The sequence below is a fragment of the Triturus cristatus genome, chromosome 5_1 (genome assembly GCF_964204655.1).
Source record: "Triturus cristatus chromosome 5_1, aTriCri1.1, whole genome shotgun sequence".
Taxonomy (NCBI): domain Eukaryota; kingdom Metazoa; phylum Chordata; class Amphibia; order Caudata; family Salamandridae; genus Triturus; species Triturus cristatus.
This window is the reverse complement of record NC_140587.1, coordinates 716,975,277-717,047,365: the sequence shown is the minus strand read 5'-3', so window position 1 is coordinate 717,047,365 and position 72,089 is coordinate 716,975,277. Positions and strand designations below refer to the sequence as shown.

The 72,089-nt window shown below is 43.3% G+C and overlaps 1 protein-coding gene across 1 annotated transcript; it reads left to right on the top strand.

Moving 5' to 3' along the window:
* The first annotated feature begins 30,274 nt into the window (after positions 1 to 30,274).
* Positions 30,275 to 68,077, top strand: LOC146831407 (transthyretin-like). The gene is made up of 4 exons (XM_085605708.1): positions 30,275 to 30,367; positions 33,684 to 33,829; positions 50,534 to 50,669; positions 67,806 to 68,077. Exons 1-4 carry the CDS (start codon positions 30,305 to 30,307, stop codon positions 67,911 to 67,913), a joined length of 453 nt encoding a protein of 150 aa, XP_085461834.1. The 5' UTR covers positions 30,275 to 30,304; the 3' UTR covers positions 67,914 to 68,077.
* The last annotated feature ends 4,012 nt before the right edge of the window (positions 68,078 to 72,089 follow it).

Genomic DNA, 72,089 nt, shown 5'->3' with positions numbered 1-72,089 from the left:
CTAGACTAAAAAGGCATCTGCATCGGAAGTACCGAGGTAAAAAAGGCTAAAACGTTCCCTTCATAGCAGGACATTATGACTTATAACTTTTCTCCGAACTCAGCAGGTTATTTGATTTTGTGACTTTTTTTATGAACATGTCATAAATATTGCATTTATTTTCCGCCTCCCACGCTTGTTCTTTATTTTCTCAAACGTTTTGTTGGGTGAAACTATCTGAAAATTGTTGCCAGTGGCAGTCCAATTAAAAAACATAAATGTGCCCTCGGTGCCTTTGTAAATAGCTACTGTAGGACAGCTCCGTTTTCATTTGAGGTTTCTAGCGAAAGCAGTAAAAGAAAATTGCATTCAGTGCTACCTTTATAAACATGCAGAAGTTGTTTTTCACCTGGAATAAGTAAAAAATAATTAAATGCAATCATTTGTTTGCCTTTCAAAAAGCATTACTGAAGTTGGACATGTATATAGTTTTTCTGCTCTGGTGAACGTAGAAAGTAGTTTAGCACTTAATTTTCCATTTTCACCACAGACGGACACGGACAGACTGCAGAGTCGAGAGTCGAGTCCCGAGACAGCTTCTCAGGAGGAGTCTGTACAGTGCACTGCACAGTTCACCAGGCAGCCCAGGTTAGGCCCAGGCGGGCATTAATTAATCAAAGACATTTTCGAATCGATCCCTGGACCCTGAAACAAAATGCAGTTTCTGGGCCGATATAGATGTAGGAACAGAGTGATAAAGATACGGACATGGTCGCGAGAGAGATTCAGTCAATTATGGTATATTGAGAGATGTGAGGTACAGAGGTACAGAGAAAAAGTGGTGCTGTTTATCAGAGGTAGCGCCTTGATAGTTGAAGAGATGGTGAAATAGATCAATAAAGAAAGATTGTGAGAGAGTTCAGGTGGATGCGGGAGCTGACAGAGACGTTTAAAGGCATGGGCAAAGTGGGCTGTGGCCCAGGGCCCCAGCCTTTCAGGAGGGCCCCCTGATAGAGCCAGCTCTGTTCTGCAGAGAGCCTTGCCCTAATGACCTTGGGTAATTCTTAAACAGATTTTTTTAAATACCATTTTCCTTTAATGTGGGTGATTGGTGTGAGTCTCTTGCAAACACAATGTTGTGTTTATGTTTCATGCAATATCCATAAAAAAGTATTTTTTTAGATCAAAACAGGTCCTCACATATGAGAAATTGGAGGATGTCTCAGAGATTATTTGCAGTAACATTAGTGAGCTGCTGCTGAGTTACAATATTGAAAACAAACATCACTAGCCCTGAATATTAGATGGAAACAAATGTATAACTCGGACAAGTGTCCTTGTGCACTGTCAGTGACCTGGCAAAGAGGATATGAAAGAGCTGAAATTGGATCATTAAATAAAAGCTCTTCAGACCAGGGGCCCCCAAAATACGTTTGGCCCAGGGCCCCCAAAATCCTTAAAATGTCCCTGGGAGCTGAAATAGAGGAGGTCCAGAGAGAGAGAGAGAGAGATGTGTTTGTGGAAGAAATAGAGAAAAAGAGAGAAGGGTTGATAGAGTAAAAATGAGCAGAGGTAGTGAAAAGGGAGTAAGATGGAGAGTTGAAGTAAAGGGAATAGATGTATAACAAGGGAAAGGTGAAGTGAAGAGGGTAGGTAGTGAACTAGTGGAGAGGCAAGTTGAGAGGTTAGGTAGTGAAAGAGTGCAGGTGAGAAAGCCGTGAAGTAGAGGGAGAAAACAAATAGAGTTGCGAGGAGTGGTGAGGTAGGTAAAGCTGAGAGACATAGTAGGGTAGTAGAGACAGAGATGCAATAAAGATAAATAAAAGGTTGTGTAAGAAGAGAAGTAGATTGAGGAAAAATACAGGTAGGTCTTATGGAAAAAATAATGAGGTGTATAGAGGAATGAGGTAGAAAGAGTAGAGGTAGAGCAGAGGTCGAGAGTGATAATTATGGATGCAGGCACAGAAGCAAATAGAGACAGGCTAGGCCATGAAAAGGGTAGAAAAAGATGAAGTCGAGATATTGAGAGGTCAGGTAGACACATGTGAGATACATAGAGAGGGAGGTTCAAGGTACATGGAGAAGTAGAACTAGAGTCATGTTAAAAGAGAGGGTGAAGGTAGAAGTAAAGTAAGGAAATCCCATAGAAAATTAATTGCCACCAACTGCCTGAGAGTGCTAGGGTTAAGGCTAGATTGGGCAGGCCAGGCATGCACACCAAGGGGCAGATTTTCTTTATCGCAATGCAGCACAGCAACAAAAGTTACTGCACTGCACAAGGGTGAGAAAGCAGCACAGAGCCATATATATTAGATATGGCCAGCTGCTGCTCACTACTCGCTCATCACATTACTTATCCTGAACTGCGTCCTCAGGGCAGCAGTGGGCGTGGCAAACACAGGGAGGTCAAAATTACTATTCTAACTCCACGTTTTTAATTTGCCTGCATATCCTACAGTCAGTTTTTGCATACTTGTCAGAGTCCTAATTTCTTTAGGAAATATCCTTGCATTTGGTAATTTGTGGTTTTATGTTGGGAGGTTGAGTATTTTTTTGTGTCTTGAAAATTGTGTTTAAGTCAACCTTTAAATCTTTGTTTTATTGAAGTTGTTGTGTTGGGGGAAAATTTACAGCTTGGGTATGTGGTCCATCACAAGACATCTACCAGAGGAGAATCCTGTCAAGAAAATAAAAATCGATACAAAAGGGGATGATGGACGGAGCGTTTGAGCAAATCAAACACTCACCCCCAGTCAACTGATCTGGGTTTAATCCATCACCATTCTTTAGCTCACTCCGCCACCCCAGTTCAGACATGGCCATATAACAAGCATCCTGGGACCGGTTTCCAGAAACCCGTCCTAGGAAGCTTGATTCCGGTCCAGGAAAGACATGGCTTGGCAGTTCGGGCTGGACTGTTCCCATGAGGTACAGGGTCAAGGCTGATTTGCATATGGCCATGTCTGAACTGGGGTGGTGTGGTGAGCAAAAAAACAATGGATTTAGGCCCAGATCTCTGTACTGGGGTGAATGTATGACATTGTTCTGCATTCTGTCCATCAACTGTTGTTTTAGCATTTGTTACCCCGAGAGGGACGGGTATGCTCAGACGTGAGTCCCGTGCTCACCACGCCACTGGAGTCAAGCTATCCTGGCTGATGACGGCTGAAATGCCAGAAACTGGTCCTAGGACGCTTGATTCAGGTCCAGGGAAGACATGGCTTGGCAGTTCGGGCTGGACTGTTCCCATGAGGCACAGGGTCAAGGCTGATTTGCATATGGCCATGTCTGAACTGGGTTGGTGTGGTGAGCAAAAAAACGATGGATTTAGGCCCAGATCTCTGTACTGGGGTGAATGTATGACATTGTTCTGCATTCTGTCCATCAACTGCTGATTTAGCATTTGTTACCCCGAGAGGGACGGGTATGCTCAGACGTGAGTCCCGTGCTCACCACGCCACTGGAGTCAAGCTATCCTGGCTGATGACGGCTGAAATGCCAGAAACTGGTCCTAGGACGCTTGATTCAGGTCCAGGGAAGACATGGCTTGGCAGTTCGGGCTGGACTGTTCCCATGAGGCACAGGGTCAAGGCTGATTTGCATATGGCCATGTCTGAACTGGGGTGGTGTGGTGAGCAAAAAAACGATGGATTTAGGCCCAGATCTCTGTACTGGGGTGAATGTATGACATTGTTCTGCATTCTGTCCATCAACTGCTGATTGTCTTCTTTTTTTTCCCTAACCACTGCTAGCCTCGCCCGCTGCATTGCAAGCAAAATGAAGAGAATTCGAGTACACAAATCTGCTTATTCGAAACGAAAGAGAAAGGTGGCTCAGCAGGCTGTCGAAGCGTCACAGGAAGGAGCAATCCTGAACTTTATCACCCAAGGGAAACCTAAATATGGAGAATCCTCTGGCCAGAGTACTGCTGATGCACTAGGTAAAACAGGCACTGACGACCATAAAGAAGAACAAAAAAATTATGATATCCATGAGCAGAATGATACTCATGAGCAGACCAATGAAAATGAAAAGGTGACTCTGAAAATGATACAAACATGCAGCAATTACCAACTCAGGATGAGGATTATTACAAAAGACCCTCAGACAGAGAAACTGAAACATCATTCATCGGTCCATCAACATCTGGCATTCTGAAGGAGGTTCAGAGTTTACAGACGGATGATGCTGGTATTGAAAAGGAAGCCAAAGAGCAAGACCATGTTACAGACCCGTGTTCTGAATATGATTTAGGTGATTGGAGGGATCCTGCTTTGTGGCCGAACTCTCTTACGGATGCGCAACGTGTTTTTCTTGTTGAAAGGGGTCCCTCCAGAGACCCAGATTCTAAAACAAGGTATCCAAGTGATGAGCACTCAAAAGTAAACGTCGTTTTTCTGTTACCATGTTCTCACGGAAATTAAGGAATGGTGAAATTATAGATAGGCGCTGGCTTGTCTATTCAAAAAACAATAATGCAGTATTCTGTTTTTGCTGTAAATTGTTTTCTGACGCAGGGATAAAATTTAGTAATGATGGAAATGACGACTGGGCACACATGCACAGTTGTCTGTCTGATCATGAATCCTCTTCAAAACACATGTGCGCCATCAGTGCCTGGGTTGAATTAGAAAGAAGGTTAAAACAAGGATAGACAATAGATAAAGAACAGCAGAAGTTACTGCAAGGGGAAAGTGATCGTTGGGGCAAGGTCTTGGAAAGGATCATGTCCATTGTTCATTTTCTAGCAGAACGAAGTTTGGCTTTTCGTGGTAAAACTGATACTTTGTTCAAACACAACAATGGCAATGACGTAGTTATAGAGAGATATTTAGTGATATCTTTTGAGCATACACATACCATCTATAAGAGAGTCCCTGAATGATGTAAAGATTAGAAAATTGTCCACCTTAGTCGATTGCCTCCCCACTAACACCGCAGGTTCTTTAACAGTGATAAATAAAGAATTGCTTGCAATGAGAGCCATGATTATGCAAAATCCCCCTTTTCTGAATTTACTCCTCGTGAGGGAGGGAGGAGTTTGCAAAGTCTTGAGTCGGTGTAAGGTGTTTTTGTTGTACAGGAAGAATGACGCTCAAGCTGAATTATGCTTCTGTGAGGTGGGCTGTGTGTGTATACCAGACAAATAGGCGAGAAACATGTTGACCCACCAGGAGTAGAGAGCCCTTTTCGTGACCCATTACAGTCAGATAGTCGCCTCTCCCCCCCTTTTTTAATCAGGCTGGGACCCTGCTAGAATAAAGTTGGTTCCATAGGACCCCTGACCTGTTTTAATCATCCTATTCACTACTACACCCAAACACACTAGGGCCCTCACACCCACGGCACCAAACGGCAAGGAACAAAAGATCTCCGATAAAGAGCCCCTTTATGGGTGGCCGTCGGGTATTGCAGCACCGACCCAATGAGGAGCAGGCCCATATGATGAAGCATGACACCTAGCATGCTGGGTATGTGAGGGCACTAGTTCCGAAAGGAGGAATTCCTCTCCTCCTACTACTCAACTGACAGGTCAACCTGCCTCAAGTGACTAAAACTAGGTCTCTGACCAAGATTTTTAAGGCACCAAGGAACTTCGTACCCTTCTTCCTTTTGATAGTCTAGGTCATGTACGCTGGAACTTACCAAAAGCCCATTGTCCCCTCTCTTTGGAATAACAGTGACAGAATTCCATAAAATCTCATCCTAAACATATTGATCAAGGCATGTACATGTAGACTGGAAAGTCAAGTGGTTACTTTACCCTAACATGGTAAACAAACAAGGTTCACACAGAAGCGACCTGTGAGACCCGAAGGGTTGAGAGGCCTCTTCGAAAATTAAGAGGATGGGGGATACTTTACCCTAATCCCTTTATGGCTTTATAATCAAACAACATGATAATGACCTCCCCAGTGGTGTTACTTTAGTGGCAAAACCATCTAAACTGGGAAGTACTGCAGCTGCTTTAGAGACACGTTCCTGGCCAGCCTACAACATATTCTAGTCCCTCTGAAGGCTTTTCTCTAAGAAGCAATAGCTGTGTCGTGGGCCCTTCTCACTGATCCAGTGGCACTCTTAGCTTCTCTGTCACCTTCTTGAATTTCTTTGTAGCATTGAGAGTCCTGATTCCCTTCTCTAACTACAAAAGGAACATAACATTGTTAGCCAACCACTCTAGCAAGGTTGAAATGCTCCAAACCTGAACATGGCACTGCACAACCAATCGTAAGAATTTGTTGCCGAAGAAGAATACTTCGGCTCCAAAACCCAGGTAATGTTAGCTATCTGGGTGCACTGGCAACATCATTAGATCTGACTGTATGCTGCTTTTGACATCAGGGCCCTCTCCTCTCACATCTTTCACCATCTTTTGAGGTATGCAGCATGAGATTTCGAACACATCCAGCTGGTCATGCGGCTAAGACAAATGAAGTATCATCTGAAGATTGTTGTTGGCTTCTGGTTCCAACCTCAATAATGCTGGAACGGCCTCTGTATGACAGACCTCTCAATACTTTCTAAATCTTTTCTAGCAACCAATTTGGATACTCTTCTCCTGATTCCAAGTTTCTTGCCAGACAGGATTTTACAGAGCTCTTACACTGGGGGTGAAACCATCCCCCAGAGCCCTCCAAAGCTTTCTGTAGCTTCGCTATCAGGATTGGGGTAATTTTACACCGTATACTGTCACCGAGCCTTGCTGATACCTTTCATTTCTTATTTTCTTGACCTGTGTCAGGTTTTCCTGATCTGTCAGTTTGTCTTTTTTAAACCATGTTCTCTTGCCTAAAATGCTTGGATATTCCTTTGAAATATAACTGTTTGTGGAATCCTGAACTTCTGTATTTATTACAGTTATTCTCCATATCGGCATTGGCCTTGGGAAAACTGCCAAAACAAGACTTTCTTTCACTCGACATCTCTTTGCTTATCACTAGCCCTCACCACCCTCCTGCAGAGATGCTGTCCCCACACGGAATATTGGGCCTACCTTTTGCATTCTGCCAGGGCTAATGGTTAAAGGTAGCCCATCTTATTGTTGTGTTCTTCTCTTGGAGTTTCCTGACTTGCTCGTTGCAGGCACACCACATATCACTGGCCTTATCTCGCTCATAAAGTTACCTGATCTCTTTCACATATTTTTGTAATCTGAGAACTATGTAAATCCTGTCTTCCGGTAAAGCAGGTATCATGATAGTGAGACCTGAGCTCCTGTTCAAGAAAGCCATTCTGATTTATTTCCTGGTGGTGGGGTAGAGGGTTCTTCTGCATGCCCCCGCGTTTCACCAAGCAGTGAGGTGCTTTTCTCTTCCTCCTCACAAGGTGTAACTGTAAACAAAGAAAAATACTTAGAAAAGGGCTGCCTGGCAACAGCTGCAGCAGGATTAGGTCTTCTAGGTGGTCTGGTGGTCCGATACATTCCTCTGAGCTTATAATGTCACCCGCTGTGCAATCCCTTTCCACTTGTAACCAAATAACTCCCTCATCGAGGTGCATCCCAACACACCCAGGCTTCCAACCCTACCCCATGAGCATCTGTTTTTGGGATCCAATTTCTGGGCTAGACTGTGGTATCTGTTAGACCTAGCAGCTTTCCCTGTGGGCTGGGCCCTGCGCCACATTACACCAGCTAACTCCCAAACCAAAACATGCGCATTCACTCCTCCACAAAGAGCCGCTAACTATGCAAGCAGCGCATGAGACTTAAAGACAGACGGTTATCATTTGTGAATCTAACTTTCAAAGACAGAGAGGCAGTTACAGTAAAGGTTCAATTTAATCCAAGGGGTCGTATCCTTTTTAGGTCAAGCCTGGGCAGGTCAAGCCTGGGCAGCTCATGCTCTGCCCTGCCAGGCATGCTGTATTGAGGTGGGGCCTTGAAGCTCCGCCCACTCCCTGCCCATATTTTTCATTGGCTTGTGTCATTGACCACTGTAAACTGTGGCTGTTCTTTGGTCAAAAGGCTTAGTTGTCCCTCCTTAGTACCGCCGTGTCTCATTTTGTACCTCCCATGTCGACACCACCTGTTACGTGTGTAGTTACTCTGTAGGCTTAATTACGGCCTCTGAGCATTATTTTCTGAAATAGCTTTCCTGCCTGCAACACCAGGCAGGAAACGCTCTCTCCGAGAGCATTTAAAAAAAAATTATAGCACGCATTTGCAATGCAATAGGTCTCGCATTTACAAGAGTTTGAGCAATCAGCATTGAAAATGACAATGCCTTTTATTTATCTGTAATAAAAATAACACATAAATAAAAGACATTGTCATTTACATTGCCAATAGCTCAAACTCTCGTAAATGCGAGACCTACATCGCAAATGCTTGTTTCAATTTGTATGAACGGATATTACAGTCTAAATTTCCTTAACATTTCATATGAAGCAAAGGTCCCGAGGCACTCGTGCTCTGTTGCTAACTGCTTTATTCTGTTATTAAGGCTCCAGTTTCCTTTGGCGCTAAAGAGCTTGTTGTATTCTATCTATTGCATAGTTCTTCATGGTGTCCATTTCTTTTGCCAACCACACTACTTTGTCAGTGAGGTGTTTAGAACGCAGAACAGGTTCTGTCAACGGGACGACGTTGTAGACTCTACAAGGTTCATTGAGGAAGGTGGCTATAGTGGACTGTGGGTACCAATTCGTGTTCCGTTGGTGAGTGGCGTTTTGTCTGCCTTTGGACATTATAGTAACATTACTTCGTTTCAAGTGTTCCAATGACTCAAAAGGTGCACACTGCATATTTCTGTTGCCTACGAGGGAGTCAGTGTCATCAAGTTTAATTTGTGTGATATGCATTTCGACAAACATTACTATATTATTATTGTATTTTACCTTGTTTTATTTCATCTAGTGCCCACAAGTTTCGGTGATGGAAATTTCAATTTATCTCTATGATAGTTGTTTGAACCCGGTTATGGGGTTATGCCCTTTCAAAATTTCAAGGATGACATTTAAGGTTTAGCATTATATGTCTTGTTTTCAAGATTTCATTTATGCAATTATCAATCTACTATCCCTCTCAATGTTTCAATGTTTAAATGTATCAATCTACTTGCAGGTTCACTGTGATATTTAAACGCACTGTTTTACATTTCATTTACAGTTTGCAGGTTTCCTGGTTTTCAAAAATTCAATTTTTCTCTAGTTTTCAATTTTGTGCATGGAAAGTTCCTTGTACAGAGTTTGCATAGTAAACGTTAACATGCGTGCAGCATTCTCTGTAGGGATTGCACATATCGATTTGTGTACTGAATTATCAATGTAGAGTTTGCATAGTAAACATTTACATGCGTGCAGTATTCTCTGTAGGAATTGCACATATCAATTTATGTACTCAATTATCAAGGTATATGCATGCGTCCAGTATTTCTTGGTAAGAAAAGTGTATCTCTATCGATTTATCAATTTGCATGTATTCTAGTTGTAAAAGGTCAATATTTCAATGTTTTTCAATTTGTGACCTTTTGAGGTTGTCAATTTGGGTTATTTCTTTTCAACTATTCAATGTTTTTCAATGTTTTCAAGGTTGTCGATTTGGGGTTTATCCCTCTCAAGGTTTCAATGGAAATTCTATTGAGCTGCACTTCTCTATTTTCAATGTGTAGCATCTTTACGAGGTTGTCTCTATATGGGTTATTCCTCTCAAATGTTCAATAATTTTCATTTTTTTTTTAACCTTTTAGGTTGTTGATATGGGGTTTATCTCTCTATTCTTCGATGTCTACATTGGGGTTTACTCCTCTCAATTTTTTCTATCTAACTTATTAATGCTGTTTTACAGGGTGGTATGAAGGATCTTTTGTTTTTTCCTCTGCCTCTCTGTTTGATATCCTTCCATTCTCTTTCTCGTTGTTTAATGAAGAAGGGAATAAGAGTACTTATTTGTGTTTGTGCCTTTAGGTGGTTTTCTCTAAGTCTTTCTACCTTCCTGTTCCTTTTGTGTATTCGTTGGAGAAGGGAAGAGGAGTACCTATCCTCCCAGTCTAACTATTCTTTTTGTTCTTTTTATGTGTTGGTTTGATGATGGACTAATAGTGCCTATTTTTGTGTTTGTACTTTTCGGTTTTACTTCTCAAGTTCTATTGTTCTATTTTCTGCATTCTGTATTGCATTGTGTTCTCAGAGAAGGAATGTGTCTGATTTTATTCTATCATTTCTTTTCTGTATTTTCTGCATGCTGTGCATTGGCTTCTGTCACATCTGTCTGGCCAGTAGGTGTGATAGAGGGTAATGATTGGTACGCTTTCTCCTTCAGGTGTTTCTATGTTTCGTTTTTCTGTTGTGGAAGAAAAGGAGGTATGTTGTATTCTATCTATTGCATATTTCTATGTTTGCTTTTACCCACTCAATGACCTTCTAGTGGAATGCTTCTGCACTATGATGTACTATGGAATGTTGGGTGCTGGTTGAAGATAAGCCACAGTTATGATGGGGCTGAGATGCCTGCTGGCTGCTCCTGGTGGGGCTTATTCCAGGATACTTGACATCTTACAATAAATCCTCTTGAAATACCTCAACCAGTCTGGACTACATTACTACAGAGCTGTTACTACTGTGACATGTCTTAGTGTCTGAGGAAACAAGTTATGAATGTTATGAAGGGGGCGGGGCTGGCAGGAGAATGTCTGAAGCAGGTGACGCCACACCCTGCAATGCAGCTTCTCTTGTTTTGAAATAATGAAAGCTATTTGCACTTTACAACAGGTGCACTTCCTTCCTGCTTGGTACTACAGTGTTGAGCTGCTGGGAAGGCTCAAGTGCCCTGTGTCTGGCTCCTGAAGCCGGCCCTGGAGCAGATGAAGCTGACGAAGTGAATACAACACTGCCTCCTATGCTAGTGAGGTGCTTCTGACAGATTTCCTAGATTCTTGGGTTGCAGCGCTTTTATGGTGTTTCTGCTTTTGTATCCCAAGCCCCAATAAACTTTTGCTTGCAAGCAAAACAATTTTTTTGGGTGCAGTAGTGTTTATACAAACATATCTATGTAATGAACGTAACTTTTTTGCAGTATATATATATTTTTTGTAGTAGGGGTAATCATTGCTAAAGTAGCATTGTAGTAGTAGTAGTAGTTGTTCCCTTGACCTATTACCTAGGAAGGAGTCTTCTTAACAGGGCTGACACAAGGGGGGGGGGGGGGGGGGTGTTGACTTTGTGCCTCGCACTTTTTAGGTCTCCAGAGCTATTTGCTACAACTTACTTGTAGATTTTAATTTGTAAGCAAGTCTGATCTTCATTAATAATGAGGCACCCTAAATGGTACACTACTATGTGGCGCCAGAAACTATCTTTTTTCTTTATTAACACTTAGATAGAGGTGCTTAAAGCACCTGCCAAAGACTGAACAAACGCCCAGACGGACCCGCATTGCTTTGGCCTCGGGTCTCGTAATAACGTTTGACAAAGCCTGCTTGTTGAGTCGGACCTAGCTTGAGCTGCGCTGAGAACCCACAATGCAAATGGGCACAGCTGCCCTGACAAGGAGTGTTAGCTGCTTTTTCCAGCAAGCATGTGCATAACATGTATTGTAGGTCACCTGATTTAAATCCCAGATAAACAATAGCTCAGGACGCTACGACCTTTGCAGCTTGTCTTTGTGTCAAAGGCTAGTTTCAAGGATTCTGCAGGGCTGACGAATACCTTCATAATGGCTGCTCAGCAGTGAACTGAAAGATGATTCTAAGGCTTTGAAGATGCAGCCACACAAATATGCTCAAAACCAGCATGCAGGACCCCGCATCACTTGACTTCCTGTTCCTGCCCCCACCAATGCAAGTAACGCGTTCCTGACAACTGCCCGTCTCTGGTCAAGTCTTAATAGAAAGCATGGATCTTCAGGTATAATTTCACTCTCTGAGGCTGCTTGTCAAATAATTCTGGACGTCATTCACATTGGACATGTAGAATCGCAATACAAATTAGACAAACATGAAAGAAAACATAGGGGCTTATTTACAAGGCCCTCGCGCCACTTTTACGTCACTTTTCCCATGTTAAAAATGACGCAAAAGTGGCGCAAGGGCCTTGTAAATCTGCCCCACAGACTATACTAAGGAAGGAAACTGGGCCACCTGGCTTGCTTCCTCAACAGTTTTCTGCCAGTTTCAGTCCAATGTCTGTAAATAGATTGCCACAAAATGTTGACCTGATTCTCTGATTGCATAATCATTAACTCTTCCAATTAAAGTTGCTCCCTTCAGAGTTTAATGTTGTCTCTTGTATTGAGCCTAACTTCTGAGGTAAAGAGCCAAGGAAGAGATTCTCTCACAGAAAGTCAACAATAGAGCTAGAGAGCAGAGAGCAGTGGAAGCAACAAGCTCATAACTTCAGAAGGAGATAGGGACGTTTCTGAATCTCCTGTTACTTTTAAATTAGTGTTCTCGCAGTTGGAAGACACAGGGATTCCCTTTAGCTTGGAGAGGTACAGACCTCTCCGTTTGCCTTTTTCTTGCAAGTGTGCAGCTTGATCAGTGGCGTAAGGAAGGTTTAAGGGCCCCCTCTGCAATGTACACGGAGGGGCCCTCGCTCTGGATTTAATCCGGAGCGCTCAGGCCTGAGTACCTTGTAGAGGGGGCCCCCCCGCACCACGGGGGGAGCGGGGGCCTGTGTTACGCCCCTGAGCATTAAGCTAAACACTTATTTCCTTTTTCCAAGACTTCTACTGAAGTCTGAACATGCTGACACTTTCTATGCTCCTGAATTAAAGACCCTTGATAAACATTCCTATGTTCAACCTATGTTTAGAAGAGAGAAGGAAAGTTTCTTTATGGAACAACTGTTGGCTTAAATGTTTTTCTGTATTATTGTGGCTATCACAATTCTGTATCTCATTCTATTGAGTTTCAATCTAATGAGATACTTCAGCTTACCTATTTTATTGCTGTACTGATTGAACTTACTCTTGGTTTGCATTTATACTGGATTGATTGGTAACCAAAATAAAGCCCTTTAACTGTTTTGTGTAGTCACATTGGCTTCACAAGTTAGAAATGTATTGTTGATGTCTTCTCCCTTTTAATGCTTCACGTCAACCAACAAAGGTCCGTACAACCAGTCGGGATAAATCTTTAACGACTTCACTAAGAGATCACATTGTAAAGCCCAGTGCTCTTTCAAAAGCAGCACAAAGTGTTTTCTAAGATTAAATAAGGTGGCGCCATTATATAAATCCCCGCCCCCCTCTAACCTCTTGAATGTTTTCTGACTCCCTTGGTGCAGGGTAAGTACCAACTAATTGTAATCTTACTTGTGTTTATTTTTCGTTGTAAATTTATCTTGCTGGACATGCACTGTCGCCAAGTGCGCTACTCACTCAGGTGCTGTACTGTGATGAGAGAGTGTATTGTGCAGTAAACGAGGCAGTGAGGAAGCAGTACGGTGGCAGCATACAGAGACCTTTCAAATGTAAAGTTGGTGCCTAGGCCGAGGGGAAGCTGCACCAGTTGTCTAGAGATCAAATATTGTGTAATGTATTGTGGTCTCTAGGCAACCACTATCTAACTAAGAAGGCCGCTGCTATAGCACGATTAGTTCTTTGAGACATTGAGGGAAGAAATTGCTTACACAAACAACATAATGTGAAACCTAAGGAGGAAGAGGAAGTTCTCCATGATTAGCCAAATTTTACCGATCTCAAGGCGCCGGTCGGAGACTTCACAGGAGAAGAGGAGGTACCCCTCAGGTTGTGTGTGTGATTAGCCCAAACAAGGGTGTTATTGCTGTTTGTACCCTGCCATCTACATGGATCCTAGTACAAGATGATAGGGAAGCTGACCAGTTAGTGGGGATGCACTGCTCACCCTTAGTGGGCTTCATCGGAATACGAATGAATCATTTGGAATTCTTAGTAATGCGGCTATGTTCTACATTATCTATGAATAAGATGGCTATTTTCTGCTTGTCGGATTGTGTGAATTAAAACATTTCAGAAGAGAGTCAGGTCCTGAAGAAGGTGGTGTAAAGTACACGTGTTCCTCCAAAACGTGCTTTGACCAATTTTCCAATTGTACCCAGTTCATGTCTTACCAAGAGAAGGCTAAAGGTAATGGCCTTCTTTGCTGTCTTTTCAAGATATTTTGTTCTGGGAGTTTGAAAGATTTGCATATATGGAGTGCATGGGATTGTTTATGTGAGTGATTTACAGTGATTGGTGAGTAGGATAAATCCATATAATTGTGTTGCACATTGTATTGTTGTAATTTTTTTCACTTATTGCAGTACTGTTTGTGAATCTATGTATCCGTTTTGAGCACCGTATTTATGAGAGAAACTATGTTAAAATAAAAATTTTAAAAATTGAAACAAACCTGCAAATTAATTTGTTTGGGGTCTTCCACATGGAATTATGTTCATTGATGAATGCGGTAGGTTAAGTGGGTAGTGTTATTATTAATTTCTGAAGTTCTCCATTGTTTTAAATTTAGCATCTTTGACGTGGTTTCCCCTGACATTTTGCCTCTACCTCCTGTATTTTTGATGCTGTGCTGGATTTTGGTTTTGCTGGCTTAGATGCTTTGGGCACTTTGCCACTGCTGATCAGAGTCAATGTGCAAGTGCTCCCTGTTTAAATTGTTATTACAATTAGTTCTCCCTTGTGAGAAGTTGGCCTGGTATATGATGCTCACTAGTTAGAGTGATCACCTTGTACCATGCCAAGCAACCCTTATGGTGTGGTTGTAAGTCAACCTTTTCGGACTAGCTGCCCTAGTGGTAGCGTAGGCTAAGCAGTCTTTGAGGCTAAACTCGTGAAGCATGTTAAGCCAGCTGTTTTACCAAATGCAACCCCCTTTTATACCAATGAAAGGACACCACACAGATATATATTCAAAATATATATGTATTTATTTCTCAAAGTAACCCCTAGTCTCTTTATGAGCACAGGAGCACAAATCGTCAAACAAGATTACAGTAGAATACACAGAAGTTGCACTTTATATGGATAGGCCCTGGTGGCCGCTCAAACCATATACTAAAATAGTGGTATAAGTACCACGAACAGAAAAGGGAAAAGGCCTAGGGCCTCTAGAATCGCTGGGCCTACAAGGAGCTAACTTCAGTTAGTGACCAGGAGGTCCACGGGTGGCGTGTGCAGAGCAAATAGTCACACGCGTGCTCCCATAGGTTTCAATGGGTGCGTAAAAAGTACAAAGTTACTGCAAAGAGGATCTTCCGGATGGACTAGGAACTCAAGATTTGGAACACAGGCACTAGAGATGTAATACTACACTTGGGCACAGGTGTGCCAGCTTTACCTCACCCACAGGAAGCGGGTGCATAGGCCTCGAAGTGCGTCGGGTTTCTTCTATCTGTTCCGTGGAGCTTGAAGACAAAGATGCTGCAGGCGGTCGGTCCGGAAGAGATGCAGTGGATCCAAGAGTGGATCGGGGATGTTGAAGACCTGTAAGCAGAGGGGACAGTGTTCACAGTCACTAGCCAGTGACCAGCGTGGCACCAGGTGGGTACCAGGCAATGTCGGGTGCAAACAGGAAGAAAGGTGTAGCTTGTCTCTGCAGCCACGTGGTCCCTGGAGGTCGACGACGTCCAGGAGTCGGTTCACGAGCTGTCCCACGCAGGCTCTCGCTGTCGGCGGTGTCGGCGACTTGATCGAAGCAAACAAGCCTTGGCAAAAATAATTGTTGTAGGAGATGAAAATAAGCTGATGGTTCTGACCAGCAAGGTCAGAAGGACTGCTCCTTTGGAGGGGAGCAAGGGCCAGTCTGGAGCAACCAGACCAGTGGTGTATTTTGTAAAGTTCGTCGCCAAGATGGCTACTAGCCAGCGGGCCATCAACCGGTTAGGAGCGTCAAGTGGCAAAATGCAGAAGGGCCCCACGCAGATCGTGGAGATGCTGGAGGGCTCACCTTTGGTGCAGATGCTGCTCGAGGGTTGGGCTTCTCAGATCCCAAAGCACAACTTGGAGGGAGCCTCGGTTGTTGCACTTGTCAGCTTGTCGTGGTCGTTTCAAGATGGCTGGCTCCACGTGTCTCGGTGCCTCCACGGGTCTCCTCTTTTCAGGGACTGTGGATCGGGCGGTGAGAGGTCTGGAGGTCCAGGTCTTGTCAGTCTCTGGGCTCCGGCGGGAGGCGGGAGGCGGCGGCAAAGCAGACGTTGATTCGCTGGATGGTGCTTGCGTTAGCAAGGTGGTCACTCCCTGACCACAGGGGAGATTGGCTTCAGTCCTCTGTGCAGCAGAGCGTCGAAGTTCCCGTCTTCTTCTTAGTTTTAAGTTGATTCCAGGATGTCTGAAGTCTTAGGACACAGCTCCTACCTTTAAGCGGATTCTAGGGGCCGGACTACCTGCTAGGTCCCTCCCTATGGGTGGGACCAGGAAGGGGGGTGGTTACACCCCCACTCCTTTGTCCAGCTCGCCCCAGGCCCGGGACTGGTGTGCCCCAGGACCGGTTTGAACTGGCATATGCACCGAGGCTCCTTGTGAGCCACAGGCATGTCTGGTTTCTTTCAAGCCCTACATGACCAATACACAAAATCCTGTCTGGGGTGGTGCACGCACCTCCCCTGGCAGGAAACCCTTTGTCCACACCTCCCAAGCTGGAAGGACTCCCAGCAGCAGGAGGGCAGACTTGTGTCTGTGGTGGCAGCATCCATTTTGTTAAGCTGAGGCTATGTCTGATTTTACCCGGGTTTCAGGTACTGTACATGTCGTGTCCCTCTAGAAGGGTGGAATGCTAACCCCGTCGCCAGAATTGGCGAGGGGTTAGTATTCCAATTCGTATGACACCTTACTCGACATGTTTTGATAAAGCCAAACCAAAGATAGCATTTAACCGCGAGGTTCATAATGCACTTAAGAGTACATGGTATGACGATATCTGGAAACAGTAGAAGGAAGTTGTTCCGACCACTGCAGACAGGCTCAGCTCATGCCAGAGCACCATCTCACATGGAACCAAGCACTCTGCCTTCAGGATTGTTAAGGCCTGCCATAGGAGTGACTTATAGGTTACCAGGTGTCCCATTTAAGGTTAGGTATAGGTATACTACACCTAAGTAAGAGGTGATTACACCTACTTACCCCAGCTGAGTGATCAGCCAGTTGTGTCAAATTGTTAGGCCAAGCCTGGGGTGGCATAATACATGCTTCAGCCCCTGGCAGGCCTTGGGTACACCAATGCCCTGGGTACCTAGTGTACACTGGTACAGGGGCTGACCGGGTGATCCACTTCCAATTGGTTATGCACCTAGTGTGCATAGTTTTAATTTAGTAGAGAGAACAGCAGGCTGGGGGTCTGATTGGCAGGCCCACAGCCTCAATATGTCAAAAACCAGTGAAGCAAAAAGCAAAAATTTGGGGTGACCATAGGATAGCAGACCCTACTCTCCTACATCCCTGATTGGCATATTTGATTTACTAGTAAGCCCCTAGTAAAGTGCACTAAGTGTGCCAGGACCTGTAAATCAAATGCTACTAGAGAGCCAGCAGCACTGATTGTGCCACCCAAATGAGTAGCCCTGAAATGGTATCTCAGACCTGCCACTGCAGTTTAACTGTCGACCTGGCAAGTGCACCCACTTGCCAGGTCCTAACCTTCCCTTTTCATACATGTAGGGCACCCCTATGGTAGGCCCAACGTACCCCCCTGGGCCTGGTGCAGTGTATGTGAAATGTAGGACATGTACTGGTGTGTGTGACATGTCCTGATAGTGAAATACTGCCAATTTTGTGTTTCACTATTGAAAGGCTATCTGTCCCATAGGATAAAATAAATAATACTTTGTAACATCTTACAAGAATAACTTCCCATTGGGACAGGATGGAGGAATAAAGTTTAGGCTCTCTGAACTCAGAATTTAATAACACATCTTTTAGTGAATATGTTTTTTAATTTGTGTGTTTGAAAATGCCACTTTTAGAAAGTAGGCCTGTTCTTGTTTAACCATTCTGTGTACCTCTGCCTGTTTGTTTATTGACTGTCTGGATTTGGAGTGACAGAGGCTTGGGATGTGCATTCACTCTAGACAGCCACTGGGGTGGGTGAGGTGTGCCTGGCCCTTCCTGGATGGCTTAGAGTCGAGCTGAATAGACCTTTGCTGAATTTAGAGTAGTGGGAGGAGATTTCCTTGCACCTGAATAGGTCCTGTCTCCTTTGCACAATGCTGTCTCCACACCCAGTGGTCATACTGCACCAGTGAGGGCAGAACTGGTTTGAACTGGGCTCAGAGACCCTTGTAGGAAGAGAACAAAGACATTTTGGGGTATAAGTATTAGACGTAAAACCCCAGAACTTTAGATTACTTCTGGACTCAAGAGGAACCTTTGCCAAGTAGAAGAGCTGAAGAGCGGTGATGGAGTACTGCCCCTTTGCTGTGGGCTGTGTGGGGTTGGCCTCCAGTTGCTGTTTCTGCCAAGGAAAGTACAAAGACTGGAAATTTGCTTTGAACCTGCTTGAAGAAGATCTCCAAGGGCCTGTGTGTGCTGGCCTTCTGTTCTGAAGTCTCAGGGACACAAAGACTTCACCCCCAGCTCCCCTGAACTCTGCTGCTGAGAGTTCTGACCTGCCAGGAGCTGCCTGTTCCAGTTCTGGGCCTCTGAAGGTTATTCCTGCTGTTGGGAGCTGGAAGAAAAGAAGAACTGAAGAAATTGAGGCATCGCTCTTCTTGCGGCTGTTTTTCCAATGCAGCATCGCTGTGCAAGAAGAATCTCCACACATCGCCGCGACACTGCAAAACCGATGCAACACCTGTCGCAGCTGCAAGAACAGAGGCATCAAGGGTTCACGACTGAAGAAACCGATGCAGCGGCGTTCGTCGCATCGATGGCCGACACATCCCAGATTTCCACACATCGTCCTTGTACGGCAAATTTTACAGACACATCACCCGTGGACCAGACTCGTCTTGGAGTCAACAAATCACTTCCCCTACAGACCGGATTTGACGCATCACTTCTACTGTGTGCAGCAGAACTGTCTCATTGCCTCTACAAGGTATCAAGAACTGACACATCTCTTTGTTTCTCGACATTTCTCCTCTCTGCAGCTGGTTGGCCTTATGGATCTCTACTTTGTGAGACATCACGCATCCATAGTTTTCTATGGATCAAGTTGTTTGAAACCTTTCTAAAGTCATATTCTTAGTACATGTATGTTGGATTTTTGTCATTTTGGTCTTGTTGTGTTTAGATAAATATATTTAGGGTCATATTCTCAAGGAGCTATCGCCGAGTAAACGGCACTTTAGCGCAGCCAAAGTTGCGATAAATTTACCGCCCCATTCACTAGCTGGTACTAACAGCCCATATCACCAGTTTTCCGGCGATAGCAGCCGCAAAAAACATCGCCACAGATGACCCCGGCAATTATCGCTAATGAGATGCAGAGTAGGCGTTCCCGTGCAAAAAGCTGCGACAACACCACACCCCAACATTCTCAACGACCAGTCAGATCTGTGATAAGATCACAAAACAGGCGATAAGGCACGTTAACACCTGCTCCGACCTGGTGCAAAGTCGGACTACAACCTGCATCAGAAAAGGGAGGCCAGCACACAGCCACACCTGAAGAACAACAGATGCCATGGAGCCACTGAACATGCGTGCCGGACACCCAAGAGGGCCACAACACCCACCGCCACCACCCCCAGGACCCCCCCTCTCCGACAGCCCCCCAACAAACGACATGCCACATCAACTACACAGAATCAAGTACCAAATAACCTGCATGATGTCGCACAATAACATCTGGTGACATGCATGTGTCGTCACAAACATGAGCATCACACATTCAACTTAGAAGCAACAAATGATAATTTATTAAAATAAACACAGAACAGAAATGAAGACACATGGTGGCTCCCCTCGGGACAATCCGTAGGTCACAGCCTGCATGACAAAAATCATGATGAGAAGGTGTGTCCTGTGCAAATCAAGGGACAGAGAGAGAGCGAAGGAGAGAGAGAGAAAGAAAGAAAGAGAGAGGTAGACGGACAGAGAGGGGTAGAGAGAGATAGACAGACCGAGAGGGGGAGAGAGAGATTGACGGACCGAGAGGGGGAGAGAGAGATAGATGGACAGAGAGGGGGAGAGAGAGATAGACAGACCGAGAGGAGGAGAGAGAGATAGAGAAAAGAAGAGAGGGACAGGAAAAGAGAGTGCTGACACTGCGCACCCAGGCTGCACTGCTCACCTGATGCCACCGGTGTGTCTCCAACCACGTGCCGATATGTAGTGCGGTTCACCTGGTCCCACATCTGAGACAGACCCGTCATCTGAAACAGAGTCCAGATACCTGAATGGCAAAGTACATACAATTGCATGCGACATCATCGCCTGTCCGCCCCTGCGCACCCAGGCAGCTGCACCCCAGCCCTTCCCGCCACCCAATGGTGCATGCCCGTCCCTGCACACCCAGGCCTCACTGCTCACCTTTCACCACCGGTGTGTAGAAAAGAGGGCCCACCACATGCTGCTGCAAGCCACAAGCCCGGGGCCTGCAGACAAAGCGTTGGAGAATACTCTCAAAAGATCCAATGCAGCATCAAGCTATGCCATCGCAGTCACTACTTATGCTGCATATGACGCGCAAGTCCTCTTGAAAGAGTTCCAGTCTCTCTCTGACTGTTTCCAAGAAGGAAATAATCATAGGGAACTCTTGTTGCAATTCTTCTTGTTGTGTATTCTTTTCATACAACAGGGCGACGATTGCAGGCAAAGATGTTTTGTGGATGAAGCCAAGGAAGCTGGATGCGGGCCAGAGATCATTATTTCAAAAGCAGCTCTTCACTGGGCCTAAGCTGTTTGGGCCAGAATTAAATGATATGATTCAACAACAGTAGTTGAGAAGACAATATTTAAATTATCAGCAGGGAGAACTGTTTTTCTTTCAAAATGGCCTAATCAAAATCAGCAAGACAACGGTCATCCCTTTCATGGCCTGGCCCATGGCTGGGGGGTGGTGGATGATGAGTTTGTGTTTATTCTTGTTTTAGGTTTTTCCAAATAGGGTTGTTTTGAGACTGGACCCCAGATTAATTCCTAAAATAATTCTTCATTTTATCTTGAAGAGTCAGGAATCCCTTCTTCTCTTGATATTCATAGGGCTCAAAATTTCTAAATTCTTCATTGTGTTGTATGAAATAGCTAAGAAGGGTAAAATATATCTACCTCCACATTGAGCAGATGGGTATAGCAAACAATTTCCAGAGCATACAGAAGCCTGGGTGAGGCGATACTAGGAAATAGTCAGGGTTGCTCTGCTAGAGTAGTGTTGGCATCCCGGGCGACGTCAGAGGTGTGTTCAAACAGGAAATGTGCAGAGCAGCAACCTGGTCCACTACTCAAAACATTTTTAAACCATTATATGCTAGACTTGAGTGACTCTACAACTGTCAGTAATCCAGTAATTGTTGATAATAAGAAATATTTGTTTCTGCATCATCCTTCTTGTCAGTACAAACTTTCCATTCTTGTATATCCTCATGTCATAAGAACTAGGACAAGGTGACAGATGAAGGGGTGATTAAATAATTACTTAGCTGTAATCATTTCCCTGAAGCAAAGTCCTTCTTGTCCCAGTCCCTCCTTCCCTCCCTAGTTAAACCCAAAGAGTTTCTGTTGGCTTTTTACATCTAGTAGGTTTGGAGGGTTGAGGGGATTCATATAGTGATGTCTCTTTAATGAATACTAGATTGCTAAAATACTCTATGTTGTTTTCTTGAGCTTTTAAGGCTTGGTAAATGCTTGGTCTGGGAGGCTGGGACTCCTCATATCGTGAGGATTGGGATGTGAAGGACTATGACTCATGCTCTGTTGCATCTTCAAATGTCTAAAAAACTATTATCTATGTGGAATTTGCTTGACAATTGTATTGTTCCTGAACATTTTGTTCAATTGATAATGTCTTTATTTATTGCACTGCCCATCAATCAAGACCCATGCTAAACTGTAACCTACACCTATTGTATGATCTGAACGCCAGTTCACTGTGCATATACTCTGAAGAGAAGTATACTGCAGATACAACTTGATGGGAGAGCAACTATGAAAGAGGGAACAATGAAACTGGATTTTACTGCCACATGCACTCTGATGAACTTGATTTCAGAACCTCTCAAGAACATTTTATTTCCCGGCGTAGGAGCTCTTATTGACAATATAATGCTTTGCGGAGTGTTTCAGATGGGCAATCCTTCTCCCATGCATCTATTATTTATTATTGATAATAAATGTTTCTGAAGGATATAATAAAAACTTTACTGGTTCACAAGGAAAATTATTTTGGGGCCTTATGAAATACGTAAATGCAATCCCCACAGAGTTGACCCTACCCCGCTTTAAAAGGTGAGGCTCGGGTCTCTCTACGCAGTGTCTAGCAGTGCAGTAGAGACTACACTGTCAGTATTTGCACAGCTGCAATCTGCAGCCCAGCCCCATGTGTGTGAATATTTTATAGAGACTGTGTATATGTTTCAGAAAGTGTTTTAATTTAAAAAAAAATTATAAAATCAGTGCACTGCCATGGTCTGTGCTTGGTACACCCAGTGTGGCTGTGCATCAGGGTTAATTAAGGTCATAAGTCCCTTCTGCTTTTACAGACCCATATCTCTGTCAACAACCTGTCAGGCTTTTCCCCTAACAATGTGTTGCAATGGACAATTTAGTACTATAAACTGTGGGTAGTCATTTTGCAGTGGGAAGGCGGCCTCCCAAGCCTCTTCAGGTAGGAGTAAATACTTAGGTGAAAGGTTGAGTCTGGGTACAGTAGAATACAATTTGTATAGCTGAAATAAGGATGTACATTTCCAGCCATGATTGATGGTGGTCATTGATCACAACTCAAATAATGTCTCAATACATAAATATATATGTACAATAAAAACAAAGGATACAACTAGGCCACTGGCTATAAACAGTATAAAACCTATTTGGTAGCTAGGTAATTGAGAATGAGAAAGGACTCCAGAAAAAAAGTGAAAACACAAGACAGTTACTCCAATATTAGTAGAAGGGTTCATGCACTGTTCGTACACATGAAGTGTCACATGACTTCCCGATCTCAAACATCATGCTGCAAGATGGAGAATAGCAATCTTCCCGCCAAAACCTGGTTACTTTATTACAGCTTTGCAAAGCATACCTCTTTCCCAAAAATCTTTAATCATACTTATCCGTAAAGACGATAAGTACCCTTTAAATAGCAGCAGCTTCTGACCCAACTCTCTGCTAAATATTGGCCTGGAGATCTTAGCAAAAATTCAGAACTACAGCATCTGAAAGGTGATGCCCTCCTTGGTGCATGATTTGCAAGTGAGTTTTTTTTAACGAAGTCGCTCCTCCCACAATCATATGCGGTTGCTGGCACGTTTACTATGGAATCATAAAATCCTTCTGGAGGGAGTCTTGATTTTTTGCTCAATGTCAAAAAGGCATTTGACCTAGTTGAATGAAATGATCCAACTGTTACAGAACTTCTTGGAGTTCTCTGGATGCAAGATTACAGGATGGAAGTGCAAGGCATTGCCCATGTCCTTGATAACCAGTAGGGCAAACATTGGGAATGTTGAGAAGAGATGGGTACCTAAGGGCCTAAAATACTTGGGCATATTTATCAAAAAGGACCTCCACAAAAGCTTGGTGAAGCACAACATTGTATCCTTGATGGTTAAACTACAAAATTATTTATCAGGATGGTTCCATCTTATACTATCATTGGGGAGGGGGGACATAGGGCATATAAATGGTAGTGGCAGCTAGATGCAATTATGCCTTTGGCATGCTTCCATTGCTGATACCCAAGACTACTTTGTTGAACAATGCTTACATCAAGTTCTTCTGTGCTTCTTAAATTGAGTAAACTATAGCCACTCACTCATGCCGGCGGTTTTTGCCTTCTACATGTTGATGCTTATATCCAGACATACCATCTCAATCAGTAGGTCTACTTATTTTCTCAATATAGGCATCGCTTCTTATGTGTCAAAATGGAAACAGCTATCTTGAAGAACTATAAGAGTCTATTCCCATTATATCAATACAATTCCCTCTTATCCGTTATCCATAACATACTTCTACACACAATTATTTTAGTCTGAAATCTGTTCACAAGCTGCTAAATATTGATCCCTTTTTCCACTCCTCAGATTAGATATACGCCATTTGCTAAATTTTGTAGGCTTTGAAAGGGATTAAGCAATTGGACCAGTTGTTTTCCAATAATCCCCTTAAGCTGTTCCATACCCTGCATGATGAATTTGAATTGGGCAACAATGATCTCTAGCATTATCATCAATTCACACAGTATGTAGAGTAGACTGGGCTTGCCCCCAGTGGGACTAGATGTAGCTCTGTGGAAAATGAATTTTTATTAGAAACAAAATATTTAATATAGGTTTCTTTCAGATAAAATTCGGCTGCACTAAGGAGTATATTTACTAGGAAATGGCACAGCGCGCCTCTGCAAGCAATTTTGCAGCATCGCACTGTATCATTTAAAAAAACACAGGAATGCGCCTTATGAACTAGAATACAGCACACCCCTGTGTATTCCCTTGTGCTGGCACTAAAAGTAGCTGCCCAGTGCCAACACAGACACCCTTGTGCCATAACCTCCATTGCAGGTATGATTGTTTGTGCCCGCAAGGTGTCCCTTCCTGCACATAAACAATCAATAATGGTGATTTGCTATTTCTATGTGTGGTGCAATCCGCAGCAAACATAGAAGTAGCAAATTGCCATTATTTAACAATTGTTTTGTGCAGGAAGGGACGCCTTCCTGCACCTAAACAAACATTAATGGCGTTTTGCTCCAGAATGCTGCATGCATAGAAAGAGCTAACAAAGAGGAGAAATAAAAGTATTTCTTCTCGTTGCTCCAATCTAATGCCTACTATTCAGTGGTGTTAGTTTTTGGCACTGAATTATACAACCTTGTAAATTTGGGACAGTGTCAAAAAGCAAAGTGTGTTGCTGTGGAAAGCCCACAGCAACATCCATTGCACGCCTTTTTCAAGCAGAGAACTGCATGAAAGGGTACCATATTTGCAAAGCGGCATTAAGCCAAAAAAAGTGGTTTAATGAAGCTTTGTAAATATGGTGCAGGGCATTGCGCCACCGGAACACCAGAAAAAGTGATGCTTTGGTGGCAAAATTCTCTTGTAAGTATGCCCCTAAGTCACATTTATGAGAGGTCTTGTTTAAATGTTGTGCGTAAGTATATCTTATTATTTGCTTGTCAGAAAATCATTGAAATTTAGTTGCAGCCATTGTCTGTCTCTGAATGTGCAAAAGTATAATTTCACTAGCTTACTTAACCGAGGAGATGTATTTGAAACGGTTTGAAAGTTAATTTGCTAATCCTCCATTGCTATGCCCGTTGTTATGAATGTTACGAACAGTCCCTTTGTATTAAGTTGCTTTTCTCTGTTTCTATCCGATGACATTTTTTTGCAAGTAGATGTTTTGGAAATCAGCAGTCAGATTGGTTTACTGTGCAAGTAACATCTTAGTACCATCTTTTTACTTAATGTCATGACATTAATCTTTGTGTTTTCTTTGTCTAGAACATTATAAATAAGCTGAAAATGTTATGTAATGAGGAAGAAGTGCTTCTTGGTATTTAGAGACAGCTAGTCACTAGACATTTTTGCTTTAGGCATTTAGGCATTTTAGACTTTAAAGACTTCTACATTTTGTAGTTTGTAGTGCACATTTTTTAGAAGATTTCTTTTATTGTATAGAGTCACTGCTCTTTTTGATTTTGTTTTGGTTTTAGACATTTTGCTTGATTTCATTCGTACGTAGTCCTTTTCAGGAGCGGCCGGTGCAGGTAAGCGCAGTGTTGGGGGGGATTTGACAGATGACAACGAGGATAAATGACATAAAAAGAAGAAAACACTTACCTTGAGCTCGCTGCATCATCGAGTCGGCAATGCGGCGAGGGCAAGGTAAGTGTTTTCTTTTTTTATGTTATTTTGCTTCATCGTTGTCTACTGACTCCCCCTACACCCACGCCCGACTCACCACGCTTACCTGCACCGGCTGCTCCTGGTCCTTTTTTACACCAGTACGACAGCAGCATTGTGATTGGTCTGAGCACCGATCTGAGCGCCGTGGTTTGGCGCTCAGACAGGGAGTGAGAGCCTGTGCATGTTCTCCACCCAGTCTGTGCATTACAGCACGGTGGAGTACATGCTAAGTATGCATTACTGTTCGGTCGGCGCACGACGGCCAGCCAAACCATCATGCGCACTTAAGTGCCCCGAACAGTCCTCCCCCTGCTAATTGTGACAACAGCCCAGCCCAGTGACACTGCCTTGGAAAAAAAAATGATAATAACATTGTGTTATTATCATTTTATTTTTCCCTTTTCCACTGCTCAAAGAGCAGTGGGGCGGCTCACCTCCGCCTTAGCGGAGGATCCACCACTGAATTTGAACAAATCTACAAAATTGAGAACTGGAAAAGCCTAGTCATTTAGCCAGCACATTTTTCTTCAATGGTCTTGGCTAAGTACATTAAGGGACATATTTATGAAAAGGGTTGCGTAGTCCTTGCACCACACAATGTGATGCAAGCACGACACAAGCCCAAAATGTTATTTATGAAGCCACGCTGGGCCACCTTGCCTGGCCCTGAGTGGCTTCATAAATGTAGAGTAACACACTGCAGCGCAAATCACTGTGTTGCATTATTCGGCCCTGGGAAGGCATTCCATGGGCATTGTGTAGGTGTTCCCACCAACTCCCATGCACTTAATGCATTTCCAGATTTACCAAAAGTGGTAGACCAGGGAATGCATCAAAAAGATACTCCTTAACAAGGGAGGTGTAATGAGGAGAAATATCTTTATTTCTCCTCGTTACTTTCTCTTTCTATGTGTGCTGCATTCTGCAGCACACATAGAACTAGGAATATGCCTCTAAGGACTGTTTTTGTGTCGGATTCCTGCACAAAAACAATTCTGCATGCAACACAGGCACCCTTGCACCATGGTGCAAGAGTGCCTGCGATGGCGCTAGGCAGCCAAAACAGCGACAGGGCAGGGACAAAGGCAGGAATGCGCTTTATTCCTTTAAATGTGGTGCATTCATTCCCTTTCCTTGTCACGCAGCACTGCGCAGCAAGGTGACTTGCTGTGCTTCACTTTATGACTGTGATATAAATACGCCCCTGAGTTTGTGGGTTCTCCCTTTTCCACCAATTGACCCTCCTTCATGTTAAGTGGATTGTAGAGTCAACATGGACTGGTTTCGGCTACCTCAAGAAATGGGATGTTTACAGAGATGTGGCCTCAGCTTTGTAAGGAGAACTCTCTGATTACCTTTTTTCTAGACAGAACCGGCCAGTGACCAGATTATTCCAGCAGAACACTCTAGAAATTGAGGGGCATATCTACAAAGCGGCGATGAAAAATTATCGCCGCTTTTGCGGCCGAAAAGCGGCGATAATTTCATCGCCTTATCAGCAAAGACACGCTATTGCGTGTTTTGCTAATTTAGCACCCCTTACAACAACGCCCAGCTCTGCATCTCTAATGAGATGCAAAGTGGGCGTTCCGTGCCAAAATAACTGGAGAAATGTCGCTAAGCGCAATTTCTCCAATTATTAAGCTGCACGCAAACAAGCAGTGCGATAAGAAAAGTAGCGCTAACCACAGTTATCGCTACTTTTCTTACGCCTGCTTGTAACCTGACTTAGCCATGTAATCCAATGGGAGGTGGATTACATGGCTAAGACCACCCTGTCCTATCAGCAAGGTATCGCTGGTTGCAGTGTGATTATTGATGGATTTCCAGCAATAATCACACTGTTTTCCAGCTAACGCATGGATTCCTATCGCTTGGGAGATAAGCGTTGCTGATAGCACGCTATCTCCGCGATAGAATCCAGCGTTAGCCTGCGATAATTATGCTCGTGCTAAAAGCGCTGAGCGATAATTATCGCAGACCCTTGCTGATATGCCCCTGAGTATGCAGATGAAAACTTTGTCTCCATACTCTCCACACATGATGTCTATATCATAGAAAGCCCGACTCAAATTCTTGTTCTTTAAACTATTATGGAATGGTTACTGGATGCCCTTTTAAATTGCACCGGTCAGGCATTCTCCTCTACTCAGACTGCTGGAGATATGGTAATTCAGCTTGCAATTTATTACGTATACTCTGGGAATGCCCAAACATGTCTGGTTATTGGTATGCCGTACGCGACAATTTGTAGCTTGTTACTGGCCTCAAGATAACACCCTCACCACAATTAGCTGTTCTCCATGTAATGACTTATATTGTGCGGATTTCCAACCATAGAAAGCAGTAGATGGCAACAGGTCTATCTGTGACCAAGATTTGTATCATGCAACATTGGGGGAAACCCACAGCTCCCGACCTAGGTGAATGGATGACTGGATTTAGGAAAGTCACCTCCTGTGAATGTGTGATATAAAAAATTAAAGATCTAGTGGTTGTATTCTCCAAAATATGTGATCCCTTTTAACATCCCCAACCGTGATCAGGGTATTGCTTGTAGACACAATTGCCAATTGGTCGACTCGTTATTCTTATTTGATAGAGGCCGTCAACCTTGACAATGATCTTCTGTAAATCTGTGTGTACATGCTATCCTTAGAATGGACGCTACTTAGAAGGAGAAGCCATTGCCCCAAAACCTGTAAAACTACCTCCAGCAAGGGCAAGTGCAGAGTAAGTCAAGTGGGGCTACCACCATCAAGACAATGTTAGGAGGGATCCAATGAAGACTGTCCCAATTTCCCCTATCTCACAGCACCCGGGCATTGTCCCTGACAGCACTCTCGTTGTGTGCAACCAGCGTAGAAAGGGGCAGTGCAGCTAAATATGTAAAAGTAAATGTCCTTTCTCCAGTGCAGGCCTTTATTCTGAAAGTCTACGGTTGGCCTGGGGAAAGCACATACTTGAAAGATACAGCCACCATTTGAAATTTGGGACTTCAACATAGTCTTTGACTGCCAGCAGACCTGGCTCTATTTTCAAGAGGCGTCAGTGCATGGCCTCACCCACCTCCCTGGAGATGTCTGATGGGTACCTTAGACCCTCCTACCATTATCCTAATGGTTATCCTCAGGAGGCACTCTAACTGTGCACCGGTTGTGGTGCACAGTGAATGCCCCTACAGGCCGTCCATTTACCCCTGCACCATTAAGAGTAACATGATGTGGCTGCATGGGCAAAGATATTTCCTTATTTGCACAGGGCCATGAACCCACAGAAATGAGAGAATACCGCCTTGGGGTTGAGGAGGTGCAAAATATATGCCGGAAAATCCATATACCAGAACAGGCCGCATACATATCTATGGCCTCTTCTGTAATCCCAAAGGGGCCCAGCAGGGCACAAAACAATTATACTTAAGCACCAGTTGTGCTACATAAATAATACACCCTTGCACATGTTGTGCAAGGGATCCCTCAAAAACACAAAATGTTGCCAAAAATATAAAATAAAGCAGGGGGACATTAGGGCAAGGGAAAACGGCCTGATGGACCCGATCATTCGTCCCTGCACAACCTATATTTGTTTTGTCAAATAATGAAAAATGTGCCATAGAATATGTTGTTTGATCCCATGTTTCAACAATGCCTGAAAGAGCCATCACCTAAGCTACGCACTCTTGGTACACCAGACACTGTTCACAAGCCCTAGAATTTGGTTAAATGATGCAGCTGGCTTCAGGCTGCAGGGGATGGGGCGGGAGAGTGCCCGGGTCAGCATTTCTAATGGTATGGGAATGGTCAGGAACAGTAGCCCCATAGGAATAGCAGGCCTAGAACCTTTGCAAGCTAGCAAGGCCAGGATAAGACATTAATCATCATATCGATATGACCCCGGTGACGTCCACCTTTTTATTACCCAAATGTGGCACGTGGTAATAGATGAGCACTTCTTCGAATAATGAATCTGTGAAAATGTGAATGTATCTTTGTTGGAAACGTTATTCGAAATAAGGAAGCCCACAGGATGTTGCAATAATATGCATAAAATACATATTTTCTCATTTGTGCCTAGCACAGTTGCAGAACAGGGACGCTAGGGGGGCCCTTGTGCATGTGTTCTGTGGATTCTGACTGGGTCCATGGAAGGGACCCCACACTGGGCTTGATAAGCAGGCACATATTTTTCAGCATGCACCAGTTCCAAGGTAGGTAATCTCTTTAGGCAAGGTCCATATTTGCGTGGGTTACTCATTTGCTCTTTGTGTACTTAGTAAATAATTCGAATCAGCAGGTCCTGCGGGAAATGCAAACTGGTAAACACCCGCATGTGAGAGGAAGGGGGTATAAATTCACCTTTAAGCCCGAAAAGAGGCTGCCAGAATTCCCCAACTTCCGTCAGAATGGCACCTCTTTCCATACTTCTTGTCTTGGCCGCCCTGGTATTGGCTGAAACGGCACCTGCGGTAGGTTCTTTTTTTTTGTTTTGAGATCTGTGTTTTCTCAGATTTTCTTAAGACCTAGCAACTCATTAGTTGGGGCAGTCAGCAAAAAATGCAGGGGAATTATCTTACAGTGATTTGCATTGTGGGCATGATTCACAAAGGAAAACCTCCTCTTTAGGTTAAGTTTACGATTTTTTGCAATTCACAAAGCTCATTTACGCATATATCTTTATGATTGCCTATCTTTTTATGTGAGGAGTCTCCGCCATGAATGCGGAGACTCTGGAGTAGTAAAGATACTACTCGTAAAATTGCTTTGTGAATTGCAAAAAATCTTAAACTTACAGAAAAGTGTATGTTGACATTTGTGAATCAGACCCACAGTGTATTACTGCGCCTTCGACCATACCTGGGTTGTGGTAAGTATGCAGCTTTGCTTAGCACATATATCCAAGGTGCTGCACATTACAGGGTTTCTCCTCGCTTCTGGTTGGCAGCTGGCACTGGGACTCAGGTTATTGACTTTGGACGTGGGAGTGGCTCTTGCTGTACCTTCTAATGGTGACCATCGAGTCCTTGAGATTTTGGTTAAAGTAAAGCAGTGAGCTACCGTCTGATTGCCCATACTTTTTGGAACAGTATGCAACTGTTGTCCAGGCGATTGGATGGTTCAAAGCTAGCATTAGGGAGCCAAAATACAAAAAACTCTCTCCCACAAAAGCATTTTAATTCCGCCAGTTGGAAATTTGAACCCAGTTGTTGCAATATTGCATTATGCAGGGGACTTGGGGACTTCTGCGACCATGAAACCATATGTTCTAAAGCCAGGGTCATCAGGGTCTACAGCCTGGTGAGCATCAAAAAAATGTAAAGCACACAACGTACCTCGGATCCTAGGGGATCATGTGACTCTATCGGTTCGGTTTAGTTATGGGGATGTCTGATTCTGACTTTAAATCTTGGTGCTTAATGCAGAAAGCACACAAAAGCATGGTCTGTCCTGCATCTGATCTGTAGTCACTGAATACAGACCTTTTGCAGCCTCGATTTGGGACTTTGCCCCTAAAAGTAGTAGTAACCTTTTTACATATGCATGTGGTATGTATGCAGATGCATTGGGTGCAATATTGAATTTGCTATTACTGTTGAGAGAGGGGGAAGGGCCATTACTCACAAGTGGTGGAGCCCCTCTTCTCCCTCAACAATGGTACTACATAGTGTATTACACTTCATGCTTGGTTTATGCCAGACTGTCTTTTTATCCCTGTATAATAATTATTAACAAATAGGTGCACAGCTTTACCCAGAGCACATTGGGTTAATTCTATGCAGTGTGATACAATTCCAAAAACTAAGCTTTGTCTGAATAGCTCCAGTTGTTTTCTTCAGTGAGAGGCTTCTACAGGGCAGAACCTCTTTTATAAATCTGCACAGTCACGTTTGCGACCGGTGCAATGCATTTTGCCATTTACGAGAGGCAAAATGCAACTCGGTTACTTGTTACCAAATCGCATTTTGCTTTAACGAATCGGTATTAGGAAGGGATGTGTTTAGGGCGTCCCTTCCTAATACCGAAAAGCACTGATATGTATGAATGTTGTGCAACCAGAATGCAATCGCAAAGCATTCATAATTTACCGACTCTAAAGGAGGCTGTAAACCATTCGCAAACGGGAAGGGATCCTAAAGGGACCCCTTTGTGAATGTGGTTGAAACATTTTTTTTAGACCAGGCAGTGGTCTCACGGATCACTGCCTACTCCTAAAAACGAAAAGAAAACTTTTCATTTTTATTTTTGTAAAGCAACCTGTTTTCCTTTAAGGTAAGCTGACTGCACTTCAAAAAAACATATATCTTTATTTAAAAAGCAATCACTGCCTTGGTGGTCTGCTGATCCAAGCAGGCATACATCCCAGTGATTGTAGCCATTCACAATAAGTCGCAAATTGCGACCTGTCTCATAAATATTGATGATGCAGGTCCATTTGCAACCCATTGGGAACTGCAAGCAGTGTTTGAGACACTGCTATACATAGCTGCTTGAGATTTCCAAATTGCAAAAATTTGCAATGAGGAAATCACAAACAGACTTTTTTGTACATCTGGCCATTAGTTATTACAAATTCTAATTCTAAATTGTGTTGCTTTCCTTCTACTCTTTTCCTTTTTCCAGGTAGTACTGCTGCCAACATATTGCTATTGTAATATATTACATGCTTTGATAATTAAGTTGATGTTTTCAAGAATTGTTTAAAATGTAGATTGATTTATCTGTATAATTAAATCTACTCTTAAATAAAAAAACATTATAAAATGTTTGCAAAATAAGACTTTTGCCTGAAAAAGGGTCTGCTTCAAATGGCACTGCCTTAGGATATGGCACTGCTCTGGGATTCACCGCCGTTCAAGCAGTTGCAGTAGTGGCATTGACAGCCCCATGAAAGAGACCCTCAGCATTGATTTGCCTGGTTAAATGAAGCCTAGAGGCGTAGTAGCTATTGACGGAAATGGAATCTTAAGTACTGAACAATAGACAAGAAAAATATTTTTTTTCACCTTTTGGATTTCCCAATGCCAAAGTCTAATGAAGGTCTCCCGGTAACTAGACACTCCCATATGTTACCCGATACTCCCGACCAGGCACCCGTCTAAGCATAGCCCATGCGAGAAGATAGGTGAGTACTCGGTAGACACATAGTTATCCGCCATATTACTGTCAACAATGAATATTATGCAATGGTTAAAGGTATCGACTGAAGTACACCCTGTATGGTAATTGTAAAATCCAATAAAAAGGTTTCCCAAAAAAAAAAGTCCAATGAAGGTCATATGGACCGTGCTGCGAAAAGTGGGGCTTATAGCTGTGCGATGGGTGGAGCTGCTAGACTGGTGCTTCATAAATGAAAATAATGGGATGTTGGTACTTAGGATGATTTTTGGTTCAGAACGTGGAAACCAAAAAAAATCTATGAAACCTTGAGGCAACAAGCCAAAAGCAACTCACATTTTTAGCACTGTAATGAGAAAATAGCCCCTCCCCTACGCGATCCCGCCCCCTGGACACGTGATCGCCTGCCTCATTTCCGGGGCGTGGTACCTGTCACTTTTAGCTAATGAGCAAAGTTATCCCGATTTACTACTTGAAATATATGCTTTTTCTGCTTTTTTCAATCCATCCGTCAATGTGCACAGTTTTAATGGCAGCAACACTTGGAAAAGGGAATTTTAGGACAGGTCTATCTTTTTATGTGCGAAGTTCTCTGCCCCGCAGTCTCCGCAGTCGTAAAGTTACTACTACAGTTACTAACATATTGCTGCATTCCCTTTATGTTTTAAGGGTGACACAGCACTGGAGACTAACGAGTCGAAATCCCCTTTGTCAGTGAAAATTCTGGATGCCGCCTTTGGAAAGCCTGCAAACAACATGATTGTTGAAGTATACAAGCAGACTGAAAATGGGAGCTGGAGTCTCTTTGCCTCTGGGTAAGTTGCAGTTTACAGAAAAAAAGATATTTGCTGACAGTGATGATGGTGTGATTTGCACAGATCAGAAACAATATACATACAGGAAATAACCTTTAAGAAATATAGGTGAGACATGGTTAAATATCCACTTGCAGCTCGCAAAGGAACACTCTATTAGGAATGGGCGAAATCCCAGTGTGGAAAGTGAAACGTGGAAAGTTCATGCATTTTTGTTTTTGCACGTGGAGTGGAATTACACCAGATCAAACTGCTTGGTGGGCAGAAAAAAACGCAAAAAGCACAGTTGGTCTTGAGGCACTCAGGTAAATACATTGCCCATCGCAAGCAGGTGTCACAGTCAAGCCCCCAGTAGCGGTGCAAAATGCGATGCAGCGCGCGCAACGAAATTCGTTTTATTTATTTAAATGTGTACTTACCTCCGTTCATCCATATTCCGGTGTTTACATTCCTCCACCCTGCCCCTCCCCCGCCCCGCCTCACTGCCCCGCCTCACTGCCCCACGGAACTCCCTCCACGGACCGCTACTGCAAGCCCCGCTTCGGGGGAAGTACCTATAAAGAGCACTGTCAGGATCAGTGGCGGCTGGTAATTCGAGCTGGAGGAGGGCAAGCAGGGCACACACGGACATAAATACACTCACCCATCTACATGCACATTCACTCACACCCCCATGCAATCACAAGCGTGCACACATGAACCCATTATTCACAAGCACACACATAGACCCATTTAAAGCATGTACGCACAAACACAAATATATTCATACAAACACACATGCACGCACTTACCAGTCATTTGCAGCGGCACCGGTGATCTCAGGTGGAAGCAGGGACACCTCAGAGGTTCCTGGAGGGGTGGCACTACCGCTTCCCCTCATTTTCTGACCGTAGGTCAGCCAGTGAGGGGAGGCGGCAGTCCCTTACTCATCAGAGAGTGGGATGGGGTCAGTGAGAGTTGCTGGCTCCACCCCAGTCCGTGAGGAGGTGTCACTGATTGACGCTCAGCCCTGGGTACTTTAGGGCTGAGAACTGAAGTGCCCAGGCCGAGGCGATTAGTGACGCTCCCCCTGGTCATGAGAGTGAGGACCTCACAGTGCTTTTCTGGGCTGAGGAGGTCACACGCACAGGACTGTGAGATTTCCAGCCCAGCTAGGTTCAGCTGAAGCAGCCAGGTGCCTGCGCATTTAGTGCCTGTATAGCACCTGGCTGCCTGACCTGAATATAAAGAGTGTCTGTAGGCTGAACTTTGCTCAGCCTGACAAACACTCTTTATGTCTGCCAAAAGGTGGTGGGCGTGTTTTCTTAGAGACGTGCCGCTGCTGGTCAGTGGCCTGCCAGTGTATTCACAAAAACTGATTGCCATTAAGGTAATGGCAATGGCAAGCCCCTAACAATGCAGGGAAAAACAAGAAATCTGGTTGAGGGACAGTATGTGGCCTTATGGCTAGACCGCTCAACCGCTGGACCTCGAAAGTGGGGAACCGGGTTTGAGTCTCGGCAGGGACGCTCAGCATCCTGTGATTCTGGGCAAATCACTTAATCTTCCAGTGCCCAACAAAAAAAATGGAGGTGTCTATCTGTAACGCAACTGGTGTTCACATAAAGCGCTCTGATACCTTAGGGTCAAGTTCGCGCTACATAGAACTCTGAAGAGAAGGGAAGAATTCCTCAATGCCGGGATGGATTAGTTTGTGTTTCGAGTATTCCTCCCTTTTTTCAGTCCGTGGGGAACAAATGCAAAAACAGCACAATTATCCGCAGTTTCACATCTGGGGGCAAAAGAACGATGGATTTAACCCAGATCTCTTGACTGGGGGAGAATGTCTGCATTGTCAGCATTCCGTCCATCACTTGTTTGTTGTAACGCTTTTCGCCCTAAGTGGGAACTTTTCATGCACCTTCATTCCCAGTGATATTTGAGACTTCCAAAATCCAAAGTGAATGTGACTGTGCCAGTCTACATTACCTCCATGAGGTTAATGGAAAATCCAGGTTTCGCACACACATAACCACAACGAAGAAGAGAATGTTATAGCCTATTTGACTTCTGAGGGAGCCAAAATGTGAACACCCTAGATAGACGTGTGAGTACTGCAGTGCTATCTATCAGGGCATCAGTGCATTTCTTATCCATCAACTGCAAAGTTATCACCCCTGCTACTCATTTTAGGAATGCTACTCAGATAATAAAGTAACTCCACTAGCTACCTTCCTCGGACAGAATGTATGTCCATAATATCAATAAAGGCAATCAAATGGGATTCAATATTTTACACAACTATGTTGATCATCAAGTTCACTTTTTTGGATAGGTTAGCTGGGCAGCAAACACACAACCCGTTATTGTATGTGGGTATTGGAAGAGGAGGCTGTCAAAAGTTTATTTTGTATTTATTTATTAATTATATTTTTCTGTAGAGCTGATGTGGTCCAAGATAGTGTTAGTGCGCTATATATATATATATATATATATCTACACACCACAGTGGGGGTTGCCACTGTGTAGTTAGTTTAGACTTTCCATAGGAAGAGTATGGTTACTAAAATGTTACTTTACATTAAAAACACCCAAAAAGTCGCTGAAAAAAATCTAGTGGCTTGTATCTTGATCTTTGTGTCTCTGGATAGTAGGAGCACAAGCCCACCCAGTGACATAACATAGAGGGGGCAGTGGGGCTACGTTCATGTTCACGTCCATGGACAATAATCCATTGGGCGATGAGTTTCCCTTCACAGAAGCCTTTTCTTCCAATGGTGAGCGGTAATAGGAAGGCAGAGTGTAAGAGGTAGTCGGTTGCACTTGAAGTTGAAAACTACGGCCATAAAAAAGTGTGGCCAACACTAAGCCCAATTGATTTGGATAGGGTATTCAAAACATTGTGGCATATTTATAAAGCAGTTGCGTCGCCCTTGCGGCACTCTACAGGGCGCAAAGGCGGCGCCACTATTAAGTAAGATTTACCAAGCTATGCAAGGCCACCTTACGTGGCCCTCAGTGGCTTGATAAATCTGCATTAGTGCAACGCAGTGCAAATGCCAGCATTGTGTTCTTCTGCACCAGGGAGGCATTCCATAGGTGGAGCATGGGTGTTCCCCATCCATCTACTCATGGATTTTGGTGCATTTCTAGATTTACCATGAGTGGTAGACTTGGGAATGCATCAAAATGCTACGCCTCCTCAGGTGAGGCGTAACAAGGATAAATATCTGTATCTCTCCTAGAGGCATATTATCAAGGGCCTTATCTCCGCTTTTTTGGCTTTAAAAGCCCAAAAAGCGGAGATAATGTTTTCGCCCTATAAACAAGGCAGTGCTAACATGCATTAGCGCATGTTAGCAGCCTTGTTATCGACGCCTCGCTTTGTATCTCTAATGAGATGCAAAGTGGGCGTCACTGGGCAGTACAACCTTGCAAATATCGCTGAGGTGCACATCGCGATATTTACAAGGCTGCCCTAGCATTTAAGCAGACGTTCGTTTTTGGAGAAAACCGCTGTTTTCACCAAAAAGTAACGTCTGCTAAAATACAGACTTACCTATCCCTAACATTGGGGTGGATTATGCTGATACGACCACAGGGTCATATCAGCAAGGTTATCGCCGTTTTGCAGGGAACATCGCTGGAAAACCAGCGATGTTCCCTGCAAAACGGCGATTTCCCCGCTATCGCTGGAATTTGTATCGCCCTGGAGAAACGCGTTGTTAATAACGCGCTACCAGGGCGATAAAATCCAGAGATGGACGGCGATAAATAAAAAAGCGCTAAGCGCGCTTTGCGTTATTTATCACCGTCCCTAGATAATATGCCCCCTAGTTTTTACCATGTGGGCTTCATTCTGCATCACACATAGGAGGAGAAAAATACCTCTAAGGATTGTTTTTGTGCGAGAAGGTCTCCCTTCCTACACAAAAACAATCCTGGTTACAACGCAGGCACTCATGCACCATTGTGCAAGCGTGCCTGCATTGGCGCTAGGCAGCACATTGTACGGCAGTGCAGGGAAAAGACAGGCATGTGCCGTATCATGTTAAATACTGTAGTGCAGTAAGGTGGCTTGCTGTGCTGCTTGATTTTTTGATAACTATGCCCCATTATACAGTCAATTCAGGGAAACACTCCAGCTTAGTTAAACAGCTAGGCATGTATGTAAATGGAGAGATTTTATGAGATGATGTGGCACCTGACTGGCTTGGAGGCCTCTGATGGAGACAGAGCTGGGTTGTTGGAAACTGGAAAGGTTTTAGAGCATGATGGTTTCTCAACCGGTTGTTAATGTTGGCAGAATTAAACAAAGAGTTAGTTTGTGAATAAAAAGAGACATTTGAGCACCCTAAGGGGCAGATTTACAAGCCCCTTGCACCACTTTTGAGTCATTTTTTACATGGGGAAAGTGACGCAAAACTGCCCCTAAGAGCCTGTGAAAGTCTGGGGGTGCTGAGACAGAGTCAGAGTAGTGCTGTAGGAAACAGGAAACGCTTCAGATCATGACAGGAGCTCTATTGTCTTTCCTAAAATGCCAATATCACACCAGGCATAGTGCTAATACCCCGTGAGTAGCAGGTTTTAGGTGTTGTACAGGCATGTAGGAAGAAAGACAGGGAGCAGGAGAGAGAGGTAATGCGTGGGACCAACATGAACGTATTGGGGAACAGAAGCAAGGAGGGAGAAGAAGTCATGGATAGTGAAGGCCATGGCTGGTAGTGAGGGGAAGCAGGTTATGTCAGTCAACCAGAGAGAACGTCTGGACTCATGGAGACTGTCTCCTCGCACTACCCGCAGTATCTACACTCGGATGCCCCATTGTCATTCTAATTAACAAATACATTTATCCGTCACCCATCGGCTTAAAGGAAGTAAGAATGAGATAGAGTCGGGGCAGGGCCGGACTGGCCGTGGCAGTCACCGGGCAATCCCCCAGTGCGCCGCACGGGTGGGGGCCGGTTTTGGGCCCCTGGGGGCCGTTTTTGTTACAGGGCCGTTTTGCAGCACTTTAGATAGCCCCTACTCACCCCTTGGTAGCTTGGCACGAGCAGGCGGGCTTAGCCCAAAGGCAATGTGTAAAGTATTTGTACCAACACTCACAGTAACACAGTGAAAACACCACAAATAGACACCACACTAGTTTAGAAAAATAAAATATCTTTATACTAAACAAGACCAAAACGACAAAAATCCAACATACACAGTTAAAAATATGACTTTCAAAAGGTTTCAAGAACTTGTAACATAGAAAACTATGGATGTGTGACTTTTCACTAAAGTACCTGCAGTTACGTCAAAATTCACCAAGCAAAACAGCCGCAGCGTCAGAAAACAAAGAGATGCGACACTCCTGAGACCCTGAGGAGGCGATGCGACAGTCCCGCTGCATGCAGAGGAAGGGTTCCTTCGATTCTGGCCTGTAGGGGGAGTGATGCGTCGATCCTTCTTGCCGGTTCCGGTCCGCAGGTGATGGGTCGGGGAAGCGTGTCGCATAGGTACGATGCGTGGATCTTTGGGATGCGTCGGTCCTCTTCAGCCTCGATCCCACAATGAGTCGATTCTTTCTGCGAAGACAGGCGCTGTGGCGGCTTTCGCAGTGGCATGGCGATGCGTGGCAATTTTTCTCGGACAGTGAATATGCGTATGAAAAACTGCTGCAAGAAGAGCGATACGTCGATTTCTGTAGTCCTTTGAGTTTCTTCTCTCTTACAACTCCCAAACAGCAGCAACAACCTCCAGAGGCCCAAAACTGGTACAGGAACCTCAAGGCAGGTCAGCACTTACAACAGCAGAGTTCAAGGGAGCTGGGGGTGAAGTCTTTGTACCTCTGAGACTTCTTAACAGGGGACACAGGACACAGCAAAGTCCTTCTCCTTTCCTTGGCAGAAACGGCAACTGCAGGCCAACCCCAGACACACAGCAAGGGCAGTACTTCTCCGCAGTCTCTCCAGCTCTTCTCCTTGGCAAATGTTCCTCTTGAATTCCAGGAATGATCTAAAGTCTGGGGTTTTGGGTCTGATACTTATAGATCAGGCCTATTCAGTCAAGTACTGACTCATCCAGACTCCTGGAGCCACTGCAACTCCCCAGCTTCTGTAACTCCAAAGCCAGACAGTCAATCCACAAATAGACAAAGGCACACAGGAAGGTTGAACAAGAAAATAGTCACTTTTTAAAAGTGATATTTTCAAACACACAATTTAAAAACCATCTTTACTAGAAGATGTGTTATTTAATTCTGAGTTCAGGGGTACCAAACTAAATTTTTATATTGTATCCCTATGGGAAGGTATGCTTGTAAAAGTTTACAAAGCATTCCCCATTCTGTTCTATGAGCAAGATAGCCTTTCAATAATGGACATATTACACACACCAGTACATGTCCTACCTTTCGCATACACTGCACCCTGCCCAGGGGGGTACCTTGGGCCTACCATAGGGGTATCCTATATGTAAGAAAAGGGAAGGGAAGGGTAAGGCCTGGCAAGTGGGTGCACTGGCCAGGTCGACATGGCAGTTAACAAACTGCGCGCAGGCACTGCGGTGGCAGGCCTGAAACATCTTTTCAGGACTACTCATGTGGGTGGCACAATCAGTGCTGCAAGCCCACTAGTAGCATTTGATTTACCCGCCCTGGCACACTTTGTGCACTTTACTAGGGATCTACTGGTAAAACAAATATGCCAATCAGGGAGAACCAATCACAATATCAATTTACCCAGGGAGCACTTGCACTTTGACACTGATCAGCAGTGGCAAAGTGCCCAAAGCAAATAAGCCAGCAAAAATGAAATCTAGCACAGCATCAAAAACACAGGAGGTAGCGGCAAAAAGTCAGGGAAACCACGCCAAGGATGCCAGGTCTAACAACAATACTCTTGCGAATTCCACATTTTACAAATCGCTTTTGATATCACCAGTCCTAGCCCCTGAAAATCCTGCAGCATTACCATATGATGATTTTAAAAAATACCCTATGGGAGATTTGTGAAAAGAAATATAAACAAGAGCCGGATAGACATTTTTATTAACAACACTCTTCCTATTAATGTGAGAGGCCTACATGGACCACCTGTTCAACAGCCACTTTACCTTCTTTAGCATTTTCACATAGTTCAGTTTGAAGAGATCAGTGTATTTATTTGCCACATAGATCCCCAGATAGCAAATGGAATGACTACTATTATAGTTCTTAATTATGTCCGCAGGCAGTATTGATGCCTGCATATTAAAAAGCAATGTATCGGTATTATCTTTATTAACTTTGCATCTCTCCAGGTTTGTATATTCTTGAATAACATTCAAAGCTACCTTAATATTAACTTGGTCAGCTTTTAAGTATAGGACTATATTGTCTGCAATAAGTTTGCACATCCCTTGCAGCAGGGCAATGATATTTGTGGCACTACTTATTCTTACTGCTAATGGTTCAATAAATAGGGCAAAAAGTATAGGGGACATTTGGCACCCTCATCGCGTGTCACATTTAAATTGTATAGTGCCTGCTAACCTTGTATTAATTATCAGACACACTTCGGCCCCTTGTTATAGTATTTTAAGTATCGCCACAATTCTAGCTGGAAATCCAGACCCAATTGACGAAGGTTGAATGCCTTTTCAGCATTGTTCATTACAATTACAGCTTTATCTTGACCGCTGGAGAAGTAGTCTATAACCTGAACCAAATACTGTGTAATTGTTGCTATTGTTTGCTTTGGTAGAAACCCATACTGCTCATTCTGAATCAGCGCATGACCCACCACAACTATATGTAATGCCCAGATTTTGTTAATTGCTTGCAATCTGCATTACGCAGGCTTATTAGGCAATAAAAATTTGTGTTAACGGTATCTTTATCTTTTTTTAAAAAGCTTATCACCACGGACTCCTTAAATGTCAAAGAAATGCCCAGTTCACCTCCTTATTCATTAAACATTTGTACCAGATGTGGTATAAGTTCTTTCTGAATTGTTTTATACCTCAGTTGAGATTCAGTTGCGGCCAGTTGCCTTGACATTAAGCATCTTTTGTAATGCCTATGCGGTCTCCCCAAATGAAATATTTTGCAGCAAAGTCTCTACCTTGGTCTAGGTCAAACACGGAAGCAAAATCTGCCTGTAAAATTCCTCAAGACTAGATCTGGAGACAGAATTAGAATTCCGAAAAATATTTTTTATGATGCTGCAGGATTATCTGTGTTATATCAGGGTCATATTTTTACCCTTCATTTGAGTTGGCAATTTTGATTTCCCCAGTACACAATGCAATGTGTTTCAGATGTGTTGACCAAGTCAACAGCCTGCCCACCAACTGGCTCTCTTCATATAGTTTCTGCCAAAACGTTGTTGTATTATTAATCTCTTCATGGATAAAAATGTCTCTCAGTCTTTGCTTGGCCTGGTCAAGTTTTCCTTTACGTCCTGGTTTTAAGTCTATCCTTCCCCTTACTAATGCATCCTTTACATTATGTAGAGTACATTGTATGTCCTTGACTTGAGCTTTCCAAGCTCTACTCTGAGCTGAATTATATGCACTTATCCGACCACTAAATGTTGCTTTGAATGATTCCCATATGGCAAAAGGCAAAGCAGTACCTTGAATAACCTAAAAAATCTCCTTTATAAACCTATGTGTTGCACCTAGCCATATCTGATCTACCAGAGGTGTCCTATCGAACTGCCATTGTGAGCTTTAAGTTTTAGAAGCTTCCATCTCTATTGTGATCCCCACTACTAAATGATCTGAGAATGCATTAGCCCAAATAATCGTTCTGCCCCACTTCCAAAACAATTGTGATTAAGAAGAAATTCAGTCGTGAAGCTGTACTATATCCACTTGAAAAATACGTAAACTGCGCCTAGTTTGGATGATCCAAACACCACAAATTGACCAGATTTAAATTATATTTCATTGAATCAATAGCCTGTGCAGTTAAGGTTTGAACTTTTTTACATTTCTGTTAGAAGTATCCAGTTTGAGGTCCTGTATATAGTTAAAATTGCTTCCCTACATTGAGGGCCCTTCTTCCCTCATTGCAGGAGCAAATATTTCCTTCAAGGGGCTATCATCATCTTGTACCGGGCCATACAAATTAAGCAGATCAAAGGGGCCTGCTTGGACTCGAACTTTTACCCAAATCCATCTACCCTGTTTGTCTCTTATCACCACCCCCAGTCCATTGATTTAGAGAGGTCGATAGCTACTCCCCGAAGAGCTAGAACTGCTTTTGTAAAAAAGGCATGCAACTAATGTTTTTGTTGTGTGTTTGGAAAGAAGGAATAGAGGTTGGAAAGGTTCTTGATGGTCTCCACATGTTTTATTCCCTGAGACATGTGCATTAGGTCTTTTCATTGAAAGAAACCTCTGGAATGTCTCAGTGACATAGCATGGGAACAATAGGGCCAGGTGCAAGCAAGGAAAATGCTTCGCCACCTCTCATTTATTTGATCAATTGTAAATCTAGCCATAATTTGGATGCACTGGGCTCCTATCACAACTGGACCCGGGGACCACTGCATCTGTCTCACTGTTGATGGCCAGGCCATTTGCACGTTTACTTCTGGGTGTTGATTAGATGTTTGGCCATTAAGAGTAGTCTTGGGTGGTCCACCTTCTGGTGCAGAGCGGAATGAGGCCATTAATTTGGTTTGTAAAAGAAAGGCCGCAGACTGTTTCTATGCTTCCAACCTTGCAGACAATAAGAATGATGATACATTTACAGCAGCCTAGCTAGATTAGTCTTCACTTTACTTTTGACTGCATCTTGCTTTATTATTTTTGGAAGTAAATTGTGGGAAAGTGCCCCTTTTGACATGGTCACCCACCACCTTTTGACTGGTGCAACTTTGTGACTGAAACGGTACGATTGTTCCACAATTGGCACCCCTTTAGGATCCCTGTAAGTCCTTAGTAAGGAGTACCCCTGGTACACATGGGCCTTGAACCTAAAGAGAGCCCCTAAGGGCTGTAGCATGAATTGTGCCAACTGAAGAGACCACTGACCAAACTCATGCAAACCTCCATTGCAGCCTGCGTGTCTTTGTGCAGAGAAAAATGAAGAGTCAACATGGCACCCATCCCTTCCTGCCATGCCTACCAAGCACTGCATGTGGTATAGGTAAGTCACCCCTATGGCAGGTTTTACAGCCCTAAGGAAGGGTGCACTATACCCATGTGTGGGCATATCTGAGGGAGTGAATATGTCTCTTTGATATCTAAGCTCACCCTTAGATATTATAAGTGCACACAGAAGCTATGACGAGTACATAGGCTGGACACTCATGATTATGAGTTCTCCAGCTACGTGATGGCTTCACTGTACCCCATGGTGTTTGGTACCAAGCACCTCTTCTTAATAAACCAATACTGATTCCATTGCTGGACTTATTAATAAATGCACCCAGAGAGCACCTTATAGGTGCCCCCTGAAAACTTGAGTATGTTGACTGACCGGTCCCAACCAGCCACCCACCATTGACAAGTTTCTGACCTCCTGGGGTGAGAGCCTTTGCTCTCGATGGCCAGGAACAAAGCCTGCTCCGGCCAGACGTGTTCACACCTCCTCCACGCAGGAAGTGCATTCCAGTGTGGGAAGCTTCAAAGGCCCTGACACCTTTGTTATGCGACACAGGCCTTTCCAGAGAGTGGAGACAGCCAACCCCCTGTCCTGACCCCACTTTTTAGTGGCAAGACAGACGGGAAAATTAGTAAGATTAGGAGGTGTGCCTACATTCAGCCACCACAACCCCTAGGGCGGGGCCAGCTAATGTGGACCCCACTTTTCAGATTCCTCCATCTTGTTTAGGATGGAATTAGCATTCTAGGGTCAGTTGTATGCACACTTCCCACAGAAATGGTGATATAGAGGGTGTCGACACCCTAAAGTTATGTAGCGCATTGGCTACTACTAGTCACTCCCCTTAAACACCCCTAAATGGAGTATTTAGGTGGCAGGACAGTAAGTAAAAAAAAAAAAAAAATGTATCTTGTGGTCGGTGCTTGCGGGTGAGAGTGTATTTGTATGTGAGATTGTGTATTTGTGGGCATTTGTGTGCGTGTGTATATGTAGGTGAAAATAAGTCTATTATTTGTAGTGAGTAAGAATGAGTGAGACTAAGTGAGTGTGAGTGAGCAAGGGTGAGCAAGAATGAGTGAGAGTAACAGTGACTACAAGAGAGAAATTGGTTGAGTGAGAATAAATAATAATGAGTACAAGGGAGTGTACGTGGGTGACAGTAAGTAAGCAACAGTGAGTGAAAATGGGTGAATCAGAGTGGGTGACAATAAATGAGAATTAGTGAGAACATGTGGGTGCATGTTAGTGAGTGAAAGTGTAAGAGTGAAGGTGAGGTAAAGTGTGTGTGAAAGAAGGAGTGAGTCAGAGCATGTGAGTGTAAGAGTGACTGAGAATGAGGGAGTGAATAAGAGTGAGTGGAAGTAAGTGAACGTATGAGTGAATCAGTGCAAGAATGACAGTGAGTGTGAATGAGTAAGAGTGAGTGCAAGAGAGACTGAGAATTAATGAGTGGGCATGAGTGAGTGAGAATGAGTGACAATATAATGTTACACATGCAAGTCTGCAGTTGGCCCCCGGCACAATAATTCCTGCCTTACATAGTCACCTATGGTATAATGCTCTCAAAGGCATACCGGAGGCAATTATTGGCATGCAAGGCAGCTCTGACTAAATACTGGAACATTGGCAGTCTAGAAGTAAGTCTTGGCACAGTGGGCACCCATGATAAATATTGGTACTCGCATACCAGGTGTAATTGCTGTCATATGGTGCATGTGTGGAAGAATGCTGGTATGTTTGAGAACATTCTTGCAAAATACAGGCACAAGCTCACTGGAGGTACTTCTTGGGATAAAAGAGGAAAACCATGGCATAAGGGTGCAACCATGACAAAATACAAGCCCTGACATACTAGAAGTCATTTTTACATAAGGGTCACTCTTAATATATTAATATGGTATTAATTGCAAAATTCTGACACTGGCATATTGTTTTCAATTTTTGTCATGAAGGGGCACCCATGAAAAATGGCCCTGGCACAATGAAGGTAATTTTTGACTTACAGGGTATTTAAAGCACATTTTGAGATCAATGGGGTCAATTCCTAGGGGGCGTCAGGTTTCATAGGCTTGGCACACCATGATCGGACATCACTATTTAATGAGTACTGTCATTAAATGCCCCTTTTTGTGTGCTCCCCAATGTTTACTGAATTTTGTTGCTGGCTTTTAGACTCTGCACACTGGGACACTGCTGTCCAGTGCCCAGTGTATGTGCTTTGATCCCTAAAACATGGAGAAATTGGCTAATCCCTGATTGGTGTATTTAACTTTTCTATAAGGCCATAATATATGGTGTGGAAACTCACCAGTGTAACTAAAAACTTGGTTTCAGGCCTACCTCCGAAGCTTGCCTGCAGCAGAGTAAAATCTGTGGTGAGACCTGTTAAAATAACTCTTTTTCATGAGTAAAAACCTCTGTTTTAATTATTAGTAAGTCACCCCTGTGTAGGCCTTGTAACCCACAAGTAGGGTGCATAGTATTTACAAGTCAAATCTGTAGAAAATTAATGTTACTATGTCCTAGAGTGACAATGCCCTAAAATATGTTTTCACTATTGCAGGCCTATCTGTTCTATGTAGAAAATCAAAGTACAAATTAAAATACTATGGGCCCAATTCACAAAGGTAAACTCTTTTGCGTAAGTTTACTTTTTTTAGGTATTCATAAACAAACAATTTAATAATAACTTTATGACTGCGGAGACTCTGCCATTGGGACAGAGAACTCCACATATAAAAAGATAGGACAGACATATCTTCATATGTGCAGAGTTCTCGTCCCGACTGGGGAGTCACCTGAGTCATAAAGTTACTATTAATTTGTTTGTTTGTGAATATCCAAAAAGAGTAAAATGACACAAAAGTATAAGTTTACCTTTGTGAATCAGGCCCTAATAAGGCATTTCGGAAATGGGACCAGCTAAACAAATAATTCAGCAACTAATAGTAATAGTTATTCAAAGCCTATTTCAATGGTGAAGTCAGATTTTGTAATAAATATTAACCGAAAGTCACCTTTTCTCTGCCTGACGTTCCTGGAGGATAATTTGCATTAGCTCTCCAGCTTCTCCCAACCTGTAAGTGGACTGAATAAGGTGTGACATTCCTCCCAAGAGCACATAATAGGATGACCTGAATGGGCAGATATGACTCCTCTGAGCTCAGTAGATTATGCATGTTGGGGTATGTGCCCTTCTGTTGACACCACAGTGTCAAATCCTGCATGACAGGACTGTCTAAAGCACATGAAAAGTTTTGCACTCTTCAATGAGAGCAAACAGGATGCCAGGGTAATGTTTATGCAAACCCTGTCTGGTTGGTGATGGACCCTGCTTTTGTCCTACAAGACTTATGTGTCTGGGTTTGTTATGGGTACAGTTCCTGCTTCGAATTATATGTTATTGTTAGATGTGGGAGGACACTAGTATTACTATAGTACACTTCCAACTCATACCCCCAGCCTCAGAGTCCAAGTTTAGTGTGGACGAAGACCTTCACCATCTTGAATTCGCCCTGATACAGTGCCTTTGGGCCAGTTTGAAAGTAAAGCAAACAGGAACTATTACGAAAGTTGGAAGGTCAGGGCCTCTGAACCATTATTTCATTGGTCAAAGAAGGACTAGGAGTGTCTTAGGGTGTCCCTAACCTACAGGCTTGTAAACCTTACAAAGCTGGACCTGCTGGACTTGCAAAAGGATACCGGGTGGACCGAACCTGTTATACTTGGTATCTGTGACCGGTGAGAAGGACCTGAGGAGGTTGGACCACCGTCCACTTTAAACCTAAGGGCAAAAATCCTGATCTCCAGGGATCAGAATGGCTGATCCCCTGGGTGGTTTCAAGAACAAAAAAAGCTGATGAAATTTCTTTTGTGAAGAATCCCAGCAGGCCTGGGGCAACTGGACCAGGAGTGAACTTTGCTGTTGCCCTCTGACTGACCCTGGGAGTCTCTAAGTGCACCCATGGGGTCCTGGTTGGGTGAGGGCTTAGGAGTGTACACTTGTGGTTGTGTGGGTACCAAAAGAAATATGGTGATTTTTTTCAAAACGGTTTCTCAAAATCTTCGAGTACTGACTGCGGAAAGTATTCTGTTTGCAGTTCCACAGAATTGGATTGATTTTCAAGATTGTCCCAGACAGAGAAGAGTTTTTTTTTCAGAAAAAGGGCGAAGTCCCTTTTCAGACTCTGACTTAAACCTTTTTCAAACGTCTCTACTTTCATTGTCCTTGATGAATGTTTGTGATTTTGGTGTCGTTTTGTTTATTAAAGGTTTCCCTATTTTTATAAATTAGAGTGGAATTTTTACTCTGTTGTGTTTTTGTTATTTTAACTGTTTAATTACTTTTAAATGCTTTGCATATTTTCTCTAAGTTAAGCATGTCTGTTCTGTGCCATAACTACAAGGGATTTAGCTCAGGTTTAAATTAACGAAACCTTTGATTCGACCTGACAAGTTATGACACTATTAATTCTGGTGTACTACCACCCAACGCAATTGATATTTCACTTTCTCACAAGTACCATTTCTGATCCTACAACCTTTTTTTGCAAATTTAAGTGAAAATTGTCCTTTTAAATGCACCATTTAATCCCATTTTGTATAAACTTTTCTTGTGGGGAGAACTCACCCCTCATCTGAGCCATCAAGGAAAAGGTCTGGCTCATTTGCATGCTACAATTTAGGGCATTACGTCCTACCACTTTCAAAGATCATGTTAGCAACCTTATATAGGTTGTATTAAAAATAGACGTGATTGTGTTATCTTAAATTAATCATGCAGTTATCATAGAACTTCAGCTTTGTCAATTATTGTGATGTCTTCATAGTTAAGGCCATGTGACACCGCTTCCTGTACATCATTCCTGGTCAAAGGTCATATGATGTAATTTCCAGTGATTTCATTAGGGTCAAAGGGTGTGTGATGTCACTTCCACTTAGGTTTTCAGGGGGTACCTCCAGAGTGCTCTCTGAGTGCATTTATTAATAAATCCAGCACTGGCATCTGTGTGGGTTTATCAAGACAAGGTGATTGGTACCAAACTCCTTGGCGTACAGCAAAGCCATCATGTAGCTGGAGAACTTGTCATCATGAGTGTCCAGCCCATGTACTCATCATGGCGTTCTCGTAAACTTGTAATATCTATGGGTGAGCTTAGATTGCACAGGAACACATCCACTACTGCAGATATACCCACACATGGGTATAGTGCACCCTGACTTAGGGCAGTAAGTCCTTCCGGAGGGATTTATTTATTATTTATTTATTTATTTAAGCTGTATTCGCTTTGACCCGATTCGTCAGGGGTAGCTATAAATTCAAATTTAAAACCACTATTAATATATTACCACTTTAGACATAAAGCAAAAACTGCTGTATCTCACAACATCTTACACTCTATAATCCATACAAGTTTGGTATAAACAATTATACATAAACCTGTGCCTCTTAAATCCCAAACATTGCCTTACTTAACATTGTGAATGTAAAAACTAAATGAACAGCATCAACCAAAAGCTCCTCCTGTGGAACTCAATGCTACCCAGTGTCTACCAAACTGTCCCCCATGTCATTAAAACTTCCCCAAAACTACCATAATCATTTGTACCTGCAAATACTAAATGCTGTTCCTAGTCGTTATACCGTCTCATCTCCTCCTCACCGCTGCACCGTGCGAATGCGACAAACAGTTTCCTGTTGTTTCGTGATCTCAATTAAACCCACCCACTATTGCTTCCCTCTTTAACACTCCCCTACTTGCATTCCAAATGGTGCCACAAGCAATTTTGCTTGCCCGAGCTGCGTCATATTCACAAGAATACGGCGCATTCCTGTACTCACCCCTGTGCTGGTTGGTGCACAAACCGCACCATGGTGCAAGGGTGGCTGCATTGCAGGGATGATTGTTGATGTGCAGGAAGGGGCACCTTCCTATAAAAAACAATTATTAATGGTGTTTTTTCGCCTTCTGTGTGCACTGCAGAATGCAGCACAAATCGAAAGAGAAAAAACCTGGAGGAATAAAAGTATTTCTCCTTTTTGCGCCACCCTGATGCCTCTCCTGGGCAGGCATTAGTTTTTGGCGCTGCATCAGATTTCCAATTCCTTGTAAATCTTGGGGCAGTCTCCAAAAGCCAGAGGTGTTGCTGGGAACACTGACTTTAATGCTGAAACTACGTGAAAAGGAATGATATTTACAAAGCCGCGTTAAGCCACTGCCTTGTAAATATGGAGCCGGACCCAGTGCCACCAGAGCATCACAAAAAGTGACGCTCCGGTGGTGCAGCGACCCTGTACATAAGCCCCTAAGTGTATTGCATATAAGACTTTTGTGATTGCAACTCTGTGAATTTATGGCTCACAGGATTTGTGAATGCGCAAGTGTTTCCGATATTCGTCCCCTAGTGTTCATACTATTAATGTAATGTGGATGGGAAGAAACAAGGCTTTGCAAAATTAACCACCATCCTACTTGTGGACATGGTAATTCGGGATTATACCCAACATAATAATGCTAATAATGTAATACGTCATATCATTTATCAACTTTTTGATTTTGTTCAGTAATAACTCGGATTCAGATAAATATTACAGGAGTACTATGTATACAAACACATATGTCTATATTTTATATATTAAACAGGAAAACAACAGCATTAGGTGAAGTTGCGGATCTTGTAACAGACGAAGAATTTGGAGAAGGACTTTACAAAGTTAAACTTTGCTCTTGGGCGTATTGGAAGAAGGCGGGCATCACCCCATTCTACGAAAATGTGCAAGTAAGTAGTATACTGTGTCTTCAGGAAGCTGAGACTTCAAAACAAACTGACCCATGTAACTCATTATGCTGTTTCTGTGTCCAAGTAAGCATGTCATTATTTCTTACCACAGACTTTCCAGTCGTACCATACATGTTCAGCATTCTAGAATTGTGTTTCTAGCCTCTAGGACGCTTTGGGTTCGATTCTTAAAAAGGAGTATGTCCAGACCAGGCTGGACAGGACGTCTATTCCACGGGCATTTCCCCGGCGGGCTGAAGAATGGAGGCCCGTTTTAAACCAACGCTTGGAAAGAGAGAGAGAAAGACAGAGAGGGGCAGATAGAGGGAATGCGACAGGAGAGGCAGATTAAAGAAAGAGAGGAGAGGAGAGAGGATGGATAGAAAGAGACAGACAGATCGGGGAGACGAAGATAGCGGGCTGGTTTGAGCTTTTTAGCCAGAGCTGCTTTCGGTTCCTCACTCAGACCTGCCATGAGACTATGTCTACTACTGGCTTACATTTATATATTTTTTAGATGTATCTGCTTCAGGAGAGATACAAAAATTCATCAATGGTGTGCCTGGAAATCGATAGATTTCCAGGCATACACTTTCTTCATACACTTCTTCCGTTTAATGCTTGGTCTGAAAACAGCTTTTCAGAACAGTTGATTTCAAGTGAAAAGTGCACATCCCGGTCTGCAGACTTTTCTTTCCCGCATGGAAACCATTCTATTTTATTTTGAAAAATCGTTTCAGCTTGTTCCCAGAATATCAAGGGTTACCTAGGTCACTTTGCCAGACAAAATGAACACTTAGGCTCTCTCATTAAATAATCATGGTAATTCTGGAAGGTAAAATCACCCAAGGAACTTCGATACTGTGGGGCAGGGTTATTCGCCAATGCAACAATAGCTCCCCAATCTTCCTGCAGGTTGAAATGCGGAATAACGCAATACTGCACGTTAGCCTCCCCCTGCCCCACTGAGATGCGAAACTAACAAGCTTGCACTTTTTCACCACACACATTTTGACCTGATGAAATTTCTGAAGGGAGACTCCCTGGTCAGCGTGGTATTTATGAACCACTTGGATTCCCAATTATCGTGACAGCACGTTTGCACACAATTCAGGATCACCACTGCCATTGGAATGAGGACATTCATACAACATTTTTGGAGTAGAGTTATTTATGTATTTTTGGTGGGAAAATGTGAATACGTACAACATTATGACTCTGTGGGATTTCCGACTAATAATGTTCCACTTTGAAACTGCCCTGCTCTTTCTCCAGGCACACCTATAGTTCCACCCCCTTTCTTAATTTATGATGGATTAAAATCCTGCAACCTGGGGGATCTACTGCAGTTGTAAAGTGAATCCGCAGGGGTACCTGTCTGAGTAGCCTGATGATGTGACCCAGGACCTGTGAGTTGTGATCAGAGACACGTTTTGAAATTCTAGGTCAATTTCAGGTGAGTAATATAGGGTGCAATGTGCATGGGTTAAGGTAGCACCAAGGCCGGGTGGCATTTTTTATACAACAATCTTGCTTTATAAAAAAACGTGAAAATCCACTCAAGAGTCAATAATATACTGCGTTGCAACAGCAACTTCTATCAATATTGCGACTCGAGCAGCGGCGGCCAGCACAGATAAGCGTGGTGTGGCAGTGGGGCAGGGCGGGGGGCTGGGGGGGGGGGGAGTCAACAGACGACTGAATAGGTATTATTTATTTATTTAATTATACCTACTACGTAATCTGTTGATATCCCTCCTCCTACCCTGCCTCGTCCCCTCACTGCCCCCGCCCAGCCCAACTTGTGCCGGCCGCCACTGGACTCCAGAGCATCTTCCTTTAGGCTTTCTGTTGTCAAAAGTCCCAGGTAGGTGTCCACTACTAATAATATAAAAACAAGAAAACGTTTTCACAGTCCTTGTGTAATGGAAGGGAGAAAAGTAATAGGGACAATGTAGCCTAATAGATTGAAATCTGAAAGGCTGGAAAAGCTGCCACCAGTGTCCAGTGACCAGTGTCCCATCGCGCCCTGTAGGCAGCAGTTGAGCCAATTCTTTTTTCTGGCTCCTGGTAACAGAATCCTGAATAATTGAGCCTGACCTTTTAAACATTTTTTTCTTCTTACCTTCTTACCTTTCAAAAACATCTTCATGCAACGTCTTTAGAGACAAAGAGTACATTTTTACTGATTATCAAATGCAAACTTTTTTGTCTTTACAAAGAGCCTTCCCTTTTTGTGAAGTGGCCAGCTTGGGGAAGAAAGAAAGCTCAAACAGACCCTGATGCTGTATGTATTGTGTGCCTTCTCATTTCATATCATCTATACTATTGCCAAAGTTATCAGGAAATGCCCTGGGTTTGAAGGACAGGGAGAAGATCAAGTTACACAGACCGGTGAAGGACTACCACGGGCATGAAGAAGGATCTACCAGAAGTTCTGAGGGTCATGGAGAGGGTGCTCACCCACCACAGTTTTTTCTGAAATTTCCAGGGATTCCTCATGAGGGGTATCCAGGAAAGGATCACAGAAGTGAAAACATGGACACAGCACTTTTATATTGAGATCCATGCTATCCAAGGTCGGATAAATGGTGATGTGTTTACTGTCGAGGGCCGACATTAAGGAAGGTAGGGATGTTGAAGTCTGGCAGGTCACAGTCAAACACCATATCATTGTTGAGGAGGCAATTGACATTGAGGAAATCATCACCTTATAGGTCCTTCTACCTATCAGTTGAATGGGTCAGCAAGATGAAAAAAGGAGAATAACGTGAATAGCATATTCAGACTACTTCAGGACATAATCGCAGTCGGATAGTACTCTCTAGTTCTTCAACATTCTTTATCAGTGGTGCCTACATGTCTGTTCCACATCAACCTATCTTGCCTGCGCCTACAGTGACTCTGTATCTTGTGCTGGGGTCCCAGATACTCTTGCCACTTCCATCTCTATGATCCAATCAGACATCCTAGCTCAAGAGATACCACTGTTTTAAGATCTTTAAGGCAACACTCTTTTCATTGGCATTCAAGATCACATGGTTCAAAATCTACTTATCGATCTTGACCAATATGATGCTCTAGATGTCTACACCTTTATACTTCCTCTCAGGCACTTTGGGGGGCAAGCTGGCTCTCTCTTGGGTTGTATTTAACTCTCTTACTTGTTGGTGTCAATCCACCAATCCCCTTAAGGGTGGTCCATGGACATGCCATCCCAAACCTTTGTGACAGGTGATTCCTTGTTATGTTGGAAAATTATCACAGCATCTTGCTGGAGTTAGGAATAGTCAATCTGGGCCTCAAATCTTTCCTAATGAGCTTCAAAACCACATCCCTGCTAGCCTAGTCTGGTGGTTTAGTGGACTAATTTGTCCCCTGTAGGGGCCACTAGTCGACATCATGGTCACAGGTTCTAATCCCGGCTCTGATGTGTCCACTGCAGGGGCCTGTGTTCTACCTCATAGTCACAGGTTCTAATTCCGGCGGGTCCACTCAGCCATTAATCCTTCCAAGGTCTATAAAATGAGTACCAGTGAGTTGGGTAGAAATAAACATCTGTTTGTGCCAATATACCCTTGGGTGAACATGTCTTTACCAATACACAGGTTATGCTTGTTCAAACAAACAAAACAGCAACAACACATTACATCAACGGTTGATGCTCTACTCACAGATGACAAAATCAATATTCACCAATATGCCGATGATATACACAACTCTACTTGATAAAAGTTGCACCTGCTTCAGACAGCCAGTGTCTCAAACACGACCTGCACATCATCCAGATCTGGATGTCCAGTGCCTACCTGAACCTCTCCTAATCAAGGCAGAATACCTGGTATTTGCCAAGAACAACAAGCAAGGAACAGTACAAACCGAGTCTCAGTGACATGAACCTTGATGGCTTCAAATCCCAACTTTCACTGAAAGTTAAGTTACTTTGATTCTTTCTAGACACTGACTTCACCCATAAGAAACACACTGCCAAAAGAACACAAAGACGGCCTTGTAACAGTTTACTCTTTTAAAGAAAATGAAACTGTTTCTCACAGATACGAATTTAGAACTGTTGTTCAACCTCTTATACCCTTGCATCGGGATCATTGTAGTAGTCTGTTCCCTGGCCTCCCAGACTCCACACTGACACCCCTCAAGGGCATCCTACACTTTGCAGAATGTCTCATTCAGTATAAGTTTGATTGGATTGTCCTCATCCTGATGGAACTCCATTGTCTCCCCTTGCCATCCTGCACCATCTTCAAAACCAGCTCCATCATTTACAAAACCACCATGACCAGGACCCCCTTTTAACTTGCAGACACCTCACCATTTCTTGTGACTTTTTGTACACCCTCAGCCAGTACACAACAGGATTCAGACTAAAAAGTGTTAACAAGAAAAAAAACAAGGCAGCAGCCCTTTTTCATCACTGCACCTGGGATCTCGAACATCATCCCTGTATCCATAAGGACCGCCACAACCTTTCTCCAGTTTAGGAAACTAGTAAAGACCACTGCATTGCAAAGCGTTAACAGTTTACAAACCAGTTTCCTGTTGTTAGATTTGACAGTCTTTGATATGGTCTTCCCCATACATTTTGCATACTCACCTCCTGTTGTTGGAAATTGTTTTTGTTGGCTTTAGGACTTTCTACACTATAACACTGGTTGCGCACTTTGCCACTGTTAGCCAGTGTGGTAAAATTGGCCTACATCTGATGAATACATTTAGTATAGTTATACATCACCAGTAAAGTGGTACTATATGTACCTAGGGCCGGGAAACAGCCTTTACCACGAAGGCTTTTCTACGCATTACGTTTACAACGGTACACTTACCTCGGAAACGTCTTCACAACACGTATTGCTTCCACGACCGTCTTTACCACGCAAGCAACGTCTTCACGGAACATCTTCTTCCTCATCCGAAAAAATGCATCAATCCTTTTTTAGTGTCGGCGAAGACGTGAGAAAAAGGCAAAAAAAAGAAAAAAAGGGGCTTGGGGGGGGGGGTCTCCCCCCCAAAAAAGAAAAAGCGTGGTAAAGGAAAAATCGAGGTAAAGGCTATGCGTAGAAAAAACATTCAGTTGTAACGCATGCGTGGTAAAGGCATGCGTGGCAACGGAATGCATAGTAACGACATGTATTCCCCACGGCCTGTAAATTAAATGCTACTGGTGGGCTTGTAGCACAAATTGTGCAACCCACTTAAGTAGCGCTTCAAAACATGTTTCAGGCCAACAGTTGCAGCCTGTGTGCAGTTTTAAACTGCCAATTCTCCTGAGCAAAATAACCCTTTTGCCAAGCCTAAAACTAACTTTTTAATACATATAAATCACCCCTAAGGTAGGCCTTAACCAGCCACTAGCAGAATGATCAGTTTTTTTTAAATGTTGGACATGTAATTTACCTTTTACATGTCCTGCCAGTGGAAAACTCTTACATTATTTTTTAACTACCGTGAGGCCTACCTTTCCCATAGTTTAACATTGGGTTACCTTATTGTAAGTAATAAGTTGTAACTCTTGTTTGGGAACAGGTAGAAATGTCATGTTTGGTCTGACATGGTTTGTAATTTAAAATTCTCTTTAATGGTAAAGTCGGATTTTAAGTCTTAATTCTGAAAATGGCCCTTTTAGAAAATTGGCATTTTCTTGTCCTAACCATTTGGTGCCTGCAGCCTGTGTCCTGGGTTACATGACTAGGTGTATTTGACAGTTGACCTTTGTGTATTCCTCCCAGTGAGACAAAAGGGGCCTAGGTGTTGGCAGGATGGGCCATTCTGCTAGGATGGGAGGAGCAAAGTTGTTCTCCACCCCAATTACATTTCAATGGGGCTGCCTCAGCACCCTTTCAAAGGACTTGACACCAGTCATTTGTCAGCCGCCACATCTTAGAGCCTGGGCAGGACAAGGAATGAAATTCTAGAACCAAATGTAGAGGGAAGTCTAGAAGTTTCTCCCACTTAAGAGCTGACACCAAGTATAAATATTGGAACCTCAGACAAACTCTTCAGTTCACTTCTGGACCTGTGGAGGACCCCCAAAAGGACTGCCTTGTACTTCAGAGGACTGCTGCTTGAAGCGTGCCTGTACCCTCAGATGACTGCCCTGCTGCTTGAGGGCTGCCTTGCTGCTTGATCCCATGACTACAAGAGTGACTCCAAGAGTCAGGTGGTTGCCATCCTGCTTTGAGCAACGGGGACACAACAAGCTCCAGAAGCCTCCCTGCAACTGCTGAGCTGACCTGCTGCACTGGACTTGCAAATAGACCTGCCTGAGCTCTGCTGCCCTTTGCTGGAGTAATTTTCTGATCCAGAAGGGCAGCCTTCCCAGGTCCTAGACCCTTGGCTGAGATCAGTGGAGCCCATACTGTGAAGTAAAGCTGAAATCCTGAGGTTTTGGGTTCTTTGCTACCGTGAACATGGGCCAATAGATATGGACTGTTTAGACCGAAACCCAGAGGTTTTCTGCAAAAACGGTTCTCTTCTTGCTGGGTGGTCTTACAGTTGCTGCACACTTAAATTGCCGCACCGCATAGCAGTACAGGAAGACATTTCATTTGATATATTTGGAGAAAGAGCAAAATGGGTGTACTCCCTATCGAGGATGAAAACTTGAATAGAGCACTAGAAGCTTGGATAAAATGTGTGCAACTGTTAGATAGGCAAGAAAGCCAATTGTTCTGCTGGTCAAATGTAAACCCTAGGGAAGAAAATGCAGGCACCCTGGAAACCGTCTTCCCCCTAATGGCAATGGATATGGTTTTTGGTGATTTTCCCACATACCATAAAATGTGTTTTAGTGATGTTGGTATCCAGCTGCAGCTCATCCATGAAGCTAACAAAAAGGTCAACAATCACTTTAAGGCTGTTGGCTGTTTGGGACAGTAATACTGCATCATCAGCGTAGAGCAGGGAGGGAACACATACTGACTTTACCTTGAACACATCTTTACCATTGGCTGCCAGGTAGGGATTAAGGCCATTAAAATAAAACAGAAAAAGGATGGGTGCCAACACACAGCCTTGCCTGACTCCCTTTGGGAGGCTAAATGATTTTGTACATTCCCCACCCATGCCATATCTGACACAAGCATTCACGTCTATGTGCAAAGCTCTTAAAATGTTGACCAGTGGGAGAGGTAGCCCTAGAACCTCCAAATTGTTCCAAACTTTTGAACTATTTACCCGGTCAAAGGTACTACTCAGGACCATGAATGCAAGATGAATGGACCCTTGTTTTGCAACCACATATTTCTCAATCATTAGGTTTAGGTTCACACACTGCTCGAGTGTGTCTTTGCCTTCCCAAAAACCACACTGTACTGGGCAGAGTATGTTATTTGCTTGGACCCAATCTTCAACCTTCACAACTGAATCTAAGAGGTGAATGGGTCTGTAACAGGTAGTCTTTTGTCTATTCCCCTTTTTGAAGAGAGGCACTATGCAGTTTTCCACAAGGGGGAGGCTAACCTGTACAGCTGCATTTAGTGCATTTGTTAAAAAAGGGGCCCAAAAAGAGACCTCTGCTCTGTAAAGATCCACTGAAGCCAGGGGCTTTCTTGGAGGGACTAGAACAGATTTCTGCACGTACCTCCTCAAGGTCTTCCCTGACCTCCAATGGGAATAAGCAGCTCTCCTCATCCATAGCTGGGGTCATGTCCTTATCAAATGCATAAACCCTTTGAAAGTGGGACACCCAGTCGTCAGGCGCAGCTGCACAAAGCTGCTTCCTGTTGACTATAGCCCAAAAGCTCCTGAGTACCCAGTATGCAGGTGGACATCAGCCACTCCCAGGAAGCATCTTTGAGAGCTGCTTTCTACCTACGGATGGCTTATTTATAAACCATTCTAGCCACCTTGATGTTATGCTGGATGCGGGGCTTGGTATTAAGGGCCTCATGCAGCAGTTTATTGGCCACCCTACAAGCTTTATTAAACCAACTAGATTGAACAATTTTACGGTGCCCCGACATCGCCCTCATAATTGCATTGGTAGAATTATTTAGTCAGGAAAAGGCTTCCAGAACCGAAGCAGGAGATGATTCAAGAGACAGTAGAGGCTTCTTAATAAGATCTAAATTGGTTCTGACTAAGGTTTTAAATAAAGTGGGAATTGGACGACTGCGCCATTTCACCCAATGTCCCTTATCCTTAGAGGACAGGTCAATGAGGCTCTGAACATGGTCCAGGCTATTGTCGGCAATTGCTGCCTCTCTGATTTCTATGGTGTTATGGTCGCTAAAACAAGTTCCATGCACCACCCCTGGACTAACAAAGCCAACAAGGGACTTCGAGGTCAACACATAATTGATAGAGGTCCCCTTGCCCCGACTGGCAAAAGTAGATTGTTAAACGAGGGTGAATTTAACTCCCTGGACATCACATTGCATAAGCCTGCATGCCCAAGGGCATTGAGTAACTCGCTCCCCCTATGGTCAGAGGTAGATATGAAAAAGAAAGGGTCTTCAACCGAAAACTGGTTAACATCAATGTGATTTACACACAGCTTGGTATTAAAATCCCAGCCCAATATTACATTAAAAGATGTAAAATGTGCAAGGGGTCTGTCCTCAAAGGTGGATAACTCTTAAAATAGGGTCTCAATCTGACACCCAGGATCTGTAACTGAGTTATAAAAGTTTACTATGAAAAAATGGAACTCACAGAAAAACCACCCATATGATCTGTTTCTTGGTAGGTCTAAGGGGGACTGGTACTACTTTCAGTTGCTTAGAGATACAGACCAGGGTGGCTAATCCACCAAATGCTCTGTGACCAGGGGAGGGGTCGCTACAACAATAAGACTTTCGGCACCATCCCAGACAACCAACTCTTGAGCCTTGGTTTCCTGCAACATAACAACATCATACTGAGTGGCAAAATTAAGCCATTCAAGGTCCTGGAGCTTGGTCTTAATGCCTGTGACATTCCAGCTGAGAGCTCTTAGGGCTGCTCCTAGATCATATCTGGGTATGGTCTGAGTGGGTAGTGTAGGGAGTGGGTGAGAAGCTAACCTGCTGGCCTTGGAGGCGAGGCATAGAGTGGTGGTGGTCTGGAGTCAATCATTTTGATCTAAATCTGCCAGGGGAAGGAATCTGTTTGATGTAAGTAAAATGGACTGCTTTAAAGGATGAGACCTCATGGTAACAGGCAGTAAATGTTTAGATTGCAAGTGCCTATAAAAAAATCCAAGCGGAAGAATATTGATTCCCATGTCCCTTGAAGATGGCAGACCAGAACTGTAGATCAGACGCCTAGCCAAGGTAGGCGACCTACAGTTAATTACTATGCAGTCCCGTTTTACAGTTTTAGACACAAGACCCACCCACCCAACCCTCTGCACAAACAAGAGGTCAGGTATTCAGTGATGTTGAAATTAGCATTGTTACACAACCAGTGGCAAATGTTTTTTTCCAATTTCGAGGTGGATTCACTGTCATTTGAGCTGATATGCGGTAACCCTGCCAAGTTTGCAACATGAGTAAATCTAGTGATGAGTTTAAACTAGGCAACCATTTAACAGGTTTGGTGACCCCCTTCCCACAAATCCAATATCAAAGGCATCAGCCTGACTGCTGTTAGACCTCCCGCCTCTCCAAGTAGATATCGAGGCATTCACCTCTGGTGGTAGGCGGGGCTGTTGAGAGAATTAGTGGTTGGGAACAGGGCATTTGGAGGCTGTGCAGTGAGGCTTATCCACATGACTGGTTATGTTGGAAGTGGCAGAGTAGCCAGAGCCTCCAAAGAGGAGAGAGTTAATAGCTACATTAACAGTCACAATGGTCTTGGATAAATCTGACACCACAGACTCTAGATCATGGGTATTCACAAACATATCCCGAGGGCTGCAAAGTATTGTTTGTGGCATGCCCGAGGGCTGCACTGATGCCAGCAGGGTGAGGGTCGAGGTGATAAAAGGTGGGCGTAGGGGGACGCGAAGCAGAAAACTGAGCCTTCACATGACTTCTGTCTGCCACCAATGCTCTATTCTCAAGCACCAAGAATTAAAGTCAAAGTAACGCTCATGCATGTTAATAAAATTAACTCTCTGCAAACCTCAAAAAAGTGTATCATGTTTTACATGTTTTGTGCAAGATGTCTTTAAAACTAAAGTTGTTCCTAAAGATAAGTTGTCCAGGACACCTCATTTTCTTCTTTACTGTTACTGGAAGGCGACTATCAGTCAAGTTCTCTTTATGATGCTGGCTTATGACCCGCGTATACCTGAAACACTACATTGGTAGAACATTTTCTAAACAACTCAAGAGCATTTGTTCCCATTATTATAATGTTCTACTATGTTTTTTATGGTGTTTAAATACATATGTGTGGTTAGAATGCTTGTAAATTATGTAAGGAAGATTGTTTATGGCCCCTTTTGCAGATTGGTGGGGGTTTGTTGGGAAGCATCTTGTATTAACTTATGTTCTCTCAGTATCCACCAGAAAGAAAATCAATGCATCATTCGATTGTGAGTAACCGCACCAGGATTTGCATAGACATTTGCATGCTTTTTTCAAAAGAGAAGAAATTGTTGGAAAACTATAAAACCTCCCTTCATACCTGTAAATCTTGCTGAAATTAAAATAATGCTTAGCCACATGTAAAGACCATCATGAAAACAGTTCTTATCGAAGACAATTCTTATAAACTAATTATGATGTGTTGATCAGTGTCTAGTTATATGAAAAACTGCCCTTCGCCAGGGGGCAGTAATTAAAGGTTAGGAGGACCGCATGCGGGCCCCGGGCCGTACTTTGAGTATCCCTGCTCTAGATAATGCAGCCTTTCCACTAGTGGAGCAACACACTGTGTGATGGTGTCTTTAAGTTGACCAAATATATAACCCCAGTCCGAATTTGAAGTAACAGAAGAGATCAGGGAAATCACACTTCCCTTGGAAATGAATTGGAAATTTGGCGGTGCCAGTGCGCTTCGATTGAGGCTTCCTCTTAGCTAAAGGTGGACAAATTCTGTTATTGAGAACTTCAGGTGAGGCACTCTCATTCGTTTGTCCCTGGCCCACAGGGGATACATTGGGGAAGCCGGAGAAGGTGGGGGGGAGATCCTCGTCACAGGGATGGGATTGGAGTGCAGTGTGTACACATTGGGTAGATGGGGCACCTCGCAGGTTGCTAGTCCCCTCCTCTGTATCCAAGGACAGCCCATGTTCCGCCAAATTCATCTCTTTATAGATTACTCCCATTGACCAGGCCAAAAAGGAATCAAGAGTGGTGCTGCTGGTGATTCTGGGGGCAAGGTCCTAGGATCCCTTTAGCTTCTGCTTGCTCATTGCACAACCAAGGCGCCCAAACTAAATAGACCAACAGTGAAAGCGCTTGAGTTTCAGGAAGTTATAAAGCAACAGTGAAGCAGGCTCACAATGAAAGTCAAATGGACTTACCCAGCAAAATGCCCTGAAAAGATGGGCCCGGGCTTCGCCCGAGGACGTCCTGCACAGCGGGGCACCTCCCAGTGCTATATAGCACAGGGCATCAGTTCTCCTCTCGTTCCTCCAGGCAACAGGGCATAGCAATGAAGGGACCTCCAGGCGTCGTGAATGATGGGACCTGGAGTCCCTCCTGAACAGTCCTGGCGTCCTGTGCAGTGGAGCTCCTCTTAGCGCTATATAGTGCAGGGCAGCAGGGCTCCTCCCCTTCCTCAAGGCAAAAGGGCGAGGCAATGAAGGCGCCACCTCCAGGCATTGTGAATGATGGGACATGGAGATCCTACGGATCAGTCCTGGCATCCCATGCATTGGGCACCTCTCAGCACCTTGTAGAGCAGGCAGCAGGTCTCACCCCCTTCCTCCAGTCAACAGGGCATGGCAATGAAGGCGCCTCAGGTGTTGTGAATGCTGGGACCTGGAGTCCCTGCATTCACAACGTGAATGAACAGTCCTGCATGTCCTGGCATCAGAAATAAGAGTAGTACACTCCTATATAGATTGGCCAAAAGGAATGTCAGCTCTTGACTCATTACTTCTACTGCTGATGCCTCAGTGTCCTCAGTTACAACTGAAAAGGCAATAACAACTGTTTTTGCAGAATATTACGAGACAATATACGCCCATTGGCCACGGTCTGCCTCTGAGTTGGCCAATCGCTATCATCTGACATACCTCTCTCCTATGTGACACAACACCAACAAAAGACACTAGATTCACCTATCACTGCAGACAAGATCCAGGCAGCCATCCAGGAACTAAAATCTTGTACTACTTAACATTTCGAGACATTGTCACCCCACACTTTCTCCACCTTTATACAAATGCGGAGAAACAAGGGTCCTTCCCTCCAGAGCTTGATCTTTTGACAATAGTCATCCCTAAATCAGATCACCCATTGGTGAATTCTGCCTATTATTGCCCTATCTCCTTGATTAACACAGACATCAATATGCACATGTGGCCCTTGCTCTTATCAATGATGTTAAGGAGGCGGCAACCTTGTTATTTTTCGAATTTGAAAAGGCTTTTGCTTCTGTTGATTGGACGTATCTTGAATCGGTGCTGCTCCATATGAACTTTGACCCCCAGTTTCTCATTCTGATGATTCTCCTATATTTGAGACCTGCAGCCCACGTCCTCGTTAATGCTGTGATCTCTGGTGAACTACTGATCCGACGTGGGACCTGACTATGGTGTCCCCTATCCCAGCTCCTCTTTGCTCTCTCCATTGAACCCTTGAACTGCATAATCCATTGTGATGCCCAGATGCTGGGCTAGAGATGTAGTGAGATGCTGGAGGACAGTTTTGCATTATATGCGGATGATGTCCTCCTATTTATTGTTCACCCTGTTGTGTCCGCCCCACGTGTCTTTGAGATCCTCCGACTTTTCAAAGAGACCTCAGGGAATATTTTGATAAAGACGGTCAGTTTCTGTTGTCGCACACTAAACGTCCATGTTTGAAAACACACCCCGTGATATATCGTTGAGTAACCCTCATCGATGCATGTTAATCGGCCGGTCACAGGAATGATTCTCACGGTTGACACGGCAGACGCCGCTTTTGATAATATTGGCTACAGCACTCAACCAGCACTTTATTCTTAAAATCCAGCACAATCATGTCACAGGAATGATTCTCACGGTTGACACGGCAGTTGCCGCTTTTAATAATTTTGGTTACAGCGCTTCACCAGCACTTTTTCAATCAAATTCAGCACAATCAAGTCTCATTTAGTCACTTGGTGCACGTCATTTTTGCTTTTTTCCTTAAGATCAGTTTTGGTAATTCTTTAAGCGTAATATTGTGGACTGCATGATGAATAGTCTTCTGTTTCCATTTCATTTTTTAGAGCTTTGTTTAGTGACCCCTGATGAAGGGTCATGTTCCGTTCCGAAAGGGATTGGGTTCTTGAATATGCCATAGATTGAAATTGATGGGTCACCATGGATTGAATCGCAAGTTCCTAATGTCCAGAATGAACATTAAAACATTCAAAAGTGGAACCATGAACTTGATTTAAGTGTGTTAATTTCTTGGAAACTCAGCTTGAACCAGTTGATAACATCCTTTTGTTATTGGAATCGTGCTCCTGCCAGCAGGAAGGGTGGTTCCTCCTGCACACTTGTTTGTATTTGCTACGTTGAGGCCACCGGACACGGTGCACTGGCTAGTGAAGCACTATTGTGTGAAAACTTTGGACAATTTTAATTTGATTCTAACGGTTTAAATCTGAGTGCACGTTGGCAACATTTTTTTTTCTCTACACATTTTTGTTTCTCTACAAAATGTTATAATGTACCAGCAGGCCCTACCAGTAATCAAGATCTACATGTATATCTGACTTGGGTGAGGCAGGAAGCGAGGCTCTGAGTTTCAGATATATGAAGCACTTGAGGACCCTGCTCCAGCAAACTATGTGCCACAGTCCAATAATTTCCACATTGTAAAGTTAGGCTTCATTGCTTGGAGATCAATTACAGTGGAAAGATGGCTGCCACTCTGACACACGTACACAAAAAACGCAGCGTGACACATGGGTGCAAGGATGTCAGAGTGCCGTGGCAGCTCAAGACGATGCTACGGACATGTTTTAGGATGCACGGTGAGTAGAAAGATTCTCCTGAAATCCCCATTCTATGTTCCAGTGCTCAAAGACTCTGGCATAATGCTGAATTGAATAACAACAAGTTAAAACGACTCCTCTAGTCCTTGCAATGCTGACAGCGATTAGCCAGCCAAATGCGGTGTCCACAGCTGATCCCTGCCAGAAATGAAAACCACATCTTTTCCGTTCTGTGCATTTCCAAAAACTGTATGCTTCTCATCTCATTTCCAATATGCACTAACACACTTAACTCTTCTGGCCACAAACGTGAATTTTACGTTGACAGTGAAATGAACCTCGCTTACTTCATCAATAAAATCTGCTTTCATCCCAGTGATACCCCTTCCCCACTCAGCAAAAACTCTGAGCTAAGTCATAGCTATCACCAAACTTGTCAACAGCTGCAACATATTCCTCGATCTCCACTATACTCATTTCCCTAGGAAAATTAATTCTACTTTGAAAACCTTCAATCTCTCCACTTCTTCCATAGATCTGCTTATGTATGAAATGCAGGATGTATTCAAATTTCTCTCCCTAGTTATCAAACTTCTTAGTGGCCTGTCAGCCTCTATCTTACATAAAGCAATTCTTTCTGCTCCATAACTACTCCTTTTGGTCTCATCACCTACTAGCCACTACGCACCCTTCCAAGGTCTGGCAGTGTGCACCTTTCCATCCTTTTAGCTAACCTATACAACCCATTACCTTACAAGCTAACTACCTACACTTACTTATTCAAGAGTACCTCAGAACTTTCTCTTGCAGTCAGATGACTCCTAGTCTTACTATTTTATCTTGCCAAAAATGCGTGGGCCTTTCTAATCATGTTATGGTTACATGTGATAAGTTCTGTGCTATAGAACTAATGTGCAGTGTATGTTTAGTAATAATGCTGAGAGAACCCAATGAGTACAAGTTACAAACAGCTGTTTAGCACTAGTATCCCTGTTGAAAGTTTCTTAACATAATACTAATTATAACATTGAAGACAATGGAGTTCTCCGGGCTTCTAAGGGCTGGTAGAACCCCGTAGAGTAACATTTCAATGTTTATTTTATTTCACAGCTTTTGCTTTGAACAAAGGCCTCTCAGGGCCTGAGGGGATGTCAACCTCCACAGGCCAGAGAGGCCTTTGTTTTTATAAATGAGAAGGTTTTGCCCTCTAGGGTAGAAGGTTCTAATAGCCTTAGAGCCCACCATAGCTGTCTCTACCTGCCATTTAAGGTCTGCTCCCTTGTTAAAGGCCCGGGCCACAAAATGGAATGAGGTATTCTGCTGATTTACTGTATTTTTTTAAGGCACTGGAAGAATAGGGTGATGTATAGACTCCCATTGGATTTATGGTCTGTCTTTCCTAAGGACTGGTTGTTACGGCTGACAGGCATCCCTGGGGAGAGAAAAGCTTATCAATACATTCCTGTACTGGCTTCCACTCATAGTGTATCTGAAGATTTGAAGAGATTTTCTTCTGTGTATTATAAGGCACGGTCAAACCCTACCACATGCCATGCCCCAAGTTGTCCCAGGAGCAGACCTCTCATGGCAGGTGAATTCTCCAAGTACTTGTTACTCTTCAACTCTAGCGGCCACCGAAGAATGACTTTCCACCTAGGTGAAGTTCTCCAGAGAAGGCATCTGGTGAACTTTCTAGGAAGGACAGAGACCTACCACAAGGTTACCCTCACATTCAGAATGCTTATAACTCAAGCTTCAATCATGGCACCTTCCTGAAAGTATCACCCTTTCTTGCACCTCATCTCCTGCCCTCCAGAACCTTTTCAGATAGCAAGGATCTCACTTTAAAACCTTCCTCACTTCATCAATAAGGCCTGTGCAACATCTCTGGCTCTGCTGTTCACCTTGGTTGTTTCTTTGTTGACGAGGGACTGGATTGCCCCGGTCAACTCGCACAAATGCCCAGGAACTCAAACACAGCAGGTGGCCCTATACCTTACAATCTACAGCAGATGAATCTCGTATTTCAAGGAAACTATATTGGACCACAACGGTCACAAATGTGATCACTAGCATGAACAACTACAAGCTAATGGAGTGGGGGATACCATGGATTTGGGCCCCAGTGGTGGGCTACCCAATAGTTTACTGCACTATTGCACTAACATTTGCATTGTTAACGTCTGAGACGATAATCTTGGTTTGTTTCATATATACATTTCTACTTTGTTTGTCCTATGTGTCTTGTTCCATTAGTTTGTTCCCCAAGTGTTTACTGTGCTAGATGTGGACTTCAGGTTCATGTGTCTGCTGACTCATTTCACCCCGCAGAGTGTATCTCCATAAAATAAAATTAGGCATCGTGTATAAAGCCCCTTAACGATTGCACCCAGCAATTTACAAAATCAAAGGGTTTGCAATCGCAAAAGAGCTTTTGTTAGAGTACAAAAGCTCTTTCAATAGTTGGAAAATTTGTTGCGATTCACAAAAAGGCTTTTATGATCCTTTCCGATTCACAAGTAGGAGGGACATGAAAGGGGCGTAAATGTAGAAATATAAAGGGAAATTGCTGCGTTATGTTGATGTATTATTTTTTAAAAAAAATGTAAGTAACTTGGAAATCTGCAATTTATACCGAATGGACTTTATTGGTTTTTTATACTGTTCATGTGCACTGAAACTTTCTGTGGTGAAATTGTAACGTGCGATAGTTCGGATTTGCGAATTACAATGTTAGTTTTTCAGTCACCATGCCCCAAATGAAGGTAATGTGTGAGAAGGGGCAGGATTTCAAGCAAGATTCGTGGGGAAATGTCCACATCTAGGCCCGGCAACTGTTTTATTCAACTAATAAAAAATTAGGCACAACAATTAATTTAAAAAATGCCATTAAATGTTGCAAACATGCAGAACAGAAGTAAAGAATATGAAATAAGGAAACTATTGCCAGAAATGTCTGGAAAATGATTGTTGCACTAAGAATGCGATTTATATTTAAGATGATAACCCACGGATAGGACCGTGCTTGGGGTGCAGCTACGAAGCATTTCACATATTTTTTCGCTTACCTTGAATTTGTTTGTCCTTTAATGTCACTTTCTGCTTCTTTTCCAGGTGATCTTCAAGGCTAATCAAGTTGTACGCCGCAACTACGTCATTGCTGCTCTTCTCAGCCCTTATTCACAGACAATCAGTGCAGTAGTTAGCGAGCCAGTAAATTAAGTTATGCATCACATTGCAAATGTACCTACTTTTTTAATCTCAGTGTATGACTTTTTGGTGTGTTTTATGACTGGTATGGCTTGTTTGTTCTGTGCAAACTCATTTCTCGTACTTCAAGTTTCGTTAAAATGTGTATCAAATATAAAAGTTGTCTTCAATTTTGATCGAGTCCCTTGTTTTGTGTGGCTTACAGCAGGATTAACAAATTATGACAATTGTGGAATACACTGTTGAGTGTGTCATGTAATGAATGACTGAATTTTCTGCAAACTAAGGGGCATATCAGCAAGCAGGCGCAAAAAAATTATCGCTGCTTTTGCGTCCGTTTTCGGACGAAAAGCGGCGATAATTTTATCGCCTCATCAGCAAGGTCACGCTATTGCGTGAAAGCTTGCCTTATCTCCATTTCCCTTAACGCCCATCTTTGCATCTCTAATGAGATGCAAAGTGGGCGTTCCTCCCTAGGATAACGGGAAAAATGTCGCTAAGCGACATTTCTCTTATTATCAAGCCTCACGCAAAGCAGCATAGCGACAAGAAAAGTAGCGATAACCTCTGTTATCGCTACTTTCCTTACACCTGGTTTGAAACTGACTTAGCCATGATATCCTATTGAAGGCGGATATCATGGCTAAGTATGTGAGGCCCTATCAGCAAGCTATCGCCAAACTCTGTGGGATTATCGCTGGATTTCCAGCGATAATCACACGTTTGGCAGTTAGTGCTAGGATTTTTATCGCTTTTGAGATAAGCGTTGCTAATAGCACGCAATATCAGCAATAAAAATCCACGCTAGCCGGCGATAAATATCCTAGCACTAAGTGCGCTTAGCGATAATTATCGCCGGTTGTTGCTGATATACCCCTAGGTGTTTACTAGACGCGAATAAATGTCAGGTTCAAACTGCTTCTAAGTTCTGCTGTTTCCAACTTTTTATCTACTGTATTAGACAGTCACCACATCTAATTCCAAGTGTGTGCTGGTAACCCCCACCCACATCGGCATGTGCCAAAACAGCGACCAAGAAACTGGACTAACATGGCTGAATGCTTTGACCACACATTCTACTGGATAAAAATAGAACTTTCACTGTCCAAATGGAACAAAACAGTGATGGCGCATTGGAACACGGTTACCATTCCCATCTAATAAATCGTTCTGGTTGACTGAGAGGCAAAAGGAGGTAGCATTTCACAAAACAATTTAAATTCGTGCATCCCATTTAGCTACACAATAAGGACCAGGAATCAATGGCTAAAGTTAAGTGGGCTTATTGCAAGTGAACTAGTAATTCAAATAAATGCAAATCAAGCACCATAAAGATACCGAATTCCAAAAGGAAGTGTGTTGGTGAAGTACTTTCAGTTTTAGTAGCATTAGATAGGCAATAAGTGCAACCTCAAGGCTACAAATAGTGAAAAAACTGAAATTGATGTCCCTTAAACAAATTCAAAGCCTTCTTTTCCAACATGAATAGATTCTAAAGTAATCTAACCAGGGCTCTAAGTTTATAATGAGGATGGTTCAGAATGAAAAGTCTCAGGGAGGGATAGGAATGCTACAAGGTGTCAGCATAGTAAAAACTCCAGTAGAGGTCTTCTAAAACAGGGAATAAGTATCAAGCATATAGCTACACACCCATGAGAAGAAAGGGAAGCAGAGACGTCAGTACCTTTCAAAGTTCAAAGGGATCTGCTCTAAACTCTAACATTGCACACATTAATTAAAACCCTGATACTTCAACATCAGCCAATATCTCTCCCCACTTCTCTAGGGACCAATGGCTTTCAAGTCCACCAGTATGATTGCAACATCTCCAGACTTTCCTATACCACAAGCAGGAAACAATACTTGCAGTCTTGGATACCTCGCTGTGCCTTATACAAAATGAACAGAAGACTTCTTCAGCTCGTTAGCTCCTCACACTTCTGCCAAGATTTCCTTCTCATGTCTCCTTATCACTAATACAACAATACTCCCTCCACTAGCTATTAAACATTATGGCCTAGTCACATTAACTTTAGTCAAGCATTACAATGAACACTTCAAATGCATGATTATATGTGCATGCATAACTTCAAAATAAATGCAACATGAATAAATTCAATACATGAATAAAGTAGTTCATTGTTACACATACAATGCACCTTCAAATAAATGCAGTATAACTTGGAATATAAGTGTAAATAGATATGAGAACTACATTTCTTCATGGTTAAGCTAAACATTAAAGTGCACACATTTACGAATCTCTAGTTTCTACACTGAATTCACTTCAGTAGTACATTTGAAAACTTCACATTAATAAAGTTAAGACACGCAGAGCATATGCTGCTAAGTGCACATATACATTTCTCATCTGTGACGTGCAAAGGTGGAGCCTAAATTATGCTGTTCCAGTGCCCCCTCTGATGGCGAATCTAGCCATTACAATGTAGATATAGATCTTATCAGATGGACTTGTCAGCACTTCCTGGGCTTCACAAATATTCATCTAGACTACTCCAAATGTTTCATGTCATCATACTATCCACACTGACTCTCCTCTAATTCCACATCTACTCTCTTTTTTTTACTCGCTTCGTTGCCTGTATGCTTTTATACCACTTAAAGATCACAACTGTGACTATTTCACAAACAGCAATTATCACAAGGGACTTCAAGATGGGATCCAATATTCCAACCCATCTACCTACTGCAGAAAATCCATTTCCAATTTCTTTCCAATCACCTGTCACTTCTAATTCCTTCAAATCTTCCTTCAGACCAGTAATGTTCTTGATATATTTCTCCAAATTGTTACTCTTGTCAGGATGTAGGCACAAAATTGTTGAACCTTTAACATCTGACAGACCTTACCATCTTTTGCAAGGAGGATATCTAAAGCAAGGTGATTTTGCAAAACCATGGATCTCATAGCTACCATTTCAGAATCTACAACAAATAAAACTCCTGTTGGTGGACAATTTATCCACAATGGTGAACAACTTTCTAATCTTCAAACCATTTAAAGGCACTCCTACAGATGGAATCATTGAACCAAAAAAATGTCTCCCACAATTGCTCTATCACTAGCAACTCTTCTAGTTCTGGTATTTGCTTCCCACACAGGATCATTAAAATGTTCTACATTCTAAATCTTTGGAAAGACTATATCCAAATAACATATATGACATCACCCTTCGGATAACTTGAAATATGCATATAATCCACAAATGTAATAAACTCCAGGAAAAGCATGATCTTGACCGGCTAATAATAATTCCCATTTTTTTCTTGCTTCAAATGTGTGAACACATTCACTGTTCCCCATGAATTTAGTGTCAACTGCAGATTTATCTCCAAAATGCATATTTTCCATTTATGTTTCCATTCCAAAGTCACTGCTGCTTGATTTCCTGCCACTTGATGCTCAATTTCTTCTCTACTCCACTTATGTTCATTCACTACAGCTTTTAACACACCTGCTATTATGTACCTATGTCTACTATGGTTATTAGTGTCCATTGCTCTTCTAGAATCAGATTGTTGCGTGGAAAGTAGCAGCAGCAGCAGAGTCTTCGCTGTCAGTTTCCACCTGTGCAACTGGCAAAATAAAGTTCAAAGGATGTGCAATTAAACTATTTAGAAAGTCTTCGTGAATCATACTTAGCCCTACTCGGTGTTCTAAATGACACCCTTACACTCCTTCAGCAGTGTCGGGTCTAGGTAACCTTCTTAGTTCAACAAAGTCTATTTAAATGCCTCTGATAAAGGTACAATACAAATTTAGTGTGAGATCACATCAATGATAAATTGTGTTAGTCTATTCAGTGGCAGGGTAAGTTCAAATTGCAGTTCAGCCACAAACCTCAGTTCAAGAAGACTTGGTTGGAACTGTACTGTTAGCCTCAAAATCCCCAAACTCTCCCTCTCAGTCATTGGTGGCAAGGTATGTCATATATATGGCAATGCAAACCTTAAATTCTGGACCTGGTTCTCATTCACCATGTTATTAGGATTAATATGACATTTCCACTTCTAATGCCCCAAATTATTGCAATAATCACAAGGATTCATTCTCTTCAAAGTTGATACATCAATCCCATGATTCAGGTCAATCAACACTCCACAACCTATACCTTGTGGTGGGAACCCATTGCCACCTTGCATCATAGGAGTTCCTTGCTGACGTAT

Excerpts from the sequence above, each read along its gene's own strand:
- LOC146831407 (XM_085605708.1), top strand. The coding sequence starts at position 30,305 with ATGGCACCTCTTTCCATACTTCTTGTCTTGGCCGCCCTGGTATTGGCT. Across the intron at positions 30,368-33,683 it reads TGGCTGAAACGGCACCTGCG|GGTGACACAGCACTGGAGAC; the intron begins GTAGGTTCTTTT and ends TTATGTTTTAAG. Across the intron at positions 33,830-50,533 it reads TGGAGTCTCTTTGCCTCTGG|GAAAACAACAGCATTAGGTG; the intron begins GTAAGTTGCAGT and ends TATATTAAACAG.